Raw genomic sequence first — 65,491 nt, 5'->3', positions numbered from 1 at the left:
TATAGACAGCTGGATGTTTTATGGATGGTCTTCCTGGTTTCAGGGAAAATGCCCTTTCCTTCTGAGGTCTGTGCCAGGTCGACTATGTCATTGTTCAGGGTTTGTAAGGTCCCTTTGCACTATAAGATTTGTCTGTACCCAATCCTCTATTAGATAGGATCTTATTTATATGTATAGTATTTTCCACTTTTAATGTGCCTATGCAAAAAAGGAGCAATGCCACGTGGTGTTCTTGGCCACTAAGGGGGTGATAAGAACAATTATGGTTCAATCATAAGCAATTAATCTGGGGGACTCTTTCTCTAAGATACCTTGTTAAAACAGCTCAAAAAGAGAAGAGAGAAAAGTGGTTAGAATCATCACCTATATAAGACAACATTAGTAAGAATTATAGCTGTCAGAGAAAAAAACCAAAATATTCTAAAGAAATACGTGTCCATTTTATATATCTTGAAACAGTTTGGGGTTGTTACACACAATGCACGGCTTTGGTCTGTGATAACGCTTGTACACTACTGATTAAAAAGAGTAATGTAGATTAGAGATGTTTGGGGGGGACAGAGAGTAAAGGAATAAAAAAGAGCTTTGTAGGGATGTGGGAAAGGGCACGATACAAAATAAAGATTCTGGATACGTAAAACGTAACATAACAATAGGAATACTCTTAATATATGAAGTAGCGCCCCCGCGCGGTTCTGCAGTTTTGGAATGCATAGGGCGGGATTTCTCCCCCTCCTCCCCCCAGGGCCCGATTAACCAGGCGTGGCCCTGAAGACCCACCAGGTTTGGGGGGATCTTGGCCCCCTGGACTAGGAGTTCAGCCAGGGGACCTGTGGCTAGCTGTCCTGCCCAGAGCCCCCAACATACCAGTCAAAGACCCAGAAATCCTGGCATGTGGAGTGGTTCTTTCTTTCTTTCTTTCTTTCTTTCTTTCTTTCTTTCTTTCTTTCTTTTTTCTTTTCTTTCTTTCTTTCTTTCTTTTCTTTCTTTCTTTCTTTCTTCTTTCTTTCTTTCTTTCTTTCTTTCTTCTTTCTTTCTTTCTTTCTTTCTTTCTTTCTTTCTTTCTTTCTTTCTTTCTTTCTTTCTTTCTTTCTTTTCTTTCTTTCTTTCTTTCTTTCTTTTCTTTCTTTCTTTCTTTCTTTCTTTCTTTCTTTCTTTCTTTCTTTCTTTCTTTTCTTTCTTTCTTTCTTTCTTTCTTTCTTTCTTTCTTTCTTTCTTTCTTCTTTCTTTCTTTCTTTCTTTCTTTCTTTCTTTCTTTCTTTTTCTTTTTCTTTCTTTCTTTCTTTCTTTCTTTCTTTCTTTCTTTCTTCTTCTTTCTTTCTTTCTTCTTTCTTTTCTTTTCTTTCTTTCTTTCTTTTTTTTTTTGTTTTTGGGCCACACCTGGCAGTGCTCAGGGGTTACTCCTGGCTGTCTGCTCAGAAATAGCTCCTGGCAGGCACGGGGGACCATATGGGACACCGGGATTCGAACCAACCACCTTTGGTCCTGGATCGGCTGCTTGCAAGGCAAATGCCGCTGTGCTATCTCAGCCAAGAGTAACCCCTGAGCACCGCCGGGTGTGGCCCAAAAACCAAAAAAAAAAAAAAAAGTGTGTTGGCACTACAGACAATGTCTTGGATTGAAAAAACTAGCTTGCCTGGAGCCTAGAGTTGGTCTTATGCCAGGAAACTTCAGGGCTAGGGTCTTCTTATATTTAGACCAAGATTTTTTCTTTCTATGTCCCTCATATTTTGGTGGGCCTATGCAAACAATAATTGCCACTCTAACACCATTTTTACTGTGCTCCTTTGACTCTAATCCTTAAAAAAACCCACTTAAACTTTTGAGGTTAACTTAAACTAATATGCATGTGCATGGAAATGTAAAAACATACTATGCCGTTAATGTTTAAGGAGTTACATAAGTTTTATGGCTTTAGATTGCTTTGTGTGCTGTTAAGAAATATTATAATGTATTACAATCTGGGGACTTGAGGGACAAAGTAATTGTACATGGGTTCTGTTTTATTTATCTTAATGTTCTTTGGCTGAAAGTTCAAAGTTAAGATATCAGCAAGGGGACGTCTTTTGAGAATTCTGTTTGTGTGATTGTCCTTCCACTGTAACTTTACCTTGTCCTCTTTCTTTGCATCTTTGTTCTCATAATTAAAAATAAAAAATAAAAATAACTATGATTTACAATATTGTTCAAATACAGTCATTTTAGGTATTCAATATTTCAACAATTCCACCATCAGTGTTACCTTCCTCCCACCTCAGGCTGAGGCAAGGTTATACTCGTCAGAGGAAAAGACACTATTTACTTACCTACTGTACTATCTTCCATATATTTTTTTTAAAAAGGTTTAATGGAAAGTAGAAAGAATTCCCCATGTGGGGAGGAACTTAGCATAGAAATAAATTCCCATAATTTTTAAACATACTTACTATACTTGGATAATGGGTTGCTTTGAATTTTTTTGTTTTATATACTTAAAGTTTAAACAGCCATTTGAAGCTGGTGCCAATATCTGAGTATAGTTCTAAAATATGTCCTTTTTTTTGGATAGCAGGAAAATAATGGCAGAGGGAAAGTTATAGGTATAAGAAGAGATGAAGAGGGGCCAGGCAGTGGCGCTAGAGGTAAGGTGCCTGCCTTGCCTGCACTAACCTAGGACGGACCACAGTTCGATCTCCCGGCGTCCCATATGGTCCCCCAAGCCAGGAGCGACTTCTGAGTGCATAGCCAGGAGTAACCCCTGAGCGTCACCGGGTGTGGCCAAAAAACAAAACAAAACAAAGCAAAACAAAACAAAACAAAAAAAAAAAGAAGAGATGAAGAGCAAAAAAATGCTGCACACTTAGGCAAATGTAAAAGAGAACTTATGCTCTTAGATACTATATATACTACTGCTACTAGCATTTTAAGGAATTTCAGAAGTATAAGAGGCAAATTATCAGAGAGTAGAAAATGTTATTCGGAAGACCTGAGGTAAAAGAAAATGTTCTGTGATCCTCAATGAATGGCCTTAGAGCAGTATAAATGTAATCACTTGCATTAACCAATGTCAGTAAAAATAAAAGAAGGGCTTCTAGATAAATCACTAAAGTAATAGAAAATAAGTTTTAAAATTTCAAATGTGTGTGATTTCAAAAACAAATGTTTCTAATTCAATCTAAGTTTTAAACATAATATATAGAGTTGATTTTACACTATATTTTTGTTTATAGTATTACAAAATCTAAGAAATTCAATGCATAACTAATATATCTGGTTTTAATAAAATGTTATGTAAAACTTTTCTTATTTAATTATAACATGAAATAAAACATTTTTGTTACCAATAACACAACAAAAATTTTTCAAATGTGTAAGGAAAGAAATGGAATGACAAGCTATTCAAACCAAAAACCCTGCAGTTGGGGAGTCACTGGAGTCACTTCAACATTTTCAAGATCCTCCATGATTATAGGCAGTGGTACCTAGGATCCATGTGGTACCAACTATTGAGCTTTTGGACTTCCTCTTCTTAATCCTTTTCTCTGCAGCTCTCTAGCATCTTGCAACCAGCAGTGTTTGGCGTACCAGGGGCCCCTGCCCTACTTGGGCCAGTGGAGAGAAGGAAGGAGAGTTGGGGGTGAGAAGCTGAACCACCCAGGACCCACCAGCATTGTATAAACAATGCTCTGCAGGGCTCCTTTGCAAACTCAGAGAACTTGCAATAGTCCTAGACAAATCTTCTGAAACAGGCAGGACCAGTCCCAACAGTGGCTGGGGTTTTCCCAGGGCTTAGCTCTGTATTCAGGCCAGTCCTGCACACAGGAGCTCCCACCCAAGGGCCCCTCCCTGTAGGGTCTTGACAAATGCTTCAGGAGGGGCTCTGATAACTGTTTGGTGGAGGCCAGATTCCCTATATGGATAAATGATGTCATGATGAACAGCAGTGCAATCCCAACCATGATAATGCAGTTCTACTGTGCAGTATGTTCCCACAGTAATGTTTGATATTATGTTATCCTAATAACACTTAAGTTCTCATACTTGGATAATAACCATGAGGCACAGGGCTGGTTTCTGTATTTCTGTCTTCTGCCTGTTGTCTGTCTCAATGTCACCTAAAATGTTCTTCTGTGCAACTGGTTCTTGGGCCGCCTCCTCAGCCATGGGATGATTAGTCTGTGAGCTGTTCCTGCCCTCTATTTCCCTACCTCAGTACTGGTGCAGCATCCCTGTTTCACCTCCCTCTAGCACTGTAAAATCTTTAGGAACAGAGCCCTCAATCATTGGTTTATGATTCTCCACAATCACAGTGTGGTACCACAACTGTTATAGACACATGTTATAGACACATAGACACACCCTCTACATAAGTAGAGGATAAATACTCCAGGAAAGATCCCAAGTAACTTAATGATTTGGGGTTAGATGATATTTGTGGTTCAAAGACCCAATTCCATTAGAATCTCTCTCTCTCTCCCTCTCTTAGTTTTTGGGCTAGATACAGTGACTTAAGGGATAACTCCTGGCTCTACACTCAGAAATGACCCCTGGCAGGCTTGGGGTATCATATGGGATGCCAGGGATTGAACCTGGATGAGCTGAGTGCAAGGCAAATGCCCTACCCACTGTTGTATCACTCCACTCTGGCCTCTCTCATTAGTATCTCCTTAGAGACTTTGGTTTCTAACTCCAGTGTTTATGACTTATATATTGCTTGATTAATAAATACTAGTAACACCTGTGTTCCACTCTTCTTTCCATATGGAGTCATAGACATTGCCATGGATATCATTTCCTTGACACTAGCCCCAACTGAACCACTTATGCTTGAACTTGAGCCAGAGTCCCAAGAATTTATTAATTTTCATACATGTCACAAGTTTTAGGAATTATATTCTTCTAGACTGTGCTGCTAGAAGAGATCATTGGTTCTGTCTGCAGGTACAGAGACACCATGATGAGATTAAGCTTGTCTAGGAAAGCAGTATACTCATAGGCATTAAGATCATTACTCCAGGGCCAGAGAGATAGCATGGAGGTAAGGAGTTTTTGCCTTGTATGCAGAAGAACTGTGGTTTGAATTCCGGCATCCCATATGGTCCCCTGAGCCTGCCAGGATCGATTTCTGAGCATAGAGCCAGGAGTAACCCCTGAGCGCTGCTCAAAGGTAGTGGGTTCAAAAATCACTTCCCTAAGATAAAGATCTTTATTTGCCTTCTAAATGATATTTTCCAGTTTCTAGAGTGAAGGAGTAGATGACATCCCCAGTACCTACCAGTGCACCAGAATATGTATATTCTCAAGCTTTATTGTTATCTTCTGCCTGCTTCTAAAAAACTATTGACTTTCTCTTCATGCCTCCAGAAGGAAAAGATCTGCTCTTGTATCTTGGAATAAGTTTCTCAGTGTATGAATGAAATATGGAAATATTAGAAAGGCTAAAAGAGGTTTTTCTAGTGTGGAAACAGGGCAATTCAACAATATATGTTCTACTTCTCCATTCATAAAGATCCATGTACAGAAGTTTTGACGAGGGCAATTTTAGATGAGGATGCCTGAGTTGATGAAACACCAAAGGGATGTTTCAGAAACCCAGGATGATATTTAATGCATATTGCTCTAAGTGGGTATATTGAGATCTTGTATTTAATAATTCCCAAGACAATTGCCTCAAAGAGGAATAGATAAACACAGATTTATGAAAGCAGCAAGAAATTAGTTAATATCTCTTTGGTTGGACAGAATAAACATAAATGCAAATTCTTTGACATTCCTTTCCTTGAGAAGCATAGCTGATGCACCCTGCTCCTGAAAATGAGTGAGTTCTGTGATTATTTACGATATAGAATGCATTAGAATTGTGTTGCGGTCTAAAGCAAGGCTAGTCACTTGCAAAGCAATCATCCTAATCTCTGCACTCTTTGTGATACCCCAATTTTCTAGTTTTAATAAAAATGTTGTGCACTGTGAGATTCAAAATAAATTACTCATGAAAATGAGATCTTTTACTTATATGGGCATGTAAGTATTTACTCGTGTTTGTTTTGTTTATTATGCTAGGAATAGACTCAGGGCCTTACTCAATGCAAAACTCTGACCTAAAGTTACAGCATCAGTCATCAGTGTTTAGGATAGGACAAAATTTTGCATTTATTTGGCCAATGAAGAGACAGGATGAGTTGGGGATAAAAAGCTGAGGTAAAGGGGGCTGAAGTGATAGTACAATGAATAGGATGTTTGCTTTGTACACTACAGAACCAGGTTCAGGTTCAATCTCAATCTCAGACATTCCCTGAGCACCTCTAACAGTAATTCCTGATTGCAGAGCCTGAGTAGTGCCAAGCATGGCCTGCCCACAAACTAAAACAGAAGCTGAGGTAAGAACCACTCTGGAGTCACCCAGCAGAGTGTCAGATCCTGAATTTTCCTTCTTGAACAGGCAGAACTAGTCACAAAATGACCCAAGCTGTGATTCCTGGAAATGCATTCAGAGCAGGGGCTCCTACACAAAGTTCCTTCTTTGTAGGACCCTGACAAATGCTTCAGTGAGGCTCTTTGATACCTCTTTGATGGAGGACATGTTCCCTATGTGAATCAATGATACCATGATGAACAACAGTGCAATCTCAACCATGATAGTACAGTTCAACTATACAGTATGATCTCATATTAGAATAGTCTTTGGCAGGTGGTCATACTATACCAAATGACAATGAGTGATATTAGTGAGAAAATTATTTAATTGCAAAAAAATTATATGACACATATAATTTTAACTAATTTCTATAATTATATAATATACATTACATAACACACTGCATATTATATTATAAATGCATATTATATACATTATGTATATATAATATATAATTATATATATATCATTATCTAAATGAAAAAAATTAAATCAGATTTTAAAAGTACATAAATTAAAATAGGTACATATTTGAACACATTATAATTCTAGAAATTTATTCTAGGGAAGTAATCAATTATTTGACAACTTTTATGGCAGTATATATAGCAGTATACAAATGACACCATAAATTTCTCAAAATTCTGACACACAAATTAGCTGTCCATTGTTTTCCTCTTCAACTTCCTACAATTAAGTAAAAATTAGCATTCCCACACACCAACATTGAAAAGGATTTTGAATTTATGGAAATTTCATGGGAAGTGGGTTTCCATAAAGGCAGTAGTTTACACTGAATGCTCCACATCCTACTATATAATTATTTCATAGAATATATAATTCTTATATATATATTTTTTTACTTTTGGGCCACACCTGTTGATGCTCAGGGTTACTGAGTGTGTGACTCCTGGTTATGCACTCAGAAATCACTTCTGGCTTGGGGGACCATATGGGATGGCAGGGAATCTAACTGCGGTCAGTCATAGGTTAGCATGTGCAAGGCAAACATGTCCTACTGCTTGCACCACTGCTCTGGCCCCAGAAGATATAATTTTTTTAAATCTCATTTTTCTTCTCATTTTTGGGTAGTGTCCTTTATGTCCACTCTCCTAAACATGATACCTCCCTACTGGTTTCCATCCTTCTCATCTTCAGTGCCCTACACTCACAGTCTTGTTTGTTCCAAATCTTAGCACAACAAATGTGCCTGTAGTTAACTAACTCTACTATAGAATAAAATTTAGCATTCACTTTAACTTTTTATATTGTACTTTATCCTTTTCCTTAATATTTTTCTCTATTTGGGGCCGGAGCGATGGCACAGTGGTAAGGCATTTATTTGCCTTGCATGCGGCCGACCTAGGATGGACTGAGGTTCGATCCCCGACATCCCATATGGTCCCCCAAGCCTGGAGCGATTTTGGAGTGCATAGCCAGAAGAAACATGAATCACATGCATAGCCAGAAGAAACATGAATCACTCCTGAGCATCACCGGTTGTGGCCCAAAACAAATAAACAAATAAACCCAAAAATATTTTCTCTATTTTTTAAATGTCTTTTTATTAGAAACTTAAATACAAATTAGTTTTAGTCTAGCTATCAAGAGAATAAAATTGTTCCAGATCTTCAGAAAATAAAACACCTTGAAGTTTGTCAAGTTTTAAGAAGGATAGATCCAAGAGGATTGTATTATCAAATAGTTCAACAATCAGTACAAAATATACAATAGAACTTTTTTATTAGTATGAGAAAAATTGACCCAAATAACAAAATTTTTACAGAATACACATAAGAAGAGAATCCAAATGGATTAGAGATAGAAAGAAACTTCACCTTAGAACAACAGACTGAAATCAAGATGTTTCTAAGGTGTGCAACCAGAGAGCAAAATTGGTTTTGTTGAATACCCTATGTCCCAATTCTATAATTCTATACTTTAAACATTGGAATGTGAAGGAAGAAATAGTGGGGAGAAAAACCCAGGAATCAATTACGGTAGGCACTATCTTGGTGACATCTTTTTTTTAATTAATATTTTTATTTAAACACCTTGATTACAAACATGATTGTGGTTGGGATTCAGTCATGTAACCCCTCCCCCCTTCACCAGTGCAACATTCCCATTACCAATATTCCAAATCTCCTTCCTCCCTGGTGAATGTCATACTGGATCTCTCTCTTCCATTAACAAATGACTCTGAGGGATAATCCTGGTAGAGAGCACTCACCTAAAGAAAATAGATATACTAGATAGCACAGTGGTTGTTGTACATGGCCTACCTGAGTTCTCCAGCATTCTATCTGGTCACCAAACACTGCCAGGAGTGATTCCCAAGCACAAAACTAGAATTAACTCCTCAATATCATTGGGTGTAACCCCAAACCCAAACCAAACCAACAGAAAGATAGGCTAACTGAGAGACACTTAGTCATTTTAACTTGTACTTATCATACATATAGGTCTATCTTTTCCCAGTTCACATCTGATTTTTAGCAAGCAAGTCACAACCTGTGGACCACTCAAAGCATAGTCAGTTGGTCAGGGACTCTTCGAGAGCACCGCCATGTGCCTTGCCAGCATATTCTTTGTGTGAAAGTACCTATCTTGGATAATTGCTAAACAATTTTTCATACATATACTTTATTTTATTTGGAAAGCAGGGAGAATAGTACCTTTCCCCACGATCAACAAAGGATTTATGATATAAAAAAATAATGGACCTGGTATAGTGAGATCACCATGGCTGAATGCTGAGATGGTTGTTATTATTGTTCCTGTGTTGGGCTGTTGGTCCAGGTGACCTAGAGCTATTTTTATCTGTGATTCATGTTTCTTTATGAATGGATTAACTGCTCTTGGCATTGTGAAGCAATTAAAATAATAGCAAGTGCAAAATGCCAAATGTCAGCCACAGACCATAGAGAATAGTTGGTCCCTTATGGGCTTCATTAAGGTGGAAATCTTGGGATACTTTGCATGTCACCACTGAATAAGAAATGTAGCAAGGCATGAGTGATACTGAAAATGAACCCAGAAGGAAAGGAGTCATTTTATCTCTCCCCTTCACTCCTTCAAGCTTCTTTCCTACCCCTCTGCTATCAGATTGGCTTGATCTTCAGAGTCTCTCTCAAATGTCTTGACATGTATTGAATCAGGTTCTGGCATATACAGCACAGGAGTTGGTTTATACCAGGGATTGGCAACTGAAGGGGAAAAAAAACCTGGGCAAAACCATCTGACATTTAAAACAAATATAGAACTGCATACATTGTTTCTTAATATACAGGATCATGCAGGTAGCTGTTGATCTGAAGGAAAAAAGAACTTTCCACTTAACAATGTAAAATATATATTTGTGCAAATTAATAGCCAATTAAAATATTTAAGTCAGGGGTTTCAAACTCAATTTACCTGGGGGCCGCAGGAAGCAAAGTTGGGGTGAGGCAGGGCCACATAAGGGATTTCGCTTACTGAATATTCGCAATAAAAAATCGCATTAGTAAGAAAAAAATCGCAAAAAAATTGCATTAAACATTTGCATACCCCGAACGGAAATGCTCGGGGTATGCGAATGTTTAATGCGATTCTTTTCTTACTAATGCGATTTTTATCGCGATTATTCCGTAAGCCAATAATCGGGAATACTGCGATATTTCAAGGCCGGAGTTTGAGACCCCTGATTTAAGTGATACTGCTCTTTGCCTGACTGCTACAAGCCTTGCTGTCAGAGCCCTGGCAAAGCTTCAAAAGAGCCTTGTGTGGCTCTGGATCCTCGGTTGCTGACCCCTGGTTTATACTGTAGATGTGCAAAATAGCAGGCAATGAATAATTACTGATAACCTTAAATCCTGCTAAAGAGGGGCTATCTTAGCTTTTGCATATGCATTGCAAAAAACCATTTAAAATGAGGTTCTCACTCAAGCCCTCCAGTTTGGAGATCCTAAGGGCAGAAGACTAACACTGATGGGAGACCAAGGCAGATCTATGGACTGTGGAGGTCCTTAGTTCACATCTTGTCTACTGATGTGCATAGAGAAGCAAATAGAAGCTTCTGACCTATATTTTGCTTTGTGCTCTTAGAGCTGTGCCCCTCTGTTTCCTGGTTTTCTAAGTAGGACAAGCAAGGCCTTCTCAGAAAATCTCACTCTCAGTCCCAACAGCAGCTGTTAGCTCCAAGGATGGGTTACACCCAGAAACAATGACTTGACAGAGATCAGACAGACTCAGAATTTAGAAAATCTGAAAATCCTCACAATGCAAGGTAATTTCAGGGACTTCAGAAAGACCACACACACACACACACACACACACACACACACACACACACACACACACACACTACTCTATATAGCCTCATCTGGCAGTGCTCAGTGCTTACTCCTGGCTCTATGCTCAGAGATCACTCCTGGTAGGGTTTATGATAGCATATAGTTATCAGGGATCCAATCAGAACCTATAAAGGATCCACTCCTGGTAGGGTTTATGATAGCATATAGTTATCAGGGATCCAATCAGAACCTATAAAGGATCCAACCTGAGTTGATCATATTTAAGGCAATTACCCTCCCTACTAATCTATTTCTTTAGCCTCTCGAACCTCATGTTTTGTTCTTTTTTTTTTTATTATTGTGGGCAAAGTGAATTACAAATCTTTCACAGTAATATTTAAGGCACATAGTAGTAATGAATGAGGGGCATTCCCACCACTAGTGTTGTCCTCCCTCCCTCCCTATTCCCAGCATGCATCCCTCTTCCCTCTCCCCCCTCTACACCCCCCCCCCCATAATGATAGTGCAGCTGTTCCCCCCATGTACAGCTTGATGTAGATTGGGTATCATTTTTGTTGTCATTGACTTTGGGTTTTGTGTTGAACCTTATTTTTTGAATGTTCCTTGGTAGAAAGATACTGATCTTTGATGTCTTCATGTTCTGTCTTTTTAGGGAAATTTGGTACGCCACTTGGCATGATCTTGTTCTAGTGGCAATTTCAGAACTCTCACACACCCAATTTCCAATTGTCATACCTATATTTCTGCTGTACATCTCCTGATATGATATCTTGTGGCTACTAAATTCCCTGCTGTCAAATGCCACCAATTTTCTGTCCTTCTGGATTTAGCTGCAAAGATGGTTGCACTTTCTGAATTTCAGAGAAGTTAACAGAATAACTTAAAGTCTACTTTAAGTAGACTACTTTGAGTCTACTTAAGTTGATACCCATTTAGTAATCATTTTTAACACATGAAGCACTGACTATTGAACCTTCTGGGTTTAGCTTTGTAACTGCAGGGCTTTGCTCACTATCTGCAGCCTGAGCCTCTCCCCATCTCTGCCTGCACTTCTTGCTCCTCAGAATAGGGTCTGCAGTGGGGGCATGGGTGTGTAGAGAGCATGCTGTAGTGGGGAGCCTTGATGTTCAACCTCTTCTGCACCCCTGCCTTTGCTCCTTACTAGATGATGGATAAGCAGAGATCAGAGCAAACAAGGAAACAAGAGAGGCCTGAGGATCTGAGCGGCCCTGTATTATTACCCAAATCAGTTCCCCACAATATCTCAGCCTACATGCTATAGTGCAGGAAGGATGAGATGAATCCTACTAAAGTTTGCCATGTGGGGTTGGTCCAGGAAAGTTACTGATACGAATAAACTGTGGGTCTGCACAGATAAAGGAGTAAAGGTTATCTTCAAGTGTCTCTGAGCTCTCTCTGAAACTTGGTACTGCCTTGAGCCCCTGCGGTCTTGATAGTACTAGGAGAGGCAGCAGTGGGTGCAGATCCCATGGCCTAGTTAGACTAGAATTCCTGGGAAGAGCTTTGCAGGCCTGGTTTGACTACAGCCAGAGAGTGAGCAACCCAGAGACACTCTGGTGCATGGGTTGTTGTTCCCCAGGAGCACAGACAGTCTGCATGAGGATAATGGAATAGTGGGGATGATGCATCTGGGTGACAGATAAGATGGAATTTTCAGTCTGACACTTGCACTGCACTTTTGGTATCAAGACCCTTTTACCCCACTATTTTGAATTTTGTGTAGGTATGATGTACTATATCCCTGAGTTGATGCAATTCACCTTTTTAATTAAGAACCCCAAGAAGTTTTAGATTTAGAAACAAAGTTTTGTTTCTTCACTATGTTCAGCATTTTTGACCAAGGAAACTATATTTGGCATTGATTTATTTTAATGTATTTAGGCACATGCTCTCAGTGAGCTTAGATTACACTGAAAGGTGAAACAGGGATCCTGCATGTGTGCTGAGGTAGGGCAGCACAGGGCAGGAGCAGCCCACAGAACAGCCATTCCATGCAGAAGGAGCTGAGAAGGCAGCCCAAGAACCAGTGGCACAGAAGAACATTCCAGGTGACATTCAGACAGATAGCAGACAGGTGGACAGAGACAGAGATACAGAGACCAGCCCTGTGCCTCATGGCTATTATCCAAATAGGAAAGCTTAGATGTCATCACCTGTCAAAGATTATTCTACTGTGGGATCATACTGCACAGTGGAACTGCACTATCATGGTTGGGATTGCACTGTTGTTTATCATGACACCATTTATCCACATAGGAAACCTGGCCTCTACCAAACAGGTTTCAGAGCCTTTTCTGAAGCATTTGTCAAGACCCTACAGGGAGGGGCCCTTGGGTGGGAGCTCCTGTGTGCAGGACTGGCCTGAATACATTTCCATGAGCCAAGCCCTGGGAAAACCCCAGTCCACTGTTGGTACTGGTCCTGCCTGTTTCAGAAGATTTGTCTAGGCAGGGGTGGCAAACAAGTCTGACACAAAGAGCCAAAATTTTAAACTGTGAGAGTCAGAGAGCCACACCATGCAGTGACCTGCCAAAACAGACAAACACTCACACAAAAGCATATATTTTTTAACAATAATATATTAAACACATATTGCATTTTGCCATTTTGAGTGAAGGTAAAAATTCTGTTCACCACCCCTGGCTAGGGCTATGCCCAGTTCTCTGAGTTTGCAAAGGAGCCCTGCAGAGCATTGTTTATACAATGCTGGTGGGTCCTGGGTGGTTCCAAGTTCAGCCTCTCACCTCAACTCTCCTTCCTTCTCTCCACTGGCCCAAATAGTGCAGGGATCCCTGGTATGCCTAACATTTCTGGTTGAATGATGCTCTAGAAAGAGGCTGCAGGAAAAAGGGTTAAGGAGAATAATGATGGCAGGGGATAGGGAGGAGAAAGATGGGGGACATTGGTGGTGGGAATGTTGCACTGGTGAAGGATGATATTCTTTTTATAACTAAAACTCAACTGTAATCATGTTTGTAATCACGGTGTTTAAATAAAGATTATTTTTAAAAAAGAAGAATGATTAACGCCTGCTAAGTCCTTTCTATAGTTCAGACACTTGGCTAAGTGTTACTCATATGAATAAATATTTTAATCCTCTTAACACCATTTTCATGTAGGTGCTGTTGTAACCCTGAATTCACAGGTAAGAAAACTCAGGTTTGGTGAAATTTAGTAACTTGTGCTAGGTCTTAAAGAAGTGAGGAATCAGATGAATTTGAATCCACCTGTGAAACTTGAGATCCCTCTGCTTACATAAACCTAGAGGTACTTACCCTCAGCTTTGCTTTCCTTCATTGTCTGTGGTCAACTACCCTCAAATAGCATGTACAACAGTGTTTTGAAAGTGATCATATTCATAAATTTTTAATCATATTTTACTATTATAATTTTCTATTTTGTTGATCTTTTATATTATCTAATTGTTAATGTCTTATAGTATCTAATATAGAAATGAAATGATCATAGAAAGGTATATAGAGGGATATAGTTTCAATACTATCTTGGAAGAAATACCTGGTGGATGAAGTGGACCTTCTGTTAGATAAATTTCTTATAGAAAGCAAGGCAGGAAATCTGGGCCTGAAGTCATGTTCTGAGAACTGAGATCTTGGAAGCCACTTTCAGGGAGGAAGACTGAGGCAAAGATCTTCAAGTGTGAGCTAGAAGAAACTGAGTTTTCTATGCTAAAGTCTGTTGATTCTAGACTACATGTAAAACATACCATTCTAGTAAAATTCAAGGATTCATAGCCTTGTATGAATCACAATGTATTTGGATGAAGCAATTCTATATAACAGGAACATTCTCCCAGGTGGTTGTGATTCTTTGTCTTGGTGTGATTCTGTGAAACTCTGTCCCTCCCCTCAACCCTCAGTCGACTGGATTAGTTCTTCTCTAAGGGCTCAGCTCTAGCTCCATTAGGCTGTGTGCAGATAGAAAGGTGAAGCCCCAGGGGCCAGTAGGTGAATCTGAAACAATGGTCAGGTGTAAAGGAGCTCTGATTTAATTTGGGGACCACACCCAACAATATTTAGGGGTTACTCAGGGCTGCCTCAGGGTCCATATGGAGATTTAATCCAGGTTGACTACATGCAAGGCAAATGCCCTTCTCATTGTACTATATTGCTCTGGCCCCTATGAAGGTTCTCTTTCTGTACTGGAAGGAAGTAACTGGACATGAAAGATGGGGAGGCTTGGGCCTAGATTACAGAACTGAGGGGAAGTGGTGACATATCCTGTCTGAATTCCTGGCAGATAGAATGGTAACATTATAATACTAACCTTTTAATACTGTTCTTTTCTTTAAAAGACTCACTTATGATAGTTTAATTTATAAATTAGTACTGTAAGACATTTACCATAATAAACGATAGAATCCATTTTTTTGACTTTTAAAAATCTGTATGCTGTCAATTGAGTGAAGCCTCTGAAGTGACTAACAGTTGTGGAAAAGGAAACACTGTGAGTTTTCATTTCATAAGGCTCCCAGAGTTGAAACCAACTCTACTGTGGTCAGAAAATGGCTTCAGCATTTTCAGACTTTCTTATATCAATAACAGAAAACTATATAGCCTACTCATAACTGCTTTTATTTCTTATGAAGACTGGGAATTTGCTTCTTTAGGTCCTAGAAAGTTTCTTACATGAAATAAAGTTCTGGTCGGAATGAGTCCAGCTTCATAGCATCCTGTTACTCTGAATGTCTCCAAAGGGCATGTCAGGGTGTATGATTTACGAAGCAGTATCTAAATTTAACTGCAGGAAGGAGCAAATGGATGAATGTGATACGCTTAGAATGAGTTACTCCTATTAAGGTTAAATGGGCATTGGGGCAGAAGTATATGTAAGTGATGTTTCTAGAATACATTGCAATAGGAAGAGAAATTATAGTAACTTACCACCTAAGAGATAAGTGGGAAAAGGTTTCAGACAAGGAAACAAATATGGGAATCTGGATCAAATAACAAATAGGATGTGAGCAGCCAGGTAGCATCTAGGGGTGTCTGAGTAGGGCAAGATTTCATCTTTAAGTTAGACTCATCCTAGTAAAGTTTACACGTAGTAAAGGTGTAAGTTGGTTGGCCAGACAGTCAGAACTTGCACATCAGCAAGGGGATATCAGGAAAGAAGCTGGGTTTAGTTGGTTTCCATTACAGCTTTTCAATGACAAGCAATAATAATGGGTCAGGTTTCTTTGAGTAAAGACATATTGTAGCATACATCATTAAAAAGACACTAGGTATATTACTTTCTTCTTGTTGCTGAAACAAAATGACCTTAAAGACAGGGATTTAAAGCTATGAAATTTATTATATTATTTTGGAGATTGGAATGCAAAGGGTTTCCTGGGATTAAATCAATATAGGAAGGGCTGTCTGTATTCTTTCTAGATGATTGAAGGGAGTGTCAATTTTCTGTCCCCTCTCTCCTTCTGCAGGTTACCTGCATTCCTTGACTTGTCACCTCCTCCTTCATCTCGATGTGAATTAATTCTGATTGGTGGATTTTCTTTTTTCTATTCTTAATCTAATCTTCTAATCCTCCTTCCTTCTTTAATTACTGAAAGGGATACTTGGGTTCATCTGGATGATTCAAAAATCTTTCTATCTTAAAATCCTAATTTAATCACATCTATAAAGTTCCTTTAGTCATGTCCTTTTGCCAAGTTCCAGGAATCAGTATGAGGATGACTTTGGGGGACATTATTCTACCTACCACACAAAAGTTATACTGAAAAACTAGTTTCAGAGTTTCCCAATAGGTCTTAAATAACAAGAGCTAGGGAAACTCTGATTCTGCGGCTCACAATGACAAGGAAAACTTATGCTTGTTGATACTTAGAAAGAGCTTAAGATTCCTCAGAAAGCAAGTGAATATCCCTGTTTAGATCATGCACATGCCCTGCAGTTGGTTAAAAGCAATTTATCTTTTTTAATTAAAACTTTTATTGTTGTGCTCTCTTTGGCAGCACATATACTAAAATTGGAACGATACAGAGAAGATTAGCATGGCCCCTGCTCAAGGATGACATGCAAATTCGTGAAGCGTTCCATATTAAAAAAAAACTTTTATTGTTATATTTAGGTAAAATTATTTAAAAATGCCATTTTTATTGTTTTGATGTACAAAATTACTATACCTTCATCATCACTGAGGAACCCAAGATCCTCTTTTACTATCCTATGCTAATCTGTCTCTTTTCTTTTTTCTCCTTCCACTACTTGATAATCTCACTTTGGTCATTTGATAATGTCTATTTCCTTCTTTTGTTTCTCTTTATTCCAAAGATGTGTGAGATCATATGGTACTTGTCCATCTATTTATGACTTAATTATCTTAATAAACACAGCATTCTTTGAGCCCCAATTCCTCCAAAATCACTTTTTGTATCCAATGAGGTAAATTTGAATCCTCAAAGTAGAACTGAAAAACTGGTTGCAGGAGGAAAGTGATAGGTGACAGAAAGGGACATATGATGATGTCTCCATGAATCTTCTTTATGGTCATTAGGAATATGGCAGTCTTCAGGAAACAAGGGAGACGAGGTCTAAAAGTAAAGGTCCCCAAAGCATTTATACGGGTACAATGTTGACTGTGACCAACACAAGGCTTGTGTGTGTGTGTGTGTAAACTTTTTTTTTTTAGTATTTTTAGTGATTAAAAATGTGTCCAGTTCACACTGATGTTTGGAATGAGGACTCATCTAACATCATGAGGCAGCTTTTGCACTTAAGATGTAATTAAACAAATGAGTCAGGAGTCACTTCAGTTCCACAGTAGTGAGTATCTGGCTACCCATATACCAGTAGAAAGGAGAGCGGCCTTTGTACCAAAACTATACAGCCAAATGGAGACAGTGCTCACCCCAATCTCTGTCCTTTATTCACTATGGTGCTGACTACAAGGGTTCTTGGAGAGCCTACATCTCTTGGCACCTTACAGATGACTCAGCTTTTGTGCAGTTTCATTTATTTTAGCAGCAAGGAGGCTGGTCATAGTGATCAGTTGTGCTATCCAATTTAATGCTGTAGGTTTCCCTCACTAACTCTGCCACAAACCAATCTCTAACCTGATTTTTAAATCTAATATACTAAACAATTATATTGCTGTTTTAAGAGACATTATAGAAAAATGTGCTCAAATGAGAACATAGGGGATGTTTTTAATTTTTATTGTTTACCTTCTCTTAGATTGTGAGTTCCTGAGTAACTTGATTTCTGCTGAATTTTAAGAGCCAACCATTGTGCCTGGCTCTTGTAGACACTGAAGAACAGATTAGACAAATTAAGGAAGTAAATAAATTAGGGAGGTGGAAAAGAGGGAGAAAGAAAAAGCTGCTTCTTTTTGTTCGATTTTTTTGGTTTTTGGGCCATACCTGGTGATGATCAGAAGTTAATCCCAGTTATGTGCTCAGAAATTGCTCCTGGCTTGGGGAATATTATGCGACACCAGGGGATTGAATCGAGGTCCATCCTAGGTCAGCCACATGCAAGGCAAACACTCAGGCCATCGCTCTGGCCCCCAAAGCTGCTATTTTTTTGGGGGGCCACACCCATTTGATGCTCAGGGTTTACTCCTGGCTAATTCTCAGAAATTGCCCCTGGCTTGGGGGGACCATATGGGACTCCGGGGGATCGAACCATGGTCCGTCCTAGGCTGGCGCTGGCAAGGCAGACACCTTACCTCTAGCGCCACCGCGCCTGCCAAAGCTGCTATTTTTTAACTTTATTTGAAGAAAATGCATCACAGAATTGACCGTAATACATTTATTTCCAGATAAGTGAGAGAAAAATTATTTAAAAAGAACAGAAAGAAAAATAAAAAAGAAAGAAAAGAAAAATTCTTTAAAAAAAAGAAAAAGAGGGGCCGGGAAGGTGGCGCTAGAGCTAAGGTGTCTGCCTTACAAGCGCTAGCCAAGGAACGGACCGCGGTTCGATCCCCCGGCGTCCCATATGGTCCCCCCAAGCCAGGGGCGATTTCTGAGCACATAGCCAGGAGTAACCCCTGAGCGTCAAACGGGTGTGGCCCAAAAACCAAAAAAAAAAAAAAGAAAAAGAAAGTACAGTAGCAAGCACATTTGTGAAAATTATTGCACCTCTAATGAAGTCATTAATACAATGCAGATAAGCTCTTGTTATTAGCTGTCCATTCTTTTAAGTTGGTGTGTTTCTATAGAGATCCGGCATCAAATACATGAAGTTTTCCAGGAATTCAAAGCACTATTACTGATACTGTGGCTTTTAGGGAATGTTCTCAGTTGCCAAGCCCCCTGGAAGAAGGAGAGTGGGGTGGGTGGGTTGTGGTGGTGACAGTGCCTGCACTTGCCCCCCCAAAGCCCTCGTGATATCAGCCCAAATACTGGCATACTTGAAGTTTGATCAGATTGGTGCCCGTGAAGAGAATCATAGAAAGGTGGTAAGGTAGAGTCATAAGCAAAGTGGTGATTCTGGGTAGTGGATGTAGCAGACATGGCTTTGGCAGGGCCAGTGCTTGACTTGCCCTCTCCTCCTGTGATTGCCAGCTTTCTGATGCATGGCTAGTGTACTCATGATTTTACAGCTTGGTTTACATTTCTTTTTTAGGAAAGAGTGAGTCTGTGGAACTAGGCCAGTGCAAATATGGCCACCACCAAAAGTTGCTGTTTAAATGAGAGTCTTCCTTTGTTACTAATATGACTTCCTATACCAAAAAACGCACTTTAGGATAATTATAAAAAGTCAACTTGTGTTATGAATTTTATTTTCCTAACTATCATTGTAATAGTGGGTCTAGATGTTCAGCCACTGCATTTAAGAACTAAGGATTCCCATATATTAGGTTTTTAAAGGACTGCCAGAGTAATGCAAGTGGTTTAAATTAATTCCCACTTTTCCGAAAGTCATAATTGTGCAACGACATTGTCATCTGGGCTGGTTCCCTCTAAGGCTTTCTCATGTGCATTTGGCTTTTCTGGGTGGGTCCCATTCTGGGTGGAATCATCAGTCTTGGTCCTATTATCAATGGCCTTCCTCCTGACTGTCTTCATTCACATGCATTCTTCTTTATACACATCAGTATTCAGTTTCTTTCTTCTAACAGGAATACCAGTCACACTGGACTAGACACACCCTAACAACTTCATTTTAGCTTAATTACATTTACAGAGACTCTGTTTCCAATAAGATTACATCTAAGGGTTTAGAATTTTAGGTTGTGTGTGTGTGTGTGTGTGTGTGTGTGTGTGTGTGTGTGTAGAGAAACACAATGCAACCCATATCACTTGACATTCCAAAAGTCAGGTTAGGAAGTTCTCTATGTCTGTGAGAAAGGTGAGATAGAGCATTTAAGTGTAACAGAACTTCTACAATAGTATCCCACTGATTTGAGTTTTATCTTTTTCCATTCATCTGCTGATTCCTATTAATGTTCTTCCTTCCTTCCTTCCTTCCTTCCTTCCTTCCTTCCTTCCTTCCTTCCTTCCTTCCTTCCTTCCTTCCTTCCTTCCTTCCTTCCTTCCTTCCTTCCTTCCTTCCTTCCTCTTCTTCTTTCTTTCTTTCTTTTTTTCTTTCTTTCTTTCTTCTTTCTTTTTCTTTCTCTTTCTTTATCTCTTCCTTCCTTCTTTCTTTCTTTCTTTCTTTCTTTCTTTCTTTCTTTCTTTCTTTCTTTCTTTCTTTCTTTCTTTCTTTCTTTCTTTCTTTCTTTCTTTCTTTCTTTCTTTCTTTCTTTCTTTCTTTCTTTCTTTCCTTTCTTTCTTTCTTTCTTTCTTTTCTTTCTTTCTTTCTTTCTTTCTTTCTTTTCTTTCTTTCTTTCTTTCTTTCTTTCTTTCTTTCTTTCTTTCTTTCTTTCTTTCTTTCTTTCTTTCTTTCTTTCTTTCTTTCTTTCTTTCTTTTCTTTCTTTCTTTCTTTCTTTCTTTCTTTCTTTCTTTCTTTCTTTCTTTCTCTCTCTCTCTCTCTCTCTCTCTCTCTCTCTCTCTCTCTCTCTCTCTCTCTCTCTCTCTCTCCTTTTTTTTGCCTAGTAAAGGTAGATTTTGCTCCAAACAGGGTTCATGTATAATTCTGTGTGTGTGGGTGGGTAGGTGTTATGGTTTGGGCCACATCTGATGGTGCACAGAGGCTCCTCTGACACATGCCTTGATTGAAAAAACTATTTAAAAAGCAAGGGATAAAACCTGTGCAAGGCTAGTTCAAGGGCCCCAAGTATCTTTCAGAATTGATATTACTTCCAGCTTAAGTTTGGTTAGAATAAATCTTCAAGTCTGGGTGAGTATTTTTGGCTTACTTCTCTCTTGGTGCAAATTTCTGAGCCCTCAATTCCTATCCCCATGTTCAGCCCACCCTCCCTGAAACAGCTCCTTAGTTCTGATATAGCTGTGGCTCTATTTCTACAGTGAAATGATGATGATAAATCTTCTGGGGGACAGTGGCTGGCTTCTCCAGCAAATATTCTCAATAAGGTTCCATGTAGGATTCTGTGTTTAATTGAAGTTTTATGTATTCTTTGCATTGTGCCTTGAAAGTGCTTTTACCTTGCCTTTTTGGCCAGAGATTCTGATGTCTAAACCTGCTCATCTCCAAAGATGGAGCAGGCTTCTGAGATGGTGTCACGTCTTCATTCTGGGTTATTTATTTATTTATTTTTTTGTTTTTTGGGCCACACCCAGTGTTGCTCAGGGGTTACTCCTGGCTTTCTGCTCAGAAATAGCTCCTGGCAGGCACGGGGGACCATGTGGGACACCGGGATTCGAACCAACCACCTTTGGTCCTGGATTGGCTGCTTGCAAGGCAAACACCACTGTGCTATCTCTCAGGGCATTCTGGGTTATTTTTAAAAGAAAATCACGAGCACCGTAAAGGCAGAAATCCTCTTCCTTCATTTTAGAATTGGTTCATGCCTGGGATATATGGTCTGTAGGGAAGGACACTGTGGTAACAGGGATCATAATTCTGATTTCTTCTAGTGCAGTTAGGCTCTATTGTTGTAAAAAATACATCAAGAGACATGTTCCTCTTCTAATTCTGTGTGATGTCACTGTGATCCTATGTTGGAATAAGGAATCTCTTGAGCAAGGATTTTATTTGTGCTGTAAGAAGGTTAAATGACAACCCATAGTTTTACTAAAGGGGAAAAACTAGTTAACAGTAATCCTGGACAAACCAAATTATTTCAACATTATAACTGATTTCATAGAAAATTTATATCATCTGATTCTTGGTTAAATCATTCACCAGCAAGAGAAAGTCAAATTGCAAATCTGATGGGAGTCATCAGATATACTTACAGATCATTTTCTTTCAAGGATCCTGGCAGAGCATGCCTTTTTTTTTTTTTTTTGGCCAATTTGTCTCATAGTTTTCTTTTCCTTTTCTCCGTTTTTATTGATTTTTTATTAATTTACAGTATCTTCAAATTTTAGAGGTGTAATTTAACACATCTATATATATATGTTTAGAATTTGTCACAACTATCATGAAAGTTCTACCTCTGTTCCACCCAAAACAACAAAACTCTTCTGCATTCCTCTCACTTTTCTCTTTCATCTCTCTTTTCTCTCTGGTAACTACTAGAAACACATTTTAATTATTATAAGATAGTTAAAAAAAAACTTCATGCACTTTAACCATTTTTTACTGTGCTCCTTTGACTCTAATCCTTAAGAAACAACCACTTAAACATTTGAGGTTAACTTAAACTAATATGCATGTGCATGGAAATGCAAAAAAAATACTATGCCTTCAATGTTTAAGGAGTTACATAAGTTTTATGGCTTTAGATTGCTTTGTGTGCTGCAAAGAAATAAGTATTACAATTTGGGGACTTGAGGGACAAAGTAATTGTACATGGGTTCTGTTTTTCTTAATGTTCTTTGGCTAAAAGTTCAAAGTTAAGATATCAGCAAGGGGACTTCTGAGACTTCTGTTCATGGGTGATTGTCCTTCCACTGTAGCTTTATCTTGTCCTCTTTCTTTGCATCTTTGTTCTCATAATTAAAAATAAAAAAAAAAGAATCTGCAGGGAAAACAATAAATAAATTCCCAAGAATTTCAAAAAACAAAACAAAACCAAAAAAAAAAATTTTCATGGATAGTCTTCATCAAAGACCAATTAATTCAAAACCACGGGAGCTCAGGCTCTGGGAGAAGGGGGAAGGGTGTTATTTTAAGTGGTTGTCTAGCGACACCTAGTGGCAAAACGGCCCTTACCCAAAGCCCTTCCCTGTCTTACTTTCATTACCTATGATTGCATAAACTTCTGAACCCTGTCATTTCCCCCCGCTTTTACTAGGTACTAAACTGTTTACTGACCCAGAGTTTGCTACTGGGGAGCTGAAATGCCTGGTAGCTTTTGGAATACAGAGAACCATCCAGATTTCTCTGCCAGAGCTATCTCCCATAGTCAGCTGGTGGACAAACGGTGCCTATTTTTAAGCACCCAATTCAGAGTCAATGGATAAATTAACTCACTAAATCTTTGTTCACAAGAGAGCTTTGAGAGATTTAATTGAGTATTTTCTTTTTTACTAGCAAGAAAGTAAAAATGCTAATCAAAGATCTCCCCATGTAAAATAAAACCCATGGTTGTTTGATTACCCCAGGCACCATGTTTCTAAACCCCAGGAAAAGGGATCTGAAGAAGCAGCATAGTGGCAAAGAAATAATAAACCAAGCCAGTCAGGAAAGAAACATGAAGCCAGTGGCTTTTCCTGGTCTCTCTCCCAGTGCCAAGCCAAATTTGACTTTTCTTTATTATTCCAGAACAAAATCCACCAGGGTGGGGGCAGGGCAGAATGATCCAGGTGGCTTTTTACATATCAAAAGAAGAGGTTATAGGGAAGAGGAAGATTGGGGGGGGGGGGAGCCTTTTTTTGGTCAATTGCTCGGTCGGTGTCATCTTACACCACTCCACAGAAGCCTGGGCTCAGCTGAATTAGGAAAGGTTATGGAGTTCTTCCAAATCTTCAAAGAATAATACTTTTCAATATTTCACAGAAAGTTTAAGAAACGGAATCTTTCCAAACAATTTCTTTGTTTTGTTTCATTTGTTTTTTGGGTCACGCCGGCAGCGCTCAGGAGTTACTCCTGGCTCTCTGCTCAGAAATCGCTCCTGGCAACCATCTGGATTGCCAGGATTCGAATCACTGTCCTTCTGCACGCAAGGCAAACCTTACCTCTCCGGCCCCTCTTTCCAAACAATTTCTACGAGGCAAATATTACCCTGATACCAAAAAATCATAGCAACAGCTCTAAAAATAAAAACTATAGATTATTATCTCAGATGAATATGGCTTCAGATTCTCAACAAAATACTAGGAAACCAAAGTCAACAATGTATCAAACACTTTGATCAAGTAAGATTTATCCAAGGGTCACAGGATGGCTTATATATTCAAGTCAGTCAGCATACTACGTCATATCAGTGCAAAGAAAATTATAATATAAAAATTATAATACCAAATAGATGCAGAGAAAGCAGTTGACAAAATCCAACTGCCATCCATGATGAAAACTCTTTATAACATGGGGATGGATATACCAGGCTCCAGTCTAGGAGCAACATAACGACCAAGAACACCAACTACAGAAGATGGATTAAAACGACACTGAAGAAACATAACTGCTAGAACCACAAAGAAAGACTTCATAAACTCCATTCCCTGAGCTGCACAGCCACCAAGATCTCTAGAAACAGAGGTCTGATTTTACCATCCAAGACAAAGCAGAAGTCTTTCACACCACGAAAGCAGCAAGGGGAGAGTAAATGATCATGCAAGGAGTCTAGAGTTAATCCCATGACAGTATACTTCAGGGGTGGAGAAACCCTGTATCTCCTAGGTCAAGGGAATTCCCTCTACAATATCCCCAATAGTTACTGTGCCTATGCAGGGAGATAAAGAAAAGGAGAAAAAAAAAAGCACAAAACAATCATTTTTCCACATGATTATTTATCTATTGATCGATTTTTTTTGACGTCTTTATTTTGGTGTGGAGATTACGATTGATGTCTCCAATATTATTTTATTTTATTTTGTCTTGTCTTTCTCTTTCTTTTTGCACTCGAACATGATTTGATTTCAGAACCGAGACTATTGTGTGGTGCCTGTCTTTATTGCTGTAGTGCTCACCGGTTATTTAATTCGATATTTTTTCTGTATGTGGTATTTCAATTACCTTTTTCACATCCTCTCTCAAACTGAGGTTGGAAGCCTCTAGAGGGACTCAGCCCATTTTCAGCGTATTTGACTTTTGACTTCTTTTTTTCCCCTCTTATTTTGTACCCCATTCTATTGCTTTTCTTGCCTTCAATCAAAACCACATACCTCGATTTTTCTAGCTCTGCCTCTTAAATAGAGGGGAAAACAAGGGAGGGTTCCAGGACCAAACAGATATGTGATCACTAATAGTAAGTCAGACAAAGAGGGGTCCACCTACTCTAGCAGCCGGGGGGGGGGGTGATGGTGGGGTATATGGGTTATAGAAAGGGAACTGGAATGTGGGGAGGGCATAGTTGGTGATGGGTATTCCCCTGATTCAATGTTAATATATACCTAAAATACTACAGTGAAAGATATGTAAGCCATTATGGGAAAAAATTGTGCTTTTAATCAGAAACTTTCTTTGACTTACATGTATTATTATATCAATTATATGTTGTGTTATGTCACTATATTATGTTATGTTAGTTTACCTCATTATGTTAATCAATTTTGTCTCTTGAATAAATTCTTACAATAAAAAATAAAGGTATTTTTAACTAAAAAAATAACATGGGGATATAAGGAACATTCATCAATATAGTTAAAACTATTTACCAATAGGGTATGATTACATATACATTTTAATAATATTCGATCTATGTCTCTAAGATGGACATTTTATAGAGAATGCAGATAGTCATTTATTTTTATTATATCAACCCATCTAATACATGAATAAAGGGTGTGTTTACATTTCTGTGTGTCTTTTATTTATTTTAATCATCCTTTATAATTTTCTATGTAAAAATCTTTTATATCTTTTGTGAAATTGATTCCCAGACAGTTTTAGGCATACTTGTGAATGGCACTTTAATTTTTTCTCTCTTTTTTACTCTTTGTTTGCATTTATAAACACCATTGATTTCTGTGTGTTGATTTTGCAGGTTGTCTGCCCTATTACAGGTTTATTGCTTTTTTTTTCTTTCTGTAGATTCTTTTGTTCTTCTAAATATAGTACCATTTCAACTGCAAATAGAGATCATTTGGTTTCTTTTTCATTTGGTATTGTCTCTATTGTTTCATTGAGTTGCAAGGACTTTCTACTATGTTGATATTTTTACTAGCATTATCTCTTGCCAAAATGTTTCCAAAATGTCTGTGCTGACTCGCATAACCACCCATAGGATGAATGAATGTGTTTCTTTACTGTATTGACTAATAAGTTCTAATTTTGTGCCTTCCTAATGAGTGGAAATAAGATTGTATTACTGCATTGATTTGCAACTTGCTAATTGAGTCACTGTAGTCACTGTAGTTACAACATTTGTATTTCATTTCAGTAAAATGCTTTTTTCTTTCATCATTTCCTCATTTTACTATTATTTGCATTTTAATTAATCTAAAATTAGAAAACAGTGCATAATTATCTGCCTATTACATGTGCTATCGATATTTGCTTATCTTTTCAATTCCTTCCTGAAATATTTTGTCAAAAATTCTAAAATTTTGTTGATGTCTTAATTATTACCTTCTCTTTTATGATTTTGTACTTTCTCCATCATCAGAAAAATCTCTGACACTTGACTCTGTCCAGGAATTTAAAACTTTAGGCATTTAACCTAGAGTCCTTCCCTAGATGTTTAAATAATGAGTTGTCCCATAAAAACGATTGCTTTTTATTATTATTGTATGTAAGTGTAAGACTTAATGAATAGCTGGTTAGAATTTAGAAATATAAACATTATGATATTTCTGTAGAGTTGGGTTCTTTTATATCACACTGTTAATGTTTCTATATTTCTGTCATTTTGAGGAATAGTTTGGGCTATTTTGTTATTTTTAACTTTTGAGTTAATTTTGTTAATTTTAATTTTTGTTCATTTATTTTCACACCTGAGAGAGGAAGCTACTAGCATGTTGACTCACATCCTAAAACATATAAGGAAAAATTAGTTTCAGAAAGATGTGACAACAGAGCAAATCTAGACAACAACCTTTAGTTCCTTGGAAGAAGCAGTTTTGGGTATGTTTAATCTTGGGATTGAATCTTATTTTCAAAGGTACCATGCTAAGAGCCATCATATTTAACACCCAAATCCAAAAGATTCAAAATCGTGAATGTTCAATTACCTTAAAAATTAAATATTCAAGATTATGTCTCTTAGGATAAGGGAACAACCCCACAGTGTAAAGAGAATTAAGAAATTTTAAAGGAAAAATCTGAATGGAACTATAAAACTACAAAGAACTTTATTTTAGGGAAGAGAATATTTTTATATTGGAAAATATTATGTCATAGATAATGCTTGTGTCTGCACAAGTAAAATATTGAAATAAAAATCACTGGATGTAAAAACAACTCATCAAGCATAGAACATTTAATGTAAATGAGACATTAATTTATGATTAAAAATTTACAAAATCCCTTAACAAGCTAGCAGTAAACATGCCTTTCTTAATCTAGTAGAGTACAACCATAAGAACCATGATTGACTGCTATCATCAGTGCCTTGGGCTGGGAATTTGCCCTCTACCTTAAAGAATCCTCTAAAGCCTCTTTAAAAACTGATTTCAAGTCTGTGAATTCCCTACCTCTGTGTTTGGTTGGCTGCCTTTATTCTTCAACTCTGGAAAATTCTTAACTGTTTTCTTTAACTATTGGTTCCTCAGAGTCACATTTCTGATCCTCAGTGCCTTCAGTGATTCACACATTGTTCCTCTTGTTCATCCCATAGTTCTCTGGTGTGCTTTTCATTTTCAGACTTTTTCAATATTCTGTTTTTTTTTTTTTTTAGAAGCTCCCTTCATATCATCTTGAAACTTCTTGATCTATTTTCAAATGTTTTAATTTTGCTTCTTAGAGCTTTTAATAACCTTTTTATATCACTTACCATACACTTCATTTCTGTGTGTAGTTTTTTTCATTTTAGTTCTCATAGTTTCTTGTGCTTTGCTGATTACCTGTGCCATCATTTCTTTAATCTCATTAAATGTTCTCACAATGGTGTCACTAAAACTGTTTTCTCAGGGTTTACAGAGTTGGTTGGTGTTGTTTGTACCTTCCACTTTATTGTTTTCTCTCATTGAACTTGATGAGCTTCTATGTTTTCCACATTGATTTTCTAGTTTATCTGTTATTCTGGAGGCAAGTCTTTGTAGTTAGACAACCTCTGGGTATTCTTTTTCTTCTCTGTATGTCTTCACCAAATGACAGGCAGTATAATTGTGAGTAGTGTATAATTTTCTGAGATTTGGCATGTGGCCACTTATGCTGTATGTGCTGGAGATTAATTTCACCTGCAAGGGTGGAGCAGCAAGCAGTTCAGCAGCCTTGGTAAGGGTGTGTATGTAAATTAGAGTTGAAATCTTCTGGGACTTAGCTAGAAGGGAGGAGCTTTGCCTCCTAGGCTGAGTAAGGCCAGTGATTAATCTCACTTTAGAAGGTTTTCTTATTATTATTTCTATGTCTAGCATCTTTGATTTTGTGAGCACTTACCTGAATTCAATTCAAGCCCTAGTGTATTTTTATTTGTCTACACACAACAAAATAGTTATAGAGGGACAGGACAGTATGTGGGGCATTTGCTTTACAAACAGTCAACTCGGTTTTATCCATAGCATCTTGTATGGTTACCAAGCCCACCAGGAGTGATTCCTGAGTGCAGAGTCAGGAGCAATGCCTGAGCACTGCTGGATATGGCCCCAAAACAAAACAAACATCTCTTCTTCCCATTTTTGGATGGGGTTATACCTTTTTGTTGTTAAGCTTACCAGTGCCTTATATATTTTGTACATTAAACCCTTATTAGATGGTCACTGGGTGAACTGTTTATTCCATTTCATAGGCAGTTTTTGTGTCCTAATTACAGTTTCCTTTGAGGTGAAGAAGTTTCTTAGTTTAATCTAGTCCTAGTTGTTAATCATTGCTTCCACTTGCTTAGTCAGTGGAGGGCCAGGAGAACCAGTTCATAAGTAGGAAGTTTGTCACAAAGAGCAGGGGAGTGCAGTTAGGGAAGAGAAATGTCTACTATGACAATAATAGTTGGAAATGATCTACAATCGAACCCGCAGGCTCCAAAATGAGGATCTGTGAGACACAGGTCTGGAAGCAAATGTCAATGCAGGAAATAATCCACACAGTGAAAGGGTGTACAAGAACTGGTTCAGAAAATCTAATATTAAAGCCAGAAATCCCACCACACAAGCCTTCTGCTCCTAAGAAGGAAAGCAACTTAGTGGAGGAAGACCAAAGAATGAGCGCCTGCTTTTATTGACAAGAACCAGACCATAACCTTGAGTGAAAGAGGAATACCGAGTAGGGGAAATCTTATAATCAGATCACACCCTAGTGTGTAGTATAAATACTAATTAAAGTAGGATCAATAATCCAACAATAATCACTGTAGATAAGTACTGGGTTGAAAGGAGATAAAGTGATTCGCATGATGCTCCTTCAGTAACAGTATGCCAGCCACAGTATCTAAAAGGAAAAGAAAGGAAAAGGGAGAGAGAGAGAGAGAGAGAGAGAGAGAGAGAGAGAGAGAGAGAGAGAGAGAGTGATTGAGAGAGAGAGAGAATGATTGAGAGAGAGAGAGTGATTGAGAGAGAAATGTCTGCAACAGAGGCAGGCAGGGAGAGGATAGGGAGAAAGATGTGACAGAAACTGGGGACATGGGTGGCAGGAAATACAAACTGATGAAGGATGCAATATATTGTATGACCGAAACTCAATTGTGACCAACTTTATAACCGTGGAAAAAAGAGATCCAACTGTATTATGGACAACCTTATAAACCACGATGTTTAAATAAAGTAATTTAAAAAATAAATAAGAGAAAAAAATCCAACAACAACAGAACAGAGTTTCTAGGGAAAATCTCAGCAAACTAGATTATATTTATATAGAAAGTTTTATTCCAGTTTTTGTGTGATAGCATTAAAATGCAACCATTAAAATGTAACCATAGTATATATAGTTCTACATTCTGAGAACAAAGTTCTCATCTATTTTTGTTAGTGGATGGGTCAGTTCTCTGTGCTTCAACATGGGCCCCAAAGGATTTGTTCTCAATACCTTATCATGTTATTAATGTTCCTCTGATTTCTATTATATTCATTAATATTCAAAGCATTAAAGTTGGGTCTTCAGAATGAAATCTGAATATTGGCTAATTGAATAAGTGCTGGTTAATTATGACATGAGGAGAGTCTTAATCAAGTGGAACAGAAGGTGAGTTTAAATAAGATAAATGCCACATAAACACAGTATTTATCTGGGCATGAAATATACATGTTTTCCCTGAAATTTAGTAATCAATGAAAAAAATATCAAAGTTGTGTCCCTTGAACCTTTTGACATATCCTAGAGTGAGCCTTCCTCACTCACTACCTCCCCGTCCCATTCACCTATCAGGCTACATGTTATTTTCAAATATTTTAACGTCAGTTTAGCAGATAACCCCATTTTGAGTTCCTACAAGTTTTCTACTTTTAACTCTTGAATGCTTTGTGTTCTGTTCCCACCTCCATCTCTAGTTTTCTTCTTGCAGCGATTACTACCTTGAATATCTTATAAATCTTTATCATTTTTTAAAATTTATTTAAAGAAAATGCATGACATAATCAACAGTTGACCATAATACATTTATTTCTGGATAAGTGAGAGCAAAGTTATTTAAAAAAATAGACATAATAAAGAAAAAAAGAAGGGAAGAAAATAAAAAAAAATAGAAAGGAAAAAGAACAGTTACAAGCTAATTTGTGAAAATTATTGCCATCACCAATGAAATCATTAATACAATGACAGAAGGTTAAGTAAGCTCTTGTTAGAGCCATTCTGTTAAATTGGTGTGTTCTTACATAGAGATGATAAGCATCAAACAAATGAAGTTGTTTATGAATTCAAAGCCCTATATGGATAAATGCAGCTTTTAGGTGTGCAGTGTTCTCAGGTGCCAGGCTTTCTGGAAGAAAAATAATAAGTGGTAGGGAGGGTGCCCCAGGAGCTCCAAAAAGCCCTGGTGATATCAACCCAAAATTTCAGACACAAAAGAGAAAAGAGCTGGAAGTTCCAGCTCACCTCAGGAAGCTCACCACAAAGAGTGATGAGTTTAGTTAGAGAAATAACTACATTTTGAACTGTCCTAATAATGAGAATGTATGAGGGAAATGGAGAACCTGTTTAGAGTACAGGGGGGGTCGGGTGGGGAGGAGGGAGACTTGGGACTTTGGTGATGGGAATGTTGCACTGGTGATGTGTGGTGTTCTTTACATGACTGAAACCCAAACGCAATCATGTATGTAATCAAGGTGTTTAAATAAAAAAAAAAAGAAGAAAGTCCAGTCATGAAGGCATAAGCACATGCCTTGAAAGAGTCAGCCCCTAGGTCCTCACATACAGCCTGCTCATTCCTGCCCCCCCACCCCCACAAAAAAACCCTGCTGACCTGAAGTTTGGTGAGATTGGTGTTGCTGAAGAGAATCGTAAAGTAGTGGTAAGGCAGGGCTGCAGCAAAGCAGTGATTCTGGATACTGGATACCCAACTTCTTCTCCCTAGATGGCCAGTTTTCTGCTGGGTGGCTGGTGTACCCATGATATTTCACAGCTTGGTTTACATCTCTTTAAAGAAAAGAATGAGTCTATGGAGTTGGCCTATATGAAAATGGCTTAGAAACCTTTTTCTACTTTAGTCTTCTAGTATATTTTAAGCAACTCCTTGTGTGTAGTTCATTACTCTTTGTAATTTCTTGTGTGGCTTCTGCTCTCTATACTGGATTATGATGATTGAAATAATAACTAACGGAGTTTTGGGACTCAGCAATGTCCTTTTAGATGCTATTTTGTGATGCATATCACACATGCATACAAAGTAGAGAGGCTTTTAAATTCCTTCATGAGGGTAGAGGAGGTGGGACTGATTGAAACTGGTTTTGAATACAAGTGTTTATTAATTCAAGATGGCACTCTTTCCTAGTAACATGTGGGGTGTATTGGGGGTAGCAATAGGATTGAGGATTTGACAGTGAATGACCATGTTTATCCAAGGTCAATAACAACCAAGATATGAGATAGAAAGTATAAGATATAGATTTATTTAATTATTTTCCTATTTTTTTTGTGGTGCCATCATTTATAGTAATATTAATGATAGTTTTATACATACATCATTCCAAAACTACATTTATTACCAGAATACCTACTTTACCTACTTATTACCAGAATACTTTCTTTGCCAATATTTCAAGGAACCCTCCCATCTCTCTCTGCAGTCCTTCCCATGTCCCCTTGGCAGGTAGATTCTGTTCTATGGACCAATTCTCTACTTCATTGCTTTTGACTATTGTTGCTTTCCTCATGTATTTATATTATACATATGAAAAAAATCATTCTGTTTTGGTCCCTTTATTACTGATTGACTTTAATTAAGCACAATATTATCTAGTTCAGCTCATGTAGAAGTAAATTGAATGATTTAATCATTTTATATTGTGCATGGAATTTACACATCATAACTTCTTGAACATTTGGGTTGTTTCCATACTCTAATTCTTGTACTAAACAAAGTGCTTAGTATGAACTAAACTATGAACAAAGCTATGCATGTATCCTTTTAATTAATATTTTAGTTTTAGGGATTAGAAGCAGGAAGTGGTATCACTAGGTATCAATAGCATGGAAATTCAATTCTTACTTTTCTTTGAAAAATACCCATACTACTTTTCATAGAAGTTAAACCAGATGACATCCCCATCAACAGTGAATAAGGTTACTTTTTCAACATATTCCTGCCAGCACTGGTTGTTTCCAGTCTTTTTGATATCACATTATTATCAGCATACAAGAATATCTCATTGTAATTTTTATTTTAATTTAAATAATTATAAGTAATAATGGTCACTTTTTCATATTCATAGTTGCCATTCAGATGTTGTCTTTGGGGATGTATCTGTTCATCTCCTATCTCTATTTTTTTAATGTGGTGATTGGATTATTTGCTGTTGAACTTTGTGAGTAATTTCTAAGTCTTGGATGCTCTTCATATAATTAGGTATAAATAACTTTTTCCGTTCAGTAGAGTATTATCATTTTAGTGTGGATTTAATTTTCAAGAGTAAGGAGCACGGGTTCATCAGTGCCTGCCTATGACGTTTTGTATTATTCCTTGCACTTTTGTTGCTAGAATGGGGACTATGAAGTTGTGTTACTAATTTCTTGAGATTAGCTTATTTGTTTGAAAATGTTTCTTTGACTTTAGAAAATGTGATAGAAGCATTGTAAATAAGATTTAACATGCTAAATGTTACCATTTATTGAGACTATAAATGTCTACTTTTTAGAGCAGAAGTTGGATGATAATTTGAGGTCTGGGCTCAGATTTTGGAGAAATACTAGCTACTAATTTATTCTTATGCAGTTCTAGAATTAATATATTGGAGGCAGACATCAAGAATAAAGTTTTTCTCAATTGAGGGTATGCTGTTCAGTGCACAAGGGGTTCCCAAAATTATGGAAGTTCTAGTGTTAGGATTATAAGGACATAGGGAAGTTTTCAAACAAACCCTTCATTCAAGAGATGCCCAAAATGGAGTAGTTGGGTTACCAGAAATACAGATATATTAACCAGACTTTGGCTGAAGAACATAGCTAGTTTTAATCTATAAATCCATAATAAGGCATAAGGTCATAAGTCATAGGGCCCTATGGAGAGGGAAGAGGACAGGCATCTTGAAGAGTGTGATGTGTGAGTTCTAGAGGGAAAATTACAGGATAATTAACCTCAGGGGTAATCTGTCCATAGCCACTTTTTTAGAGGCCCAGGTCTGAGATCGATTTCATTTCTTGTGGGTATAGGCTTAGGGTTTATATCTAAGGGAGTTTAGAGAGGTTATTTTCACTAGTGGAGCTATATATCTATGTATTCATCAAGCCTTCAGGGATCTCAGACAGGTGTAACTGGTTTGGTTCCTTGTCACAGGATTGTCATGCCCATTAAGAAGTAGGATCCTCCCTTATGCTCACTATATATTATATGTAAGCAGGCTTAGTCACAGACATTACCTTGTCTTGGGAACTGCTGCAGCTGGGAATCTGTGCCCTGGACTTTCAATAAAGGTCTTTTCTCCCAATCCAGGAGTGGAGTATCTTCAAATTCTGGAAACTTACTTCTTTTTCTGTACTCTGGGGCTCAGTGAGGCCTGGGGTAATCCCAGGATGATTCTTTTTTATGCCATATGGGGTAAATTTGTTGGGCAGTTTCTAAGATCCTAAGACTTGGGCTTTCAGGCTTCTAGGCAGAAACAGATGTAAAGGGAAAAAGGGGTACTAGAAGGAGGTATTCCTGGTATTGGAACATCTGAAGAGATATTGTCACTAGCTCATTTCTGTGATTGGGAAAATTCTACCTGATCTCTTTCTCTCTGTGCCCTACTAAAAGATTTAGTACAGGAGATGATAGTTCAAGCTCTTAGAGTAGGAGTTTGTGTTCAGCTAGTGTGCCCTAGGTACCTTTCCAGAAGAAAGAACTTAGGGATCAGTGCCCTTGGAAAGACTTGAAAAGTCTTAGGTTTATATCTACTATGTCTGTTCCCACAGGTGCTGAGACAATCCCACTATGACAGGCATTCCAGGATACTCTTTCCATCAAACACCCTTGCATTCAGGTGATGTTGGAATTTGGAATGGGAAATCTCAGACTCACAGCTGTGTCTTTCAATGCTTTAATATTCTCTGTTCCTATCCATGTATAAATCACACTCCACTAGTTCCTCCCATTTCCTGTGTAGCCCTGTGCTTGATGACAACTCTAGCTCTAATCCAGCACTCCTGGACCTCAAAGGGAGTAACTGGATCTTCACATGTGCACTGATGGTTTACAAGTTTAGACTATTTAAGGAATCTGCTTCCTCAGAGATCTCACAGCTTTTCTTGACAGGATCTGGAAGATCAGGTGATCTTCCTCTTGTTTTGCAGTAAAGCAGCCTTAATCTCAGCATTATTTTAAATTATCTTTTTCCATTTAAATAGTAATGGGAAAATCTGACGTTGGTGAAATCTTTGACTTGAATCAGAATGTGTGGATCTTTCAAGATGAAAATCTCATATCAATTCCACGAAGAAGAAATGTGAAGCCAGGTGAGTGGGGACCCTGTGGCTACTCCTCAGGAGGCAGCCCCTTAACACAAATAATATAGGGAGCTGTCACCAAGTCTTTTGTAAAAGTATAGCTTTACAGTGGCTCATTAAGGGAGGAGAATTTCACATCTTCTTGGGAAGGGAAGTTAGGAAAGAATTTATCTGGGATGTTGTTGAAGAGAAAACAAGAGGGCAGTATAGAGGTTCTTTCTGGTCTGAGGGTATGTCTTATGGAAAAGGAGAAGCTTGTGTTGTTTTGAGTGCAAACTGTTCTATCAGGACTAAATGGGTTACAGCCACAGGTAAGCAGACTCCAATACTGTACTATGCAAAACTTGCTCATGGGCAACACTCTCCAAGATCCAAGAGGTTCTAGTTGAGGATTCTCCATCTACAGTGTGTAAAGAGAAATGGGAAAATCTCTAGGGCAAGGTGTGATATCAGAGACAGAGATGGCTGTGAATGAATAATACAGGGTTGTTTGTTTGTTTGGTAGATCTAGTTAGACTCCCTGTAACATACTGGTCTCTCCTGACTTCAGAAGGAAGCAGAGACATCACCCTTCTATATCTTTATAGTAATGGTCGCCATCATGCCCTGCAAGCACCCAGTGTTTTCTGAGCAAAACTTCGGATTTCCCATTTATTTGGGAATAAAAAATCCAGAAAAGTGTCTATCTTGTGAGGAGATTGAAGGGAAGACCACACTGCAACTGAAGGTGAGTGACTAAGAAGAATAGTGCTAAGAAAACCAATTTATTTGGTAAGAAGTTAGTAGGGTAGAAAATCAAGGTTTAGATCTACTCTGTTTTTAGTTTTAAATATTCTTGAATCCTTTTGATTTAGAATCATGCCTGCAGTAGGACTTTCCTTGATCCACCCTGTTTCTCATTTACATTGAGGACTGTTTTTTTTGTTTTGTTTTGTTTTGTTTTTGTTTTTGTTTTTGTTTTGAATTTTGAAGTTTTTTTCCCCCAGGCAGTTTCTTCAAATGTTTTCAATGAGAACTCTTGTTATCAGTTATTGGAGTGTCTATATTTTACTTTAATATCCTATATGATTTACAAGACTATTTTTTCTTTTCTTTTTCTTATATTACCTTTGCAGAGGGCCTCACTCTTGGTACCCAAGATGAGAGGGGAAACTAGCAGCCATTCTTAAGCAAGTGGGCTGATAATTTAATAAAAGAGCCAGATGATGCAGTGTTGTTCAGGCACTATATATCACCCTTGTGTTGTTTGGGGACCATGTGGTGCTGGAATTGAATAGGAGTTGGCTTTATGCAAGGCATGCATCTTACTATTATCACTCTGGCCCTAACATAGATTTTTTTTAAAGAAACTTTTAGAAGTGTGAGTACAATAAAAAATTGGCAAGATGCAATTGGGATGCTAATCCAGTATCATTTATAATTTATTTTAGCTTATTTATATGTGAAGGAACCATGACTTAATAGATATTTATAGTTGAGTTTCAGTTGTTCAATGTTCCAACATTGACTTCCCTCCATCAATGTCCCCAGGTTCCCTACCTCACAACCTGCCTCTTTAACAGGCACATTATTTTTGGACAGGCACATTTTAAGGTTTATTTGTTGTAGTTTGCATAACATGCTTGCATTTTATAGTTTTTGCCACTGTTTGGTGAAGAATGGGTGGTAGGGAATAAAATTGTTGATGGTCTGAGTTAGGAAGTTAGTACTAAGTGGGGTTGGAGGTAGAGTGACAGAGAAGTAACTCAATTTATAACCTATTCTGGTCACAGATCATAAGCTTAGCTTTTGACTTAGATGTTGAAGGATTATTAAAGGTGGTATCATAGATGACTCCTAGATTGAGACTTCCAAAGAAATTGCATAGTTTTTTTTAAAATTGATTAAAATATGGAAAATGTGTAATTTAATGTCTTTTTATATTTAAATACCATGGTTACAAAGTTGTTCATACTACAGTTTTTTTTCAGATAAAGTTGTTCATGATTGAGTTACACTTATACAATGTACAACAATCTTCACCATTTCCCACCACCATTGTCAACAGTTTCCCTCTTACTCTTTTTGATGCCCTCTTATAATTCCTGAATAAAGGAATTCTTTTTTTTTTTTTTGGTTTTTGTGTTACACCTGGCAGCACTCAGGGGTTATTCCTGGCTCTATGCTCAGAAATCGCTCCTGGTAGGCTCAGGAGACCATATGGGATGCCGGGATTCGAACCACCGACCTTCCTCATGCAAGGGAAATGCCTTACATCCATGCTATTTCTCCAGCCCCTAAATAAAGGAATTCTAATGGAGAATCTGCCACCTTGGTTGGGATTGTGTGTGTAGAAAATGCAGTCAATTATGGACCTTTTGTGTCTCTCTCTAGACATGCTGCACTTAATTCATTTACTAAGTAAAATTATTTAACCTAACTATATAATAAATACTATATTCTTACATATAAATTTATAAAGCATATATAACATTTATAAAGCATATTTTTATAAGTGATATAGTAGAAATTTCTGATTATTTTCTTTACTTCGTTGGGTGAAGGTCCTCTGTTTGTGTCATTACCCTTTCACATCTGTTGGCAGGGACCCAATCAAACAGTGAATCTTCCAGAAAGCCTTCTTCCCCACACAGCTTTGCTAAATGAGGACTGAAGAATTGCTACTTCTTCCTTAGGATCCTTTCAGCTTCTGTGTGAGGGGAGCCCCCAGTTCATCATTCAAGAGTGATCACTTCTGTGCCATTTATGGAATGGAAACCTAGGAAGCAAAGATTTCTTGGGTGCTTATTCTAGTCCTTTGACATGTGTTTTCCTAAAAGATAGAGTATTCCTAGAAATTTCTAGATTCCAGGATATTTAGATTCCAGGTAGCATAGCATCACCTCGAATGATTCAGACATTCTCTGATTCTCCTTCTGAACACTGTCTCTCATATTTCAGGATAAGAATATCTTAGACCTGTACAATGCACCTGAACCTGTGATAGACTTCCTATTCTACCGAAACCAGGATGGCAGGACCTCCACCTTTGAGTCAGTGGCCTTCCCTGGCTGGTTCATCGCCTCCTCTGATAAAGGCCAACCCCTCTTTCTCACTTCCAACCCGGGGGGAACAGACAATATTGCTTTCATCTATAAAGCTTCAGATTTATACTAGATGTGATAGCATGGTCAGAGGATTTCTAAGATCTGTCTAAGAATTTCTAGTACCCAGCAAGTTTTCATCTCTATTAACTCAATGTTATTTCACATCAGTTATGATATTTGAAAAATATTTGCTGTCATCTCACTTTGTGGAAGAAAATAAGTGATAAATTCATGGCAACTGAGGATGGGATGTGAAGTAAGTTTCTGAAGGACAGGAATAATGTAAGCCTCCCCTATAAAGCTGCGGCTCTATCCCACAATGCTCTCATGTAGATATTAAGACCCAGGGATAGATATGAAGAAGTCTCAGAGCTCATGAGGTGATGTAAGATCTGAAGAAAGTTTTTTTTAATATTTAATGTGGACTGTATGTTCTAAATTTTTTGTTGTTCAATGTGTCCCATTAAAGATTAGGACAGTTAAAGAAAAACAGTGGTCGAGAGTATTTCTTTTTGTCTTAATTCTAATATTAAACACAAAGAAATGATAAATTATGCATTAATATAATAATATAATAGCTACATTCAATTTAATATGAAACAGAAAATGCAGAGTTAACTTATATTATCCCAAGTAATTGACAGTGGGCTAGTTCCTGAGCCCAGAACTAGTGCTTAGGCAGGGGGTAAAGAACCCTCTCTAAATAGTGAAAGTGTAGGCTTGGAGATAAGCATGGAATATTTTGTTTCTCAATTTTCTTTACAACTAGCAGGTTTATTTTTCCTAGTCCCTTTAATATTTTTATTTAATATTTAAAGCCATGAGCACCACAAAGACTACCTAATTAAAATGGCAGAAAAGGGAATTTTTGGGGTAACTTTATGAGGTAACAAGAACAAAGTGTGCTTATACAAAAATAGTTTTATTTGTAGCAAAATATAAGTGTACAGAAACAGATTCATATTTACATACTTAAAAATTATTTTACAATTTTACCAACAATTATTGAATTCTATCAGTGTATATCAGAAATTGACTAAAAGTCATCGGAAGTACTGTAAACCTAGGTTTTCTGTTTAAGATGAAAAGTACTGAGGTACTTTGCATTTTAAACTGTACTTAAAAACAATTGAAATGAGACTGACATAAAGCATATTGAGCTAAGAAAGCAAAATAATAGTAACCAAAAAGTGTGATATTGGAGTAAAATCAGACTTTCAAGCCAATGGATAAATTGAGAGGCCAAAGATTAGCTTTCAGATAGAGGGACCATTTGTTTACCACAACTAAGAGATTTAAGTAGAGAAAGGACATATTTTAAATTTTAATCCTTTTTTTTTGTACCTCACCTGGTCATGCTCAAGGGTTTACACCTGTATCAATACATAATGTTCACTCCTAGAAATGCTCATGTGGATCATGTATGATACTAGGGACCAAATCAGGGTCAGCAGAATGCAAATTAAACTTCCTAGTCTCTGTCCCTAAGTTTAAAAGTCTTTTCATTGAACAGTATGGAGAAAACTGGGTGGCAACATGAAAAGTAATGAAATTAAGCCACTATATCATACACTGCAAAAAGTTTAATTCCAAATTGATTGCTTATATTCATTAAATACACAGAAGAAAACATAGGCAAAATATCCTGATATTGGTGACAGAACTGTCTTAGAGATTTGTATTCATTGGTAATGATTTAAATAACAAAACAGAACAAATGGTATCACAGGGCCAGAGAGATAGTACAGCAAGTAAGTTACTAGCTTGGCTGACCAATTTTGATCTCTGGCATTCCATATGGTCCCGAGCCTACCAGGAATGGTTCTTGAGTACAAAAGTAGGAGTAAACCCTGAGCACCACAGGGTGTGTTCCCAAAACAAAAACGTTTTGTAAAGCATAATAAAATACCACTGAAATTGAAAGGGGGGCTCATAAGAACATGCAGTGCTTCCCAATAAGTCTTACTGTATTTCATTACCTGGTCTTTTGTGATGTGTGTCCAAGGGTTATAATGAAGGGAACAATGTATTATTTGCCCATAAGTCTTCCTTTTTTTTTTACCTGCTTTTGTGGTAGTTTAACTTCCATGTAAATGGGGCAGGTATTTTCTTTTCACTTAACTTCTGGACTTAGTCATGTGACATTTTTAAGATGATGGTATACGGGCAAAAGTGAGCAAATTGTGAGAAAAGATTTTAAAAATTGTATAGGATATGGGAGAAATGACAGTGAACTAGAGTATATGCATGCGGAAGCCCATCATGATCCTCTGAACACTGCAAGGACCTACCCCTTGAATTAAACTGGGAGTAGCCCCTAAACACGACTGAGATGGTCTGGCTACTCAAAAAAGATGCATGAAAAGTTTGCTGTGGATGCTCCCTGCCTTTGTGCTAGTTTTGCTTTGTTTTGTGGCCAAACTTGGTGGTGTGGAGAACTTCCTTGTGACAGACACTGGCTGTGTGCAAGGAACATGCCACGTCCACTGTGCTATCATGCCACCTCCAACCCTCACTCCCTTGGGACTTTCATTTTTTTGTTGGAATCCTTCAGAGAACTGAAACCTCCAGACTGCGTCTTTCAACTGAGTTCTGGCTATAAACAAGAACATAAAAAATTCTGACTCATACTTTGGATAGAAACTAATCCTGCTGAGATCAGCTGAACTGATATTGAAGTCATAGGCCAAAATAAACAATAGTTCAAAGTTCCTTATTTTGTTCATTGTGTAGCATGATTGTGGCATAATCCTCTACTAAGTGCCAATTACAATGGATTAGTGGCAGTAGAAAGTAGGTACATATAGTGTAATACTTCTTCTCTGATATCAAGACAAAAATGGTTTGGAACAGTAGTACAGATGTAAAATATTTGCCTTACATGTGGCCAATCTGGGTTCAATCTCTGGCATCCCATATGGTCCAGAGACCTCCAGGAATGATCCCCTGAGTGCAGAGCTGTGAGTCAGCCCTTACAAACTTCTGGGTGTGGAAAAACAACAACAAAAAACCCAAAACCAAAGATGGCAGCCACTGAAAACTGAGTCATTGGCTAATGGTACAAGAAACTACGTGGATGAGTTCTTCCACTTCCTTAGTTACAGATAAATAAAGAACCACAGAAGTAAAATGACGACTTTTAATAGCAGAACTGAGAGTAAAGAATAAATCTTTGGTCTGGTGACACTTCTTTTTATTCCCTAAATTGAGAAATTGGGACAATTACAGAGATCAGCAGTTGGTTGGGATATACTGAAGGAAGGCTTTATACCTATAGCTTTATACCTGTAGTTTATACCTGGAGCTTTCTGCATTCACTATGGTGTCTCCAGATGACTTAACTTGCAAAGAAAGTATTGCCTCTGTGTAGTGTGTTTAACTTTGTGCCTTTTTTTTTTTTAAACTAACTGAAGGACTGAAATATGCCTTTCAAATTTTGAGTCAAGAGGAATCTTGTGAAAGTTCAGACAAAATTCTTATTCATTACTAATGGGGTGGCACCTGAGAGTCTGCATTTATTACCTATGGAGCACATTTTGTGTGTGATAAAATAAATAAGTTTAGTGGAACCATGTGTGAATAGTAGGAATTCTTTAAGGTAAGGTAAAACATGAAGGTTAAGTTGAAATAAAATTGACCTCTAAAGGACTGGAGAGCTTGCCAGCATAATAGTCCCTGAGGCAAAGACATACCTGATAGAAAAGTGAATGAACTCAGAATGCCGGTCACTTCCTCAAGTGGTGGTGAAGAGGCAGATAGACCTGTGGCAGTGACCAAGTATCACAAAGGAGGTTAAAGGAAGAATGAGCTTCTGGTCTCTCAAAGTGTTGTCCCAGTTCTCATTAACAATACATTCCACTACCATCAGGCAGGGACCAGCAGCTGAAAAGATGGTGTACCGCCTTAGATTGGCCTTATATGAATGGTAACTATCTACAAGTTGGAGGATCAGAGGGATGGAGAGATACTGAATTAGGCCAGCTTCCCACTGTTGATTGTAAAGACAGGAGGGAACTTAGGGACTGGTCTGGAACTGGCTGGAACTCTCCAAGTGTTACAACACATGTAGGCTCTTATATTTTTGTTTTATTTTGTTTTGGGGACATACCTGGCAGAGCTCAGGAGTTACTTCTGACTTGGTGCCCTGTAATCACTCTTATTGGCTCTGGGGACCATGAGGGATGCTGGGAATTGAACCTGGGTAGACCATGTGCAGGCAAAAGCCTTATCTGTTTTATTATCTTTCCAGCCCCTCAGGTTCTTGTCTTTAAAACCCCAATATTGAAAGCAGAGACAACACAATAACCAAATTTAGAGTTTTATTTTAAAAAATATAGAAGGAAGGGGAAAAGAATAAGAAGTGGGGGGAGAAATAGCATAGCATGGAGGTAAAGTGTTTGCCTTGCATGCAGAAGGTTGGTGGTTTAAATCCCAGTATCCCATATGGTACCCTGAGCCTGCCAGGAGCATAGAACCAGGAGTAACCCCTGAGCACTGCCGGGTGTGACCCATAAACAAAACAAAACAAAACAAAACAAACAAAAAAGAAGGCTTCTATCACTGGGAAGGGTATCCTAAACAGCATTCCAGAAAAAGATTAGTAACAAGGGTGAAAATTTTATTTTAAAATTTTAATTAATTTATTTGAGTTTAAGGTCACGCCTATGGATTCTTTTTTCTATTTTTTAAATTTATTTAAAGAAAATATATTTATTTATTTAAAGAAAATATAACACATAGTTGAGACAACTGTAATAATACATTTGTTTCAGAAAGAACAAAGGCAGTTATTATTAAAAAATAAAGAAACTAACAAGATGGAAGAGAGAGAAAAGGTTCAGTAGCAAGTACATTTTTTTGAAAATCATTAAATCATTAATTAACTCATTAAAGGCCTAGCAGAAGGATTAATAAACTTTTCTTCCTTCCTTCCTTCCTTCCTTCCTTCCTTCCTTCCTTCCTTTCTTCCTTCCTTCCTTTTCCTTCCTTCCTTCCTTCCTTCCTTCCTTCTTTCTTTCTTTCTTTCTTTCTCTTTCTTTCTTTCTTTTCTTTCTTTCTTTCTTTCTTCTTTCTTTCTTTCTTTCTTTCTTCTTTCTTTCTTTCTTTCTTTCTTTCTTCTTCTTTCTCTTTCTTTCTTTCTTCTTTCTTTCTTTCTTTCTTTCTTTCTTTCTTTCTTTCTTTCTTTCTTTCTTTCTTTCTTTCTTCTTTTCTTTCTTTCTTTCTTCTTTCTTTTTTTTTTTTTTTTTCTTTCTTTCTTTCTTTCTTTCTTTTTCTTTCTTTCTTTCTTTCTTTCTCTTTCTTTCTTTCTTTTTCTTTTCTTCTTTCTTTCTTTCTTTCTTTCTTTCTTTTCTTCTTTCTTCTTCTTCTTTCTTTTCTTTCTTTCTTCTTTCTTTTCTTTCTTTCTTTCTTTCTTTCTTTCTCTTCTTTCTTTCTTTCTTTCTTTCTTTCTTTCTTTCTTCTTTCTTTCTTTCTTTCTTCTTTCTTTTCTTTCTTTCTTTCTCTTCTCTTTTTTCTTTCTTTCTTTCTTTCTTTCTTTCTTTCTCTCTCTTTCTTTTCTTTCTTTCTTTCTTTCTTTCTTTCTCTTTCTTTCTTTTCTTTCTTTCTTCTTTTCTTTCTTTCTTTCTTTCTTCTTCTTTCTTTCTTTCTTCTTTTCTTTCTTTCTTTCTTTCTTTCTTTCTTTTCTTCTTCTTCTTTCTTCTTTTCTTCTTCTTCTTTCTTCTTCTTTCTTTTTTCTTTCTTTTTCTTTCTTCTTTTCTTTTTCTTTCTTTCTTTCTTTCTTTCTTTCTTTTCTTTCTTTCTTCTTTATCTTTTCTTTCTTTCTTTCTTTTTCTTTCTTCTTTCTTTCTTTCTTCTTTCTTTCTCTTTCTTTCTCTTCTTTCTTTCTTCTCTTCTTCTCTTCTCCTCTTTTTTTCTTTCTTCTTTCTTTCTTTCTTTCTTTCTTTCTTTCTTTCTTTCTTTCTTTCTTTTTCTTTCTCTCTTTCTTTCTTTTTCTTTCTTTCTCTCTTTCTTTCTCTCTCTCTTTCTTTCTTTTCTCTCTCTCTTTCTTTCTTTCTTTCTTTCTTTCTTTCTTTCTTTCTTTCTTTCTTTCTTTCTTTCTCTTTCTTTCTTTCTTTTTCTTTCTCTCTTTCTTTTCTTTCTTTCTTTCTTTCTTCTTCTTTCTTTCTTTCTTTCTTTTCTTTCTTTCTTTCTTTCTTTCTTCTCTTTTTTTAGGATAAGAGTTAAAGAAATACAGTAAAAACGGTGTTAGAGTGGCAATTTTTATTTGCATAGGCACAGCAAAACGTGGGAGACATGGAAAGAAAAAACTTGGTCTAGAAATAAGGAGACTGTACTCCTGAAGTTTTCTGGCATAAGACCAACTCTAGGCTCCTGGCATACCAGGTTGTCCAACCCAAGTCATTGTCTATAGTGCCAATAAACTTTTTCTTTTTCTGCACAGTTGCTGTTGTTGGTGTCAGGTTTCTGTAGTCAAAGAACCTGGATTCTGTGCATATCCTACATTGAAGTCAGGATGATGTGAAGTGTTCTCTAGTTTCACCTCACAATTAGAGAGCAATGTGGATAGTCCTGCCCTGAAAGCAGGTTGTTGTTATTATTTCTTCTGGGTGTTAAGGGACCTCTCTTTGGAGTAGGTTGATGCCGGGGCAGTGGTAGGGTCTTCTGTGGTAGAGGATTGCTCCCAGGTGATGTTATAGACAACTGTGGTGGATTCATAGATAGCATCCTGGTTCAGGGGTGAATGGACAATGCCCATTCTTCTGAGGCCTAAGCCGGATCATTATGACAATGTTTAGGGTGTAAGGTTCCACTGTATTACAGGACTTGTGTGTTTCTATCTCTATTAGATAAGAACTTGCCTGTATGTATAGTATTTTCCCCTATTAATGTGCCTATGCAAAAGCAGAACAATGCCTCATGGTGTTATTGGTGCATAGGGGACTGCTGGAACAAGTCCAACAATCCCCATAACTTGGTTCTAACATAAGCTCTAAATCTAGGAACTCTTCTACCAGAATTCCTTATTGAACAGATCATAAAGAGAACAGACAAAATAGTGGGGAAAATTGTCACTGTATAAGATAATATTCAGTAAGGGTTGTAGCTGGTAAGGGAATACATATGACATATTCAAAAGATATATATGTGTCCCTTTTATGTCTCTAAAATAGTTGGGGTGTGTGTTACATACAGTGCATCACTTTGGTCTGTGGTTTGGCTTGTGCAGTCTGATAACTGGCTGACGATGGACACATATCAGGAAAAATCCTTGAATTATGACTTCTCAGAAACCAAGTCTCTTAGCAAGCAAAGGCCCACAATGAAGGAAGGAGGAGGGAAGGAGGCCTCTGAAAGTTGATCGATAGCAACAGAGTATAGGGATCTTCTTAGGCCGAGAGTCTATCATATCTTTTAGGGTATGGTTTGGCAGCTGGTTTCTGTGGAGATAATTATCTGCTTCTTGAGGAGCCAGGAACTGAAGGCAAAAAGGGTTAAATGTGGGATAATGATGGTTGGGGGTGAGGGAGTGAAGGACTACACATGAGCTTGTACGGTGGTAAGCAAGGGCAGAATGTAATATGGACATTCTGCATCTGCAAAACATACATTAATCATAGGAAATACTATTGATTAATAACATATGCAGGGGAGCATGGTTTTGAAGATGGAGACCAGTGAGAAAGTTGCTGATGATTGCCCCAACCCAACCCTCTTTAGAGTTCTCCCTAGCACCCACCTTTCTGGCTGCTTGGGCCAGCACCCAGGCATGCCCCTGGAGACCAGAAGGAAGCGGGGAGATGGCTGGGAGCCTCCCTGGCCTCCCTGAAACCCCAAGCTAAGGAGAGTCTTTGGCCTGGGGTCTCCCCACACCCCATGCCGGCTGGCCAGAGCTAGCCTCCAGAACAAAAAAGGATTTGGTGAAGAACCAGAAGCTAGAAATCTGTCCTCCCCCTCCCTAATCTTCCCCATAAGCTGGGTGGGTGTGGGGGATAGTCCTGGGGTCCCCTCTGGAGCCCCCCAGTACCCACCTTTCTGGCTGCCTGGGCCAGCACCCAAGCATGCCCCTGGAGTCCAGAAGGAAGGGGGGAGATGGCTGGGAGATTCCCTGGCCTCCCAGCACCCCCAAGCTAGAGAGAGAGCCTTAGGCCTGGGGTGTCCCCACACCCCATGCTGTCCGGCCAGAGCTCAGGTTCTTGAGAACTGTATCTGGCTCTGTGCTCAGGAGTAACTTTTAATGATACTTGAAGACAATTTGTGGTGCCAGGGATTGTAAGGCAAAAAGATGATTATTTTCTGGTCATCCAGACTATTAGGTAATTTTTGTGACATTCCATTCTACACACTGGTAATTTCTTTTTTAGTGTCGACTTTTCTGTATTTTTACCTTGTGTAACCACCATAAACCTCTCTATATATCATTATGATCAGATGGTTTTTGATTTTAAACCATTTTCTTGAGATACCAGGATCTTTATTAATCATACTTTACATTTCTATATCATCCCAAACCACACCCAGCACTGGAAATCCATCTTCCTCCCATGATTGTCCGAAGACCCATCCATTGGGCCTCCCAAGACATAAACTTAGTTTATCGACAAAATCTTTACTTCTGATGACTTTGACAATTTGTGTTTTATTACTAAGCTTTTTTATATCTCATATTTGGGGTAGATATTTTATATTTCTTTATTACAGAGTTGGTGACACCTATACTCATAGTTCAATAGAGTTAACCTTTTGAAATTTAAAAATCTAAATAAATGATAAATTAATAAAGTAAAAAGTTTCAAAATTGATATCTTTCATAGGCATATAAATTATAGAAATTAACATAAACAATTCTGTTGCAGTGTATTTTGAAGATTTATGAGGACAAAAAGTCCTACAAAAAATTTTTTTTAACCACAAACTATTGTTTTAAGTTTACCAAACCTTATTTTGATTTCTCTAAGTATAATTTATCTTTTTGAAATAATCTTTATTATCTCTTGTGTGGGCTTCTAATGAATTATTCCCTTGCCATAGATTCCCTTCCACATAGGTTGAGTGTATTTCCTTGATGCTTACTTTATTTATTTTATTTTTTTTGCCAGTGAAATGTGGGCCTCAGTAACAGTGAACAAGTCATGTGTGAAAAAGATCGCTGAGAAGACTAGAGTAAATGTTCTGCACTGAATTGAATTCTGGGTATTGCGTGGTCCCCAAACAATGCTAGGAACAACTGCTGAGAACCGAGAAAGAATCTCTGACCATCACCGGAAGAATGGTATCACCACACCCCAATAAAAGGCACCTGATAGTACACAGAAATTGGAATTTGTGCCCTTTGCTATGACAAGAGAAGGCTCCAGAATGCACATTCCAGCTGAGATCTGAGTACAAACAAGGGGGCCCAGAAGATTCTGACTCACAACCATTCTTTCACAACCACGGATGGAAGCTCATCAAAATGAGATTAATTGAACAGATACTGAGACCAGAGAGCAAGAGCAAAATAAATGTTCTGAATCCCCAAGTTTTGTTTGTTATATAGCATAATTGTGTCAGAAACTTTTCTAATACTAGGTGACAATTGCAGTGGATCAGTGACTGTACAGTGAGTGCATATTATTGGAATACTTCACCTCGCTATAAAGGCAAACAAAAATGGCAATCATTAAAACTTCTTTCCACTTCCTTAGTTACAGATAAGTAAACAAAAACAGAGAAAAGGAAAGTGATATGATAGCACAACCAAAAGTAGAGAACTGGATCTACTGGATCCAGTAGAACTGGATCTAGTATTAGAAAGGTCTCTAACCTTACTCTTATATCCTGAGTTGGGAAGTGGGGAAAGTTGAAGAGATCAGAAAGGTGAGGTACAAAAGGTTGAGGTAGAAAAGGTGAAGTACAGAATGTTGATGTACAATTACAAACTACAGTGTCCATCCTTATAGCTTTTGGCACCCACCAGGAATGTGCAGGTAATTCATTCTACAGAGACAGCCTTACTGTGGGAAGTCATTCCCTAACAATAACCCCAAGGTTGGGATATTTCCCAGGCAAAACAGATTAGGCCTTTTAGAATAATATAATCTGAAAAAAAAAGAAAAAGAAAAAAAAAAAGAAAAACTCCAATTCTGGGCCCGGAGAGATAGCACAGCGGCCTTTGCCTTGCAAGCAGCCGATCCAGGACCAAAGGTGGTTGGTTCGAATCCCGGTGTCCCATATGGTCCCCTGTGCCTGCCAGGAGCTATTTCTGAGCAGACAGCCAGGAGTAACCCCTGAGCACCGCCAGGTGTGGCCCAAAAACCAAGAGAGAGAGAGAGAGAGAGAGAGAGAGAGAGAGGAGAGGAGAGAGAGGAGAGGAGAAGAGAGAGAGAGAGAGAGAGAGAGAGAGAGAGAGAGAGAATAATATAATCTGGGCAAGCAAAAATACATCTAAGAAAATAGAATAAATAGCTGAAGGCTTTTCAGGTATATGAAACACCATAGGCAAAAATAGAATAAGAATTTGTCATGACTTTACACTAAACTTTAAGAGTTCACATATAAAATAATAGCATTAGATAACATACCTTATATAAAAAAGTTATGAAAAAATAGTTTGAAAAAAAAAAGGGTGTTTGTTGATTATCTATGTTAAATATGCCTCTGCTCTTAATGTGCCCATTGAATTTTGTTGTCTAAGTCAATTACTAACGTTTGCCCAGGTGATTCTAAAACTTGGACAGTCCTTGAATGTTTGTTTTCTAATATCTTTGTCTCATTCTCTGTTACTAATCTCCCTAAATACATAACTTGAGATGGAAGTCAAAGGTGATAATCTGATTGGCTTTATTGTGGTGAAATGCCTATACCTTGCCTTTATGTAGAATGTGACTTCTGTGCACATTTCCTCTGTCCTTTTTTTTACTGACAAAAAAACTCACACATGACTCTCAAACTATTTTCTATGAATCCCTTGGGATCTCGAGAAAGTTTAAATTAGATTCTGATTCAACAGTTCTAGGATAGTAGTTCTGGGGTGAGACTTGAGGTTCTAACCTATTGACACTTTGAGTTATGCTGCAATTTATCATCGCAGTGAAATTATGCATGACTAATATGAGTTCTTATGTTTAGGTAATAAGAATGTTGAGTTGAAGTAAAATTTACATTTGAAAGAGTATTTTTCCATGGACTTTTACTTTTCCAAGATCTCCTTTTTGGGTGTCTTGGAAATGTGAGTCAATTAATTCAGGAGTAGATATGGAGTTGTTGTGTATTTAGAAATTATTTTCCAGCTAGATTCTCGATATTTTCAATGGTTTTGTTTGTTTTGGGCTCATACTAGAAGGTGTTCAGGGCTTACTCTTAGCTCTGTACTCAGGTACCACCCTTGCCTGCCAGGAGTGATTTCTGAGTGCAGAGCCAGAAAGTACCCCCTGAGGTCTGCCAGGTGCAGCCCAAAAAACAAACTCTCTCAAGAAAAGCGTTATTTTTGTACCAAAAATCTTAAGTAAATTATTTGTATCTGCCAAGGAACAGGCTATGAGCAGGTTGGGAATCTGATGACCAGGGTGGAAGAAATGTTACATTGTTGATAGAGCTAGTGTTGATATATTGGATGCCAGAAATAACTGTGTTATGAACAACTCTGTAAATCAATGTATTTAATCAATGTAAATAAGTGTATTTAAAATTTATTTAAAATTTTTAATTTGTTAATTAAAAAAATTAAATAGTTAGGGGGGCTAAAAAAGTTAAATAATTAAACATTTTATTAAAAAATTGAAAATAGGGCCCGGAGAGATAGCACAGCGGCGTTTGCCTTGCAAGCAGCCGATCCAGGACCAAAGGTGGTTGGTTCGAATCCCGGTGTCCCATATGGTCCCCCGTGCCTGCCAGGAGCTATTTCTGAGCAGACAGCCAGGAGTAACCCCTGAGCACCGCTGGGTGTGGCCCAAAAACCAAAAAAAAAAAAAAAAAAAAAAAAAATTGAAAATAGGGGGTTGAAGTGATAGTGCAGCAGTGGGGTGTTTGCCTTGCACATGGCTGAACCAGGACAGACCTCAGTTTGTTTCCCATATGGTCCCCCAAACCAGAAGCGACTTCTGAACACATAGCTAGGAGTAACCCCTGAGGGTCACCGGATGTGGCCCCCAAACCAAAAACAAACAAACAAAAAAAAAGAAATTTAATTAATAGATGATAATTATAACAATAGCAATAATAAAATTATTATAACAAAATAGTCACATTTAATTTATAAATATTCTTTTGCCAGTGAAAATATTATAAATAAAATATTAGTTCTTCAAATTTACAATGCATTGAATATTTTAGACATATTTATTCCAGAATATAAAGGCTCAACAGATGTATAATTAAGCACATGCTTAATCTATAGTAACAGTTATGCCTCATTGATATTGTTACATATCATATGATGTAATCCATAGATAAAAATTTAATAATATTCAACAACTGTTCTGATTTTACGTTTTTATTAATTTTAACATTAAGTTATAACATGAAGGAGTAATAATTTAACTTAAGGAATTCTTAAATTCATGTCAAGCATAAAATTAACTCCCTAGAAGATCATAGCATTAGTGTTTACTACTGTTTACTGTTATAGTAAAATTTGTAGTTAGCACTTTGGAATAAATATATTTGACAACTGTAACTCAGAAACAAAAAAGAAAAAAGTCAGAATTTGTAAGTGGTACTTTAGTAATGCTGAAAAATCTATTAGAAGTAACAATGAGTTCAATATGGTTGCTAAATCAAAATAATGTAGAAAAAAAGTTTTTCTGTCAGCAAAACCAACTAGTATATGTTGTCAAGAAAAGTGACTAAAAAGAGATTAAAAGAAGTGTCAATTTCTTTAAATAGCATGAAAATTGTATCAAGTGTTCAACTTTTTTTCAGAGCAACATATAAATTAATTTAATCCCTGGTAGGATTCTTTTGGACAAAATTAATACATTTTATTTTATTTCATTTTATTTGGAGGCTGGATAGTTTAGAACACACCAGGCAGTGTTCAGGTTTTGCCTGCAGTCACTAGTATGGGCAATAGACTATATGACATGCTAGAGATTAAACTCAGGTTGGGCATGTGCAAGGCAAACATCCTTCTCACTGTGCTCTCTCTAGTCTCCAAAAAGTACTTTCGTTTTTTTTTTTTTGGTATTTTATTGAAAAATTATTTTTATTTAGGGGTTAGAGTGGTGGTGTAGCGGTAGAGGGGGTGCTACCTTGCATGCGGCTGACCTAGGACAGACTGTTCTATTCCCCATGTCCCGTATGGTCCCCCAAGCCAGGAGTGATTCCTGAGGTCATAGCCAGAAGTAACACCTGAGCGTCACAGGGTGTGGGCCCCCAACCCCCCCCAAATTATTTTTATTTAAAGCATGGCTATTTATAAAGTTGAGTTGTAGATAGACAATGTTTCAGCACCAATCCCATCACCAGTGTCAACCTCCCTTCACCAATGTTTCTAGAGTCCAAACCATACTTCTATCACACCCCCACTGCCCCAGCCTTTCATCATAACAGGTGCCTTTTTTAGTTTGGTAGTTAAAGTTTGGTCTTATGATTTCAGTGTTGTTGACTTTGTGATTTAGATATTCATGCCCTTATTTAACATCACCAATGTATTTGAATCCTTGTCCCCCATTTATTTCACAACTGTTTTTCTCCTCCTTTACTCTATTGCTTTCCTTCTTCTCACTGTACTCTGTGGCCAAGAGTGTGCTATATATGAGAGATATGTTAAATGAAGAAAGCCAGAAGAAGAAGAAAGAAATACAGAGTGCTATGACTTATATGTGGTATTTAGAATAACTGCATGGGGGAATGCAATGGTTTAAATGGGGGTCTTCTAGAACAAAAACATTCTTTTAAATCCTTATCTTTTCCATTTCTTCCATGTTCTGTTTTATTCAAAATTCCAAAATTTTGATGATGTCTTATTTATCATCTTTTTCTTTTATATGATTTTTGAACTGTCTGTATCATCTGGAAAAGGATGAAAGTCTTCTGTCATGTAACTATTTGTCTAGGAATTTCAAACTCTAGGTATGTTTTTGAAATTATTTTCTATCTATAGCATTTCTCAGGGAGTACTTCTGACCTTATTTTTTTTAAAAAAACCTTCATTTATTGATGATTGTTTTTTGGGCCACACCCAGTGGTGTTCAGGGGTTACTCCTGCTCTGCACTCAGAAATCGCCCCAGCAGGCTTAGGGGATCATATGGGATGCCTGGAATAGAACCAGGTCCCTCCAGGATCAGCCTCATGCAAGGCAAATGCCCTACCACTACTGTGCTTTCTCTTCAGTCCCCTATTTCTGACTCTTGTTTCAGGGATTACTCCTGGCATTCTTTAGGGGACTATCTGTGGTGCTGATTACTGATACAAGGTTGTTTATGTCCAGGTCAAGAACCCTCCCTCCTGTACTATCTCTTTGATCCAAAGTTTAAGAATTTAAATTACAACTTTTCCATAATATAAGCTGTCCTACAAAGTTTTTGCTTTTTGTTATTGTAGCATATAAGTGTACAATTTGATCAATAAGCTGTTTTAAACATAGAGAATTATACCTTTATGATGCTTCTGTATACTTATAGTTAATATTTTATATATAGTTATCTGTATAGTTAGTTTTATCTTAATGCTTTTAATGTTTCTATTTAATGAGGCCATTTGCTGACTAATTTGGAATTATTTTTGTGAATCTGTATTTATTTTCATATTTGGGAGACTGTGTTATTAACTAGTATGTTGTCACATATGTGGAGTATCAAGAAAAAATTAGTGTCAGAGCAAAGCAAATCTAGATGATGTTTCTGGGAGAGGCAGCTTGGGACCTATTCAACCTAAGGGTTGCATCATAATCTCCAAAAGAAAAATGCCAAGTGATAGAATCACTGAGGTTAAACATTCCAAAGAGGAAAATCTTGAGAGTCATCTATCTTAGGAACTCTAGTATTCAGCATTGTGTCTTTTGGTATTTTGACCAAAATCTACCGAAGATAGACTCATAGTGGAAAAGGAAAGGTAAGAAAGTCATTATTGATTCCATAAAGTCTTCACTTTTTATTAATAATTCATAGTTTTGTAATAGTATTTTTAGAGTCTTAAAATTGGAATCTGGATTACTATTTCTTACACTTTTTTCAATGATGGGATCTTTGGCTTTCTGGTACTACTCTTAATTTAATTTAATCCCCTCTTAATGGTGAATTTAATATTGTTCTGCAAGTCTACAAATACTGTAATTATGGAAAGAATCTGTTAAACTGGGTTATATTTATATCTAAAATGTTTATCTGTGTAGAATCTCCAATATTTAAAAATCTTTGTATTATGTAGCCATATTACCAATTCTTTCTGAGACAAAAGCTTTCATCTATTTTTTAGTGTTTAGGCTCACTCTCTGTGCTCAACAAACCTTAGCACCAAAAGATTTGTTCTCCAAACTATTTGTATCATGTCACTTCTGCTCCCTCTAATTTCTGATACTCAGTAACACTCAAGTTTAAACTAGAGTTCTCAGAATTATTTTTGTGGGCTGGAGAATTGGAGAAGTGCTGGCTGATTTGGACATGTTCAATAATAGAAAGCTAGGGTAATGAGAGGCTAAGGCTGGACAGGACACACTTTACCATAGCCAGAATTTCTAAAACTTAGCTGGACAGGGAAAATTTTAGTTATTCTCAAAGGCGTTGAAATAAAAAACAACACATACCCTGTTCATGGATTGGCAGGATTAACATTATTAAAATGGCAATACTCCCCAAAGCATTGTATAGATTTAATATGATCCCTTTAAAGATACCCATGACATTCTTCAAAGAAGTGAATCAAACACTGTTGAAATTCATTTGGAAAAATAATCACCCTCAAATATCTACAGCAATCCTTGGGAAAAGGAATATGGGAGACATTACTCCCCCCAACTTTAAACTGTATTACCAAGCAATAGTTATCAAAACAGCATGGTATTGGAATAAAGACAGAACTTCACATCAGTGGAATAGGCTTGAATACTCAAGAGAATGCTCCCCAGACATACTATCACCTAGTTATTGATAAAGGATCAAGAAATCCTAAATGGAGCAAGGAAAGCCTCTTCAACAAGTGGTGTTGGCACAACTGGTTAGCCATTTGCAAAAAAGCTAACACAGACCCCCCCAGCTAACACCATGTACAAAGGTGAAATACAAATGGATTAAAGACCTTGATATCAGACCTGAAACCATAAGGTAGATAGAACAACATGTAGGTAAAACACTCCATGATGTTGAGAAAAATGGCATCTTTGAGGAAACAGCACTCTCCAAACAAGTGAAAGCAGAGATAAACAGATGGAAATATATTAAGTGAGAAGCTTCTGCACCTCAAAAGAAATAGTGCCTAGGATACAAGAGCTACCCACTGATTGGGAGAAACTATTCACCCAATCAATACCCATCAGATAAGGGGATAATATCCAAAATGTACAAGGCACTGATGGAACTTTATAAAAAAAAACCAAAAACCAAAAAACAAACAAAAACAAAAACAAAAACAAAAAAACCCATCTAATCCCATCAAAATATGGGGAGAAGAAATGAACAGATACTTTGCCAAAGAATACAAATGGCCAAAGGGCACATGACAAAATGCTCCATATCACTAATCATCAGGGAGATGCAAATCAAAACAACTATGAGGTACCATCTCATGCCACAGAGATTGGCACACATCACAAAGAATGAGAACAATCAGTGTAGACAGGGATGTGGAGAGAAAGAACCTCTTATTCACTGCTGATGGGAATGCCGTTCAGTCCAACCTTTATGGAAAGCGATATGGAGATTCCTCCAAAAATGGGAAATTGAGCTCCCATACAATCTAGCTATACCACACCTTGGTATATACCCTAGAAACACAAAAATACAATACAAAAATCTCTTCCTCACACCTATATTCATTGCAGCGCTATTTACAATAGCCAGACTTTGGAAACAACCAAGATGCCCTTCAATAGATAAATGGTTAAAGAAACTGTGGTACATATACACAATGGAATATTATGCAGCTGTCAGGAGAGATGAAGTCATAACATTTTCATATACATGGATGTACATGTTATGCTGAGTGAAATAAGTCAGAGGGAGAGAAATAGACACAGAGTCTCACTCACCTATGGGTTTTAAGAAAAATAAAAGACATTTTTATAATAATTATCAGAGACAATAGAGAGGAGAGTTGGAAGGTCCAGATCAAGACATGAAGCTCACCACAAAGAGAAGTAACTATATTGAGAATTGTTATAACAAAGTGAATGAATGAGGGGAGTAGAAAGCCTGTCTAGAGTACAGGTGGAGTGAGGGGGAAAGAGACTTGGGACATTGGTGATGGGAATGTTGCAATGGGAAATGGGGTGTTCTTTACATGACTGAAACCCAATTATAATCATATTTATAATCATGGTGTTTAAATAAAGATATTAATTAGAAAGAAACAACACTTACGTGAATTGAATTTTTTGGACATTTTAGTATCTCTTGGACTTCACTAAGCCTTCCTCCTTACATCTGTGATATACCCTATACTGAGGTTCAGTCCTGAAGTTTTCATGTTGGAGCTCCTAATAATTTTGTTTTCTCCATTGCCACAGCATGCAGCATAGATGTCTTCATTATAGGGGAAGCACACACCAGATGTGTCTATTGGCTTTCCTGGTGCAGTGCCTGATATTTCCCCCAAGAAATATTTTAGCCAGCAGGCCCATTGGAGGAAGTTAATCATAACCCCTACATGGATCACTGGCTATATTTTGTGTGTGTGTGTGTGTGTGTATTATATATATATATATATATATATATATATATATATATATATATATATATATATATATATATATATAAAACATGGCAGTGACATTATATCTCTCTTCTTATCATTTGGCTTTGTCTCCCTTACACAACTACAGACCAAAATTCGGCCTCAGTCAATGTGCAGTCAGAGAAATTTCAGTACCAAAAGCTGCTAAAGTTACCCACTGGCTAAGTATATTTGCAGCTCAAAGATGAGTCCAGCCAGCTACCTGCAATCTGTTTTTCTGTTTTCAGCTTTTAGGTAGTAAAGAAACAGCTCCTATCTTTCTTGCATTTTACTATTCCAGCAAGCTGCAAAATTGTAGCAAAACCAGTTTCTCTTTCTTTGTTATAAAGAACATCCTTTCCAAACTAGAACCCCACCCCCTTACCTGCACTTCCTTACCTTTTAGCTGGGGATTATTTTCACCTGTATCGGGGCTAGTTCTTTGATATGTATTTCTAGGGCTTCGTACCAGTTGTGTTGTTTCTCCTAAGGTTTTCGGCCTTTTTGGTTAGAGCGGAAATATTTGCATACCTGAGACTTGTATATATTTGCCCAACATGGAGGAGTATATTTGTCTCACATCTATTGCAGACGCGGGTCCCTATATAATGTATTTTGGTGTGGTCTCATTATTTCTTATTCATGGTTACGTCTTCCGTTCGTGTGCCCGTTTTCTTTTGTGAAGGAAATTCTTCCCCACTAGAGATGCTGAGACGCAAGACTCCTGCAGCACTTCACTTTCTTTCCTGCAGTGTTACTATATTGAACATCTTAGAAACTTTCCCAGTCTTTAGATTTCTAGCATATGTATAATCAACTCTTTGTATCTGATTCTGTTCTTTCATGTGGAGGGATTTTTTTTTTCTAGCTATATATTGTGAACACAGTAATTTAAAGATTTTTGGGAGATAGACCATGTGGGCCTTTTAGATGTTATTTTGTGATGAGCATCCCTAATAAGAAGGATTACTTTGGCATAGAGTGGAAAAAGTTTCAGTTCATTAAAGAAGTCTTTTTTTTTTAATTCGAAAACAATTGTTATTAATTGACCAGATTACAGACAATATGGTAGGTACCTTAGTTCATCAATCAGCCGGTTGATCTGGTCTTCCCTGTTGCCAGCATCTCCACCTTCTACAAAATGGGTGGTCTTTTTCTTCATTCCACCCCGAGGAGAAGTTAACTTAAAGGACCAGAGGAAGTTGTTTTGCCTCTTTGAAGCGTTTTCAACAGTATAGATCTCATGAATCAGATCCTCCATGCAAACTTTTTACCAAGATTTCTGGCCATCAATGCATTATCTGTTAGGGCAAATTCGCTTCTTGTGGATTTTGCCATAACCTCGTTTATAGATCAACTCATTACTGACTTCAGGTTTGGATACCCCCGTGCAATATACAGTCCTCAGCATGTTAACTGAAGCTACATCCTCAGAATGTTAACTGAAGCTATTCTGGCTTAGAAGGAGCCTTCATTTAATTTTTCTTCTGCTCCCTCCATTGGTTCCAGTTGGAAAAGCTCATTAAAGAAGGTCTTGGGGGAGGTGACAATGTTTGAGTCTGGTTTTAAATGCAAGTGTCCTTGACTTCAACTTCATATAATTTTTATGCAACAGATAAAATAGGAAAAAAGAGATGGGGTCAGATTATATGGGGAAGGACCATAATTCCTCTGAGACAAATCAGGAATTTGGTTGGAAAGCGATGAGATGGTTGAGCAAGGATACCATTCACTGAAATGTCACAATTTATAGAGTAGAAACTTGGGACTAGTTGATAAGTTTTGGAGTAAATCATAGTTGACTTTTACTTTTAGGTGTTTCTAGAATTAGTATATATTGAGGGATCAAGTTTTTCTCTATTGAGGGTATGCTGCTCAGTGCACAGGACTTCCAAAGTAATGTGAGTTTCTTATCTGAGGGGTTGGAGGACTGTAACTACAAAGTTCTCAATTGAACTTTCATTCAGGAGTGTTCCAAATGGAGTGGTTGGCTCTCAAGAAGTGCCACAGTTCGTTGAAGCACAGAGATTTCAAAATCATGATTCCACTGGTGTGAGGGAGAGGACAAACTTTCTGTCCCCACTAGAAACACACCCTTTGTAAGGCATGTGATATTTTAAGCTCTAGCTTTGAAAAGGTCAAAGCAAGAATACTGAGCACTGGGGAAGTCCCTCTATATTACATTTCTGAGAATCTAGGCCTGTCATAATTCCATAGCCTGTGAGCTTGGTTCAGATTTGCATGATGCTGTGATTTCTTTCCTTAGAGCCTCACAGGTCTTTGGTAGGTAGAGATGACTTGCTTTCCGGGCATATGATTGTTCACCTCCCTATCAAGGAAGCAGGAGCCTCCCTAATCTCACTCTATAATAGTCCAGGTTCGATCAGAACCCATTGCCTTTCTTTGGGAGCTGCAACTCAGTCTTCTTCGTTCATCAGCTGGTAATTAAAAAGTTGTCTGGTTTTTTAAAAATTTCTCTTTTCTAGGCTTTGGGACTAGTGAGGAGGGAACTATACCAGACTTGCTACATTTCTAAGTTGTGTGCAGCAACTGCTAGGATCCTTGTGGAGTGGTTCAGGCATGGGGTGTTCTTCTAGGCAAAGAGCAGGGAACATTTCTGGGATGAGGACTGTGGGGGAGGGTATTGATTTAAACCAAGTCTCAAATTAGAAATTTTAGATTGACAATGCCACTGCAAGATTTCTGGGATGGAAATAGTTCTGCCTGATATTCTCTCTATGGAGGATGTCTCAGGTTCTCAATGTAAAGATTTATAGCCAGCTAGACTGTACCAAATCTCTATTCAGAATAAATGTCTTAATAAGCAATTTCTTGGGAAGGACTTGGAAATTCATCTCAGGTTGACAAATCCTATATGTCTCCACAGGTATTGACAACCCACTATGGATCATAATCCAAAAGATCTTCCACATGGACCACATTGTGCCATGGGTAATCTTGGGATGGAGTTTGGGAGGCTACATGAATAGCTGTCTTTTTTGAATGCTCCAGCATTCTCTGCTCCTCTCTGTGTGTGCCATATTTCACTAGTACCTATCATTTACTATAGAAACGTGTGACTCTCATGCTGAGGTCTTTCACTTGATGATAAGCTCTAGCTCCAGACCAGAAATGAATTGAACATACATTATGCTCTAGTGAGCAACGAAAGGGCTAGATGGGCCTTCACATTTGCACTGTCTTACAACAGGGTTTACTGAACCTGCAGATCCCACAGCTTTTCTATACAGAAAGTCTGTGTGTGTGTGTGTGTGTGTGTGTGTGTGTGTGTGTGTGTAGGGTTCTGTGTATTCTAGCAGGCTTGGTGTTAAAAACTTCTACCCTTTTTCTCCCTAATGACTACATAACATAGTGTTCTATTGTGTAGATGTATCACAGTTTATTTAGCTAGTCACCTGTTATCAGGCACCTGGGTTGCTTCCAATTTCTGGCTATTATAAATAGTGCTGTGATGAAGATAGGAGTGCAGATGACATTTTGGTATTATGTGTTTGTGTTCCTAGTGTATATCCCTAAGAGTGGTATTACTGAATTATAAGAAAGCTTAATTTCCAGTTTTTTGAGGAATATCCATATTGTTTTACAGAAAGACTGGACTTGATGGCATTCCCATCAGCAGTTAATGAGAATAAATGAAGTCATAAAATTTGCCTATATTTGGGTTGACATGGAGATCATTATGCTAAGTGTAATGAATCAGAGGGAGAGGAATAAACATAGAATAATCTCATTCATCTGTGTGATATAAGGAAAATAAAAGATAGTGTGGGGATGACATTCAGAGACAATAGAGAGAATGATTAGGAGAACCAGTTCATGGTAGGAAGCTTGCCACAAAAAACAAAGAGTGCAGTTAGAGTAGATAAGGGTCTACTATGAAAGGGACATGCATGACACCTCTTCATTAATAGTAGTGAAAATCACTGAGTCAAAAAAAGGAAAGAGAAATAGAGAAGTAAAATGCCTGTTCCAGGAGCAGGTGAGAAAGGGTGGGTGGGAGGGAAGATGGCATCAGAGGGAAACTTAACATTGGTGGCAGGAAATGTGCACTGGTGAATGTTATTGCACTCTATATAAATATTTATATAATCATGAATAACTTATTCTGTAAAAAAATACCCTGCAATTATGGTGTTTTTAAAAAAAAATAGAAAACAGAACAGTCAATGTAAATTAAAAACTTGGCCTTTCATACTGGGCCTACATTAGGTGATTGATATTTCTCCCAATGAACACCAAAACAGCCTTCTATTCATGAATTTTCATTATCCATTTTCATTTCAGGAGGGAGAACTACTGACTTTGGAAAAATATCTGACTTGAGTCATCATGTGTGGACCTTTTCTGGTGAAGACCTTGTGTCAGTTCCACGGAGAAGCAACGTAACTCCAGGTGAGAGGGGACTCATGACCATCAGCGGGGAGGCAGCTTCCTCACAAAAAGCTGCCACTGGGCATTTGGTTAAAGTGTGGCCCATTTGAGAGGGGAGAATTTCAAATCTTCTTGGGAAGGAAAAGACAGGATGAGTTTGTATGGGACCCTAATGAAGGGAGCACAAGAGGGTGCAACAGGAGAGATTCTTTCAGGTCTAAGGATCTGTCCTGTTTTTGTTTGTTTATTTTGTTTTGTTGTGGGGCCATATCCAGTGATATTCAGGGGTTACTCCTGGCTATGCTCTCAGAAATCGCTCCTGGCTTGGGAGACCATTGGGAAGCTGGGGATGGAACTGAGGTCCTGGGTAAGTCATGTGCAAGGCAAATGCCCTACTGCTGCGCTATTGCTCCAGCCCCTTGTTTATTATTATTATTATTATTATTATTATTATTATTATTATTATTATCATTTTTTAAAAGAAGGGGCTTATATTTTCTGAATGCAAGCTGTCCTGTAAGGACCTAACAACACAAGGATATAAATATTAATATTGTAACAGGCAAACTTTGCTCATAGGCAGAGCTCTCTGAGGATCAGATGTTTTTGTTGGGAATCTCCACCTCCAGATATTTAAACAGAATAGAGAAAAGCTCCAGGGCAGGATCTTTTTTATTAAAATGTGCTTGCTTCATGTTCTAGGATGAGATGGTATGAGGTGTGAATAAATGAAACAGGGTTGGTTGTTTAATAGACTCCCTGCAATGTACTAGTTTCTCCTGATTTTTGAGAAAGAATATACATCAACCTTCTTATCTTTGTAGTCACTGTCACCGTTATTCCATGCAAGTATTCAGTGCCTCCTAAACAAAACTCCAGGTTTCCCATTTATTTGGGAATAAAGGATCCAGAAAAGTGTCTGTCTTGTGAGAAGATGGAAGGAAAGCCCACACTGCAACTGAAGGTGAGTGACTAAGAAAAATAATGTTTTAAAAAGCCATTTCATTTGATGAAAAGTTTTTTGATTAAATTTGTAATTTTAGAATTAAAAATATCTGTTCTCCCATTCTTAAGTATATTTGTTCTTGGCTCTTTTTTTGTTTTGTTTTGTTTGTTTGTTTGTTTTTTGTTTGTTTGTTTTTTTGGGCCACACCTGGCAGTACTCAGGGGTTACTCCTGGCTCTATGCTCAGAAATCGCTCCTGGTAGGCTCCAGGGACCATATGGGATGCCGGGATTAGAACCACGATCCTTCTGCTTGCAAGGCAAACGCCTTACCTCCATGCTATCTCTCTGGCCCCTGTTCTTGGTTCTTTTTGATTTAGGTCTGTACCTGAAATTTTTATTTTTTTCATTATTTTTAATGTTTACTCACTAGTGAGAACTCTGTATTTCTTGAATTTTGAGATCTCAGGCACTGTTTCTTCAAATACATTCTCTTCTTTAATCCACCCTGTTGTCCATTAGGAACTCCTAATATTTGTCATCAGAACATCTAGATGTATTTTATTTAAAGTTTTTATCTTTATTAATTATTATACTGTTACTTACAATACTGTTAATGGAGATTTCTAGATCTCACTTTAATATTTTATTTTGTAGGCATCTCTTTTCTTCTTTAATATTTTGCCTCCTCTGAGAATTTTTTATTTTTCTTTTATTATTTTTATTGAGATATTGTGATTTCTAATATTGCTAAGTAAACATTTTATGCATGCAACATTTTGATACCATGCCCATTCCTAGAGCTCACTTCCTTCTACCAGGTCCCAAGGTCCAATTCAGCCACCTTCTCTGCCATGTAAACTCAATTCTAAACAAAATCTCCAGTTCTGATGCTTTGGACTGTTTATTGTTCTCTTAATAACTTTCTTCAGATGGAAAAAAGTCTTTCGTGAATCTCCCAGATTATGGTATTGTATTCTTCTCCTGTCTGCTTAGTCATTCTTATTTTGTGTTTCCTAACACTGTTACCTTTACTATGCTATATATTTGATCATTTATTGGTGAGTGTCTGATATACACATATGTATATACTTTGCCCCTTAAACTGTTCACTATGCCTCACTGTAATTTAGTTCATTTAATTACACTCCATCTATTTCAATTTATATATGTGTGGATTCTGACCTCCAGCACTATTGTGGACTTTTGAGCTACATTAATGGTTATATGGAGCTTGGATTTTAGTGGGAGAAGAGAAATGCTAAACATGTAATATAATAGGCACTCTGGGGGCTGGAGAGATAGCATGGTGGTAGAGCATTTGCCTTACATCCAGAAGGTCGGTGGTTTGAATCCTGACATCCCGTATGGTCCCCCGTGCCTTCCAGGGGTGATTTCTGAGCCCAGAGCCAGGAGTAACCCCTGAGCACTGCTGGGTGTGACCCAAAAAAACAAAAAACAAAAAAAATAGGCACTCTGTGACATGGTAAAGGTATGATGTCCCCTGGAAAAGAATGGTTAGAGAAAAATGAGAAGACTGGCAGTACCAAAAATATGTCAGTCTGCTGTGATGAATAGTGCTATTAATATTATTGAGATAGCGCAAGTGTTCAACACAGTAGGAGGCAAGAAAGTTCACCAGCAAGATGTCTGGTAAATGGCAGGACAGAACTTAGGAAGGAGGTGTTCAAGGAGATAAAAATCAATTATGAAAGGTACAGTCAGCCTCTGTATAGATTTTGGCTTTGATTCTGGCAAAATAAAAATTAGAATGTTTTGGACAAAAGGATGTTGGGTGTGAATACAGGTGGCTTAGGATTATTTTGGTCTCAGTAAGATATATCAGGAGATAGTAAATTATAGTAGGGGCATGTCAAAGAAAATACTACTTCTATATCTACTTACATTTATCCTCAGAGGTACCGAGAATTGTTCAATGCATTCAACAATGAAAGAATAGTTCCTTCAGGACCTTGAAAAGCATAATGGCACAGGGGAAGGCCAGCTTAAAATAAATTTGAGAGAAATTGGAGAGAGTTATGATGTACAGAAAATTTCCTGTAAAGGTGACTGGAAGTGGTGGTGCTCAACCAAAACAATTATCATATGAAGATGCAGAATGACAGATAATGTGCAGATAGAGCCATTAAGTACATTAAGAGCAAGAGCAATGTGCTGAGTAACAAGGAAAAAGGGAAAAAATAGCATCCTTTAGTTGATGAGTACAGATGGGGTTTGTCACCTGGACCTTTCTAAACAGGAGGCTGAAAATGAGGATAGAGGATCTGGCATTGCATTGAAATGAGTATTGTTATCATTACTCATAACAACCTGATATTGTTACTGTATTAAGGGAGAGGAAGGGAACTGAGGACTTCAAGGTGACATATGCACAGGTACTCTTCCAAGGGCTGGGTATTTTAGCTGAAACCTGAATAGTTGAAAGAAATCATCTAGGGAAGGTGTGGGACAGGCTTTCAAGTAAAAAAGAAGTGCTATTGTCCTGTGACAGAAATAACTTGGTGTCTTTGAAGAAAAGAAAGGATTGAGTGGAGGGAGCAGACAGAGGAGTAGAAAAATAGCCTTCTTTGTAGCTATACAAGAGTTGAATGGCATTGCTCCTGCAAACTTTACTTAATTTTAGTTTATTTGGGAAATATTTCCCAAGTGGTGATCGGTGTGATAAAGTTCTACTCTTGATGATTCAAAGGCAACTGGACCAGGAGTTCAATAACAGAATCCAAGTAAGTAGTCCTAGTTGGATCCGATAGTGTTTAGGATACACAATTCACATTGAGGGTACTGGTGAATAATAAGGCCAAACCTAGTATGATACTTAAGGGACTTTGTGGCTCTGGGATCAAACTAGGTTCAGGCACATGCAAAATATGCACATTAATGTCTTGTACTGTCTGTTGGACCCTGCAGCAAATTTTATTATGTGATTTTATTTTTATTGTTTCTATGATAGAAAATCATATGCAGGGCTCTTAATCTGAATGGTAACACAATCATATGCATTTATTTCAGTTTAAATTTCATGTCTCTTTTTATATGATATCTTTATTTAAACATCTTGATTACAAAAATGTTTGTGATTAGATTTCAGTCATGTAAAGAACACCCCCCCTTCACCAGTGCAACATTCTCACCACCAATGTCCCAAATCTCCCTCCACCCCAATCCACCCCACCTGTACTCTAGACAGGCTTTCCAGTTCCCTCATTCATTCACATGGTTATGGTAGTTCTCAGTGTAGTTATTTCTATAACTGCACTCACTACTCTTTGTGGTGAGCTTCATGAAGTGAGCTGGAAGTTCCAACCCTCCTCTCTGTCTCTGAGGATTGTTGCAAAAATGACTTTTATTTTTCTTAAAACCCATAGATGAGTGAGACTACTCTGTGTCTATCTCTCTCCCTCTGACTTATTTCACTCAGCATGATAGATTCCATGTACATCCATGTATAGGAAAATTTCATGACGTCATCTCTCCTGATGGCTGCATAATATTCCATTGTGATATATGTACCACAGTTTCTTTAGCCATTCATCTGTTGAAGGGAATTTTGGTTGTTTCTAGAGCCTGGCTATTTTGAATAGTGCTGCAATAAATATTAGTGTGAGGAAGGGATTTTTGTATTGTATTCATATGTTCCTAGGGTATATCCCTAGGAGTGGTATGGCTGGGTCGAATGAGAGCTTAATTTCCAGTTTTTGGAGGAATCTCCATATCGCTTTCCATAAAGGTTGGACTAGATGGCATTCCCACCAGCAGTGGATAAGAGTTCCTTTCTCTCCACATCCCTGCCAGCATTGATTGTTCTCATTCATAGTGATGTGTGCCAATCTCTGTGGTGTGAGGTGGTATCTCATTATTGTTTTGATTTGCATCTCCCTGATGATGTGAAGCATTTTGTCATGTGCCTTTTGGCCATTTGTATTTCTTTTTTATTAAAGTGTCTGTCCATTTCTTCTCCTCATTTTTGGATGGAATTGGATGTTTTTTTCTTGTAGAGTTCTATCAGTGCCCTGTATATTTTAGATATTAGCCCCTTATCTGATGGGTATTGGGTGAATAGTTTCTCCCACTCAGTGGGTGGCTATTGTATTGTGGGCACTATTTCTTTGGAGGTGCATAAGCTTCTCAGCTTAATGTATTCCCATCTGTTGATCTCTGCTTTCACTTGTTTGGAAAGTGCAGTTTCCTCCTTGAAG

At 37.6% G+C, this 65,491-nt stretch overlaps 2 protein-coding genes and 1 non-coding gene across 3 annotated transcripts in view; all 3 read left to right on the top strand.

The window, feature by feature from the left end:
* The first annotated feature begins 12,944 nt into the window (after window positions 1-12,944).
* Window positions 12,945-38,163, top strand: LOC126024233 (interleukin-36 gamma-like). The gene is made up of 4 exons (XM_049784638.1): window positions 12,945-13,122; window positions 34,909-35,016; window positions 35,595-35,734; window positions 37,948-38,163. The coding sequence occupies exons 1-4, from the start codon at window positions 12,945-12,947 to the stop codon at window positions 38,161-38,163; spliced, it is 642 nt and encodes a 213-aa protein (XP_049640595.1).
* Window positions 16,666-16,772, top strand: LOC126025088 (U6 spliceosomal RNA). Its single transcript, XR_007501135.1, has one exon. It is a non-coding gene; the product is annotated as a U6 spliceosomal RNA (small nuclear RNA).
* A 20,678-nt stretch (window positions 38,164-58,841) lies between the features above and the next one.
* The window catches only part of LOC126024232 (interleukin-36 gamma-like), an 8,696-nt gene continuing 2,046 nt past the window's right edge, over window positions 58,842-65,491 (top strand). The window contains exons 1-3 of the mRNA XM_049784637.1: window positions 58,842-58,890; window positions 60,244-60,351; window positions 61,155-61,294. Coding sequence (XP_049640594.1) covers window positions 58,842-58,890; window positions 60,244-60,351; window positions 61,155-61,294 — 297 coding nt within the window. The remainder of the gene's footprint in view (window positions 58,891-60,243; window positions 60,352-61,154; window positions 61,295-65,491) is intronic.

Source organism: Suncus etruscus, chromosome 12, assembly GCF_024139225.1.
Source record: "Suncus etruscus isolate mSunEtr1 chromosome 12, mSunEtr1.pri.cur, whole genome shotgun sequence".
NCBI classification, from domain to species: Eukaryota; Metazoa; Chordata; class Mammalia; order Eulipotyphla; family Soricidae; genus Suncus; species Suncus etruscus.
Note: the sequence above shows the minus strand (reverse complement) of the source record. Positions and strands in the feature narration are given on the sequence as shown.

Bases quoted from the DNA above. Each gene is read 5' to 3' on its own strand.
- LOC126024233 (XM_049784638.1), top strand. From the start codon at position 12,945: ATGACACCATTTATCCACATAGGAAACCTGGCCTCTACCAAACAGGTT. The intron at 35,017-35,594 runs GTGAGTGGGGAC...ATATCTTTATAG, and splicing joins AAGAAGAAATGTGAAGCCAG to TAATGGTCGCCATCATGCCC. The intron at 35,735-37,947 runs GTGAGTGACTAA...CTCATATTTCAG, and splicing joins AGACCACACTGCAACTGAAG to GATAAGAATATCTTAGACCT.